Source organism: Bubalus kerabau, chromosome 6, assembly GCF_029407905.1.
Source record: "Bubalus kerabau isolate K-KA32 ecotype Philippines breed swamp buffalo chromosome 6, PCC_UOA_SB_1v2, whole genome shotgun sequence".
NCBI classification, from domain to species: Eukaryota; Metazoa; Chordata; class Mammalia; order Artiodactyla; family Bovidae; genus Bubalus; species Bubalus kerabau.
In genome coordinates this window covers 99,558,754-99,628,783 of record NC_073629.1, presented here as the reverse complement: position 1 = coordinate 99,628,783, position 70,030 = coordinate 99,558,754, and the positions used below count along the sequence as shown (strand labels likewise).

The window sequence follows — 70,030 nt, the reverse complement described above, 5'->3', positions numbered from 1 at the left end:
CTTTCATCAAGAGGCTTTTGAGTTCCTCTTCATTTTCTGCCATAAGGGTGGCGTCATCTGCATATCTGAGGTTATTGATATTTCTCCCAGCAATCTTGATTCCAGCTTGTGCTTCCTCCAGCCCAGCATTTCTCATGATGTACTCTGCATGTAAGTTAAATAAGCAGGGTGACAATATACAGCCTTGATGTACTCCTTTTCCTATTTGGAACCAGTCTGTTGTTCCATGTACAGTTCTAACTGTTGCTTCCTGACCTACATATAGGTTTCTCAAGAGGCAGGTCAGGTGGCCTGGTATTCCCATCTCTTTCAGAATTTTCCACAGTTTATTGTGATCCACAGGCTAGGCTTGTAGTACCTAGCCTTTGTCAGTTCCTAGAGTTAGCTTTAGGAATTGCATTCATGATACGTGTAGAGTTTGGGGGTGGGGGGAGTGGAGGACCTTCATTCTCATTACAGATCTTTACCCCTTGAGATTCTCCAAGGAAAATTGTGAAAAAAAGACACCCCTATGCCTTCCTACCATTCTCAGCTGGATCAAGGTAAAGACTCAAGCTGGTAAACAGGATGGAAGTGTACAATAGTGCTTGCTTGACAAAATTCACTCACTGTAGGCCCACAGCTCACTGGCACTGCATAAGTGCCACGTCCCTACCACATACCTGGCTTGTCTTCTTTTATGGCCAGGGAGTTCAGACGAGCCCTTAAAGAGATCAGTTAATTTCATGAAAGACAGCTCTGTTCCTTGGCAAGTGGGCATGTACTGATGCCAGCCATCTCCACCCCAGACAAGGCAACATTGGCAGCACCCAGGCACAATCTAAATTCCTGTTCTAAGTTCCTAATGTCCCTTTCCCATAGTAGCTGCTCAGTCATGTCCAAATCTTTGTGACCCCATGGACTGTAGCTCATCAGGCTCCTCAGTCCATGGAATTCTCCAGGCAAGAATACTGGAGTGGGTTACCATGCCCTTGTCCAGAGGATCTTCCTGACTCGGGATTGAACTTGGGTCTCCTGCATTGCAGGCATATTCTTTACCATCTGAGCCACCAGGAAAGCTCCAATATGGTATAAGAAAAACTTGCTTTACCAAATACAGTATAACCCACGGAGTACACCAGGTTTAATATTCTCATGCTCTTTACTGCAAATTCAAGGCTAGGGTGAATTGTCGTGGCAACAAAGAGCAGAATTGTGAATGTGAAACATTACATGTTCCATATTTTACTTATTAAAAACCTTCTTGTGTCTCTGTCAAAAAAAAAGAATTCTCATGCTCAACTGCACACATTTCTAAATGAATAATAGTAAAACTAGTGTTTCTTCTCCATAATTTGGAAAAATGTTCTAGTTCTATGGATCCTGCAGAATCAATTGTTGATACAATTCACTATCACTTAGTCTTGACACAAAGGAACTCTTTGGTCCCATTATATTTAAAACCTTTCCTGAATTCTATCACAAACTTGGTTTGGTTTAGAATATGGATTTTGTTTCCCTGGAAAAGGTGTCATATATAAAAAGATTGTCTCATGTTTCTAACAATATACAGATTTATCAGGTATTACTTTTCCTCCCTGGTGTCCCCAGGAACTGCATTAGGCAGCATTTTGCCATGGCTAAATGCAAAATGACCCTGGCCCTGACTCTCCTCCACTTCGAGCTGACTCCAGGCTGCTACAAGCCTCCCATACTCATGTGCCAAATTATCCTAAAATCTAAGGATGGAATCCATGTGTTCCTAAAGAAAGTTTGCTAATTTTAAGTCTCCTCATATAATGATTAACAAAGGAATTTTATTACCAGAGGAAGAATATGAAGATAAATATAATGCCAAAATATATCTATATGGTTTGGGGATAAATTATGTAATTTAGGATACTTCTGATTGGTTTTAACAACTATTAGAAATAATTCTGATATCCTCCTGGATCATATAGGTTTCCTTTTGGTGTAACCCACAAAAAAATACATCAAAAACTCAAACTGACTTCAAATGCAAAAAGAAATTATTGGCTCATGTAACTAATCGTAGTGTGGCTTTCAAGCACAGTTTGATCTAGGGTCCAATTCGACCTCTAGATTACTTTCATCTCTGCATATCTCTGCATGACAGCTTTGTCCTCAGCTATCTTCCCTTATGATTAACAGAAAGTAACTGCATCATCTTATAGTCTCTTTTTACACTGTCTAGGGAATGGGTAAATTGATAAGGGTATAGAAAAACCTTAGATATTTACAGGGAATTCTGAATATAGATAACCCTGTATCTGAGTTTCCATTTGGAATATTATAGGCTACCATACCCTGTAGAACTCTTGCTTAACATGGAGTGAGGCAGTTATTGGATATTTAGGCAGAGATAGGGTCTACAGAGAACAACCTAGTCCGATGCCTGAGGGTGCCGTCGCAGATACGGAAATTCCAGCATATCTTCAGTGGGATACATACAATTTTTAAGACAGCCAGTGTACAGGAAAAGGAATTGTAAATATAGACACAAATTCTGGTGATGGATGCTCATGATGTGATGGTTGGATAAAATGTAGCCCAGGCAGTCCTCAGGAAATAAATGGTAGCCATACTTAAGGCAGGACAGGACGAGTTCTAGAATCCCAAGCACTTGACTTCCAACCAGTGATCTCTGCATTTGGGCCACCCCCACATCTCTCAGGGATCCTATCAGTGGTCACTAGGCTCGGATCCTTGGCCTGGGCAGATTCCCCTCTACACACAGGAAAAGGGGTTGCTGGTGGCATTAAGCATCCCAAGGATTGTGTGTGAGTGCTGCCATTTGGTGGCTTTTCAAGATATTGCCAGCAATAAGGAGAAAGGATAAAGGACAGAACAGACATTTGGCAAAAAGAAAGTATTATACTTTGTGAACAATTTTTAAGTGTTTGGCACCAAGGCAAACTGGAATCTTCCCCCACCCAGGCTGCTTACAGTGAACTGATTAAGTATAAATGGCTTCAACTGGTTAAAGAAATCACTGGTGAGCATGTACTATACAAGAGCCTCAAAAATGCTTGTATTCTTTCATGGAGTCATCCCATCCTGGGAGTTTGTCCTAAGGAAGGACCATTGTTTTCAGGGTTTTTATGGGAGAGGCACAATGACTAAGGTCATCCAAACAGAGGCAGTGTCCCACCCCAGCCAGAGCTGGGACATCAGGAACCAGAGTGAAGAAGACAAAGCCCAGGAGGGCCTCATTCAGGAGGACAGTGGGGCTTTCAGGGACAGGGAGGCTGAACCCGTGCTTTCCAGGCAAATGGGAGCCCACTGGACTCAGCTGAACCATCAACTAAGCCTCAGCCCACCCAGCCCAGCCAGCTTGCAGACTAACTCCAGACCATACTTGATAAAAAAAAAGGACCTTTGGGAAGAGTTACTGGGATAGGGGACAGGATTAAGCACAAGTGGGTAATAGCTGGTGGGCAATAACAATGCTCCATGGTTGGCAGGCAGGTGTCTGGGCAAGGTGGCCCTGGGTCTACACCATGTCAGATCTTACTAAGGCTTTGCACTGGGCTGTCTCCACATGCATGTTGTTGAGCCTCTTTGATGTCCATTTAAGAAAAAAAAAAAAAAAAAACTTGAGAGGTAAATTGATTTGCCCAAGATCATACAAATTATTTAAGTGGCTGAGCTGGGACTGGCTGACACGTATTCATTCATCTGACAAACAGCTCTTCTTCTATGCAGGGACTCTGCCCAGGGACCTGGAGATGTCATGCCCTCCAGGAGCTCGCAGACAGAAAACATAATCCACTTGGTGAGTTTGGAGTGGGAAAGATGTATCAGAAAGCGTTCCTGAAGTTGGTGAGGCTGGCAGAAGAGAAAACATAAGCCCAGAACATAAACAAATAGGCACTGAGATGTGAAGCACTGTGGTAGGGAAGGAAGGAAAGCTTGAGCAGTTAAGTAGCAGAGTGCCTGCAGTGTGCCATCTCGTGGCTAATTAAGACATTGCAGGCAAAAGAGGAAAAGAAAGATGTCTGTTGCTAACACTCACTAAGTATTTATTTACTCTACGCTTCCTGTACGTATATTAACACATTTACTCTTCACTGCAACCCAATAAGATGGGCATCATTTTACCCTTAATTTTCATATTCAGAGGCTGACGCACCTATGTTACTAACTTGCCCAACATCATGCTAATATAAAATTGGCAGGGCAGGATTTGCCCAGGGAAGTCTGGCTTCAAGTCCAGGCCCCCTCCTGGAGGATGGAGGCTCACCTCACAGGTGTGAAGGGCTGGGTCCCACTTGACTCTGTGTTTGGGAAAGGTCTCTCGAGTGACCATGTGTGGAGGATAGTTTGAGCATGAAGCAAGAATGAGAATAAGGAGGACAGAGGGTTGCTGCAAACATCCATGCAAGCTGCAGACCTGAAGCAGGGGAGGTAGGGTGGGGTGAGGGAGGGGGATTTGGGGTGCATCCCGCCTCTGGCCTGGGTGGATGACTGGTGGTGCCCCTAGCAGCATAGGGGGCTCAGATGAGTCAGAGATCCAGAATTCCATCTTGGTCTGAGGTTCCTGTAGAGTTGTGCAGTGGGTAACTGGGTCCTAGAGGGGATGGAGCTGAAGATGCTGATTCAGAAGCTGATACTTAATGGGAAGGAATGTAAATAAATGGAGGGGATAAGGTCCTTATGACATTCATTCAACCACCATTGACCGGGGACCTCCCATTATTCCGGACCTATGCTGGACACTCGGACATCATGACAAACAAGGCAGCTGTGGTCTCTGCCTCACAGAGATCAGCTTTCTTGTTCAGAGAGCACCACCATGACCAACGTGAGGCTGTGAGTCCATGGGCCTGTGTGAGCCTGGGGCGCTGAGGGTTCACCAGGGTGGTCAGAAAGAACTCCCCAGAGAAAATGGCCATCATCCTATTGTGCTGAGAGCAGAAGCATCAGACAGGCCACTGTATCTTGCAACAAGAAGACAGGATTCTGGAGCTCCTAGTGAGAGCAGATTCGGCAGAGTACTGGAGGTGGAAGATGTGGAGGTGTGAGCAGGCAGGGTGGAGGCAGAAGTAGCCACTACCGAGCATCCGCTTAGTTACTAAGGGGACCGCTCTCCAGTTCCCAGATGCCTCTTTCCAAAGGACTGCGAGTGCTACAGTGACAAACACTTTATTTTCCTCTTCATCTTCCCATCTCTCTCTCTCTCTCTCTCTCTCTCTCTCTCACACACACACACACATACAAGCACACATGGAACTCTATATTGAGGTAGAATTAACAATAGATTTAAAGTCAAAAGAGCAGGGTCCAGTTCCACTTCCAGACTGTGTGACCTTAAGCAATTTACCTCCCTTTCTGAGTCTGCATTTTTTCCTCAAGAAAATAGGATCAGAATAAATCTCCAATCAGAAAGCATCCTGCACACCACAATGTAGCTGTTAGCTTCGGCGTACGAACCATCACCACCACCACCACCATCACTGCCTTTGGGTTGGAGGGAAGGCCCTTCCCAGTCTCTTGTTGCAACTTGTTAGCTCTTGGCACCTGGAAGATTCTTCCATCAGCTTCTTCCCATCCCTCTCTCTCCTTTTCCTCCCTGCTCACTGGAGCTCACTCTCCTCCTCCACCCCTCCTCCACTTCACCAGCACCCATCCTCATCACCACCCCCATCCCACACCCCAAGCTCACAGCCTGAACTGGTCAGGAGCCCAGTTACTCATTTGCAAAGTCCACGTACAGAACAGTACCAGCCTCAGCAATGCAGAACAAACCAGCCCCATTATGCTGGCTCCTCCAGAGGTCCAGGGGAACAGCTGGGCCCAGCACATTCTGTTCCAACCAGCCATGCAGAGCCTCTAGCTTGCCTCTCAACCTGACTTGTCACATGACACTGGGCAGGGGCCATCCCTTCCTTGGGCTTCAGATTCCACCGTGCAATATTATTAATACTAAACTGGGCTAAATGACTTGAAGGACTTTGCTAGCTCTGACACAGAGTGGTCCTGCATCCAACCAAGTTCATCCTGTAATAATAATAATAATAATAAGACAAAAGCTAACATTTGTTGTGTGCACTAATTGTACACTTGACACTATTCTGTGTATTATGTACACTGCTTTTTTGAGTCTTCACAACACCTCTTATTAAATGGACACCACGTACTCCCCCCAGTTTACAGATGAGTAACCTGGAGCTTTGTTGACTGATTTGTCCAACATGGTATTAGTGTCATATCGGTGTTGTGTCCAGGCTGCCTGGCCCAGACCTGTCCTCTTAACCTCCCAGTGGGCATCCAACTGGAAAGCAAAATCTCTGGTTGAACTAGAAATTGCTCAACTGCACTTCAGACCTGCCCTATGTACCCAAATGCACCCTAGTCCTCTCCCTGTAGACATCCCACCAGCTCCCAACCACTTGTCCAAATGCATCCTCACCCCACACACTCCTGCTTGTCCCCTGGCACCTGTCACTCTCAGGGCCACCCACTACCCGGTGGCTTCATGAGAAGCAGGAAAAGGCGCCCAGGTTGCAGGTAGAGGCGCTAGTTCACACAACCCCATCAGAGTTCCCCAAGAGGTTCCACCATCTTCCAGCCTGCTCAGGACGATACTGAGACTCGTCCCTGAACTTTCTCTCTCTCTCTCTCTCATCAAGCTCTCTATTCTTCTTCCCCAGGGGGCCAGGGTCTCTAGGGAGCAGGGCACCACCAACATTATCATTCCTTAGTCTCTGGAATAATGACTCAAGACAGGGGCCATGGGGCTCTCGGACCATTTCTGAGAGAAAGGGAGGTGTGTCATGAGGACTGGATGCTAAGTCCCCCAGAGCCTGGCCCCACCAGTAGTACTCAGAACCTGAAGTTTTCACTGAGCTGGCCTCTAGGGACACAAAGAGGGGGCGCTGGAGGCCTGGCTGCCCTGGAAACCTGCAGTGCAAGGTGCTGCACAATCTATGAGGTCCCCCGGGCCTGGCCTTAGGAAGGTCTTTGGTCCCAGTGCTTAAGGAGGAAGAGCCCCCTGAAGGTCCAGTTCAAAGGCTCTACTGAATCCACCCTTCTCATTGAGTGTGCAGCCACCAGGGGGCAGCTGAGGCTGCAGGCAGACGTGGGCGGGGAGGGGGAGAACAACCCCTCCCCACCAACTGAAGACCAGATGGAGCATCAGTGATCACTGACCCCAGGACCTTCAGCCAGAGAGAGCTTGAGAGAGGGTGTGCAGGTCCTGTGTGTGTCTGTACCTATGTGGGGTGGACGGGTATGGACTAGGATTTAGCCTCTCCCTCTGGGTCTTTTCACCACCCCTGGGGCTTCCCTTTCCTGGGCCCAACCGTGGGTGCTGGTGACTCAGAGAGGAAAGTCACCCCCTGCCTGCCCTTGAAGAGCTCCCAGACCTGACGCTGGAGCTGCACACAGACCAGGGAACAGGCAACACAGGGCAGTGAGTGCAGAGATGCTGGTGTGGCCCAGAGGAAGCCCTTAGCCCAGGGGTCAGGACGAGCTTCCCAGAAGTGACTGCTAAGCCGAGCTTAGGGGGTCTTCTGGCGAGTCTCAGGTACAATGATAACACATACATTATCTCTGCTTCCTCCCAGTAACCCCGCAGGGAAGTCATGACAGAAGCAGTTTTACTGGCAAGTGAAAAGAACATTCAGAAGCCCAGGTGGTCCCACAAGCAGTGAGGAGAAGAGCTGGACTTTCAACTAGAGTCTGCATGGTTCTTAAGCCCCAGCTCTCGGCCACTGTGTGGACTGCTGGGGTCTGAAAACTGAGAGGAGAGCCAAGCTGGGGGCTCCAGGCCCGCGGACCAGATCTGAAGGGGAGCCAAATGCCTCCCATCTTCATCCCAGAGCAAGTTCCACCGGTTCCAGGCACCTGACTCACCTGGGAGCTTGGCCTAAGGAGATAGGGTAGGATAAGGAGAAAGACAGCCCATCACAGACACTGGACACCTCCCATCTCCCCCGCTCCTCTACCCTGGGCTGGGGGAGGAGACTCTGCTTGGCAGGCGTTCCCCTGTAATATTAGGCTCCCTGAAATACAATAAGAGTGCAGTGTTTCTGCTCATGTCACTCTGAGCATGAGGGAAGTCATCTGGAAAAGTATTCCAAGCCCCTGCCACTCTATCTTAATAACACTCAAGGTAGGACTCTGAACCCTTTTTTCAAAACCAACTCCAGGCTGGAAGTTCTTCTTCAAGTCTAACTGAAGTAAACTGTGCTGCAACCTACTTTCAACTCTGCAGTTGCTGGGTGGGGCTTTTAGCGTAATTCGGGTGTAGCCTACAATGTAACCCTGTGAAATCCACACGTTTTAGGTAGAGGAAGAACAGGAAAAGTGCCAGCCGTGTTCCAGAAAGCTGGAGGAGCAAGAATGTCTTCTGGGAGTAATAGAACCTCTGGGTCCTGGAGCCAGGGCCTGGGCAGCCTTCGCCTTCTGCCCAGAGAGCAGGCGGAGAGATCCGCAGGAGGTCAAGTAGCACAAAAAGTGAGACTTGGGTGAGGGCACCGGACTTCGCCCTGCCTCGAGGGGCATCAGGGCAGCGCAGGCACGTGGGGAGAGCTGGAGAGAAGGCAGGGGGAGAGCCAGCTGGTGAAAGAGGGCGGATGAGAGGTGAGAGAGAAGGCGTGAACAGTGAGTTCAGGTGGAGGAAGGAGAAGGAAGACACGCGACCGATACAAGAAGATGGAAGTAAAAACTGCACTCCGAAAGAGACTAGCGCCACACACGGAGATGAGTAAAGGCTGGGAGAACCAAAGAGAAAACGGGCTTGGGACGGGCAGGTCTGGCCTGGGGAGAAGCCGGTGGGGAGGGAGCAGAAAGGCGTTGAATGAGCATCCTCCCCCTTGTCTGTCAATCAAGGCAGAATCCCCTTCCCGCAGGGCGGGAGGGGCGGAGAGCTTCCCGCACGTCCCCTGACGCCCTGCCCCAGCCCGGAGGCTCCCCCTCCCAGGCCCCCCGAGCGATGCCCCCTCGGGACTAGCTGTGCAGCCCCGATAGATGGTGGGGGGCCCAGCTGGTGCGTTATCAGCCTCCTCCAGGAGCCAGCCTGAGCCACTCAGCGGCTGCCAGGCTGCGATTAGGCCCCCGGAGGGTCATTAAGCACCGCCCTGGCCCGGACCCAGCCTCCTTTCCCTCCTTCCTCTGGCCAGACTGGCAGGTGGGAACTAGCGATAAGGACTGGGGGCTCCGGCAGTTCTGGGGCCGGCATCTCCATGCCCCCTGCCCCCTGTCAGGACAGGAACATGGGGTTGGGGGGAAGATCAACGCCAGCTCAGCCCCACAAGGACCCCGGGATGGCGTTCCCACCATCCTGGCCCGGCTGGTGGGGAGGGAGCTAAGGAGGCTCCTGGAAAGCCCCGGGGGTGTGGGGGTTGGGGGGGAATCTGACCCCTCTACTCACCCACCGGGCCACCCCAGCCCAGCCCACCACGCCACCCACCTTCAGCACCAGGACAGGACAGTAGCCGCCACAGCCCCTGCTGGTAAACTGAGGGGCTGGAGGGGAAACAGGGGGATGGCATCTCTGCTTTCAGACCTGGCAGGCCAGTGAGGAGTCAGACTGGGAACTGCCTCCCCCCAACCCCCGACACCCCGAGACAACATGGGCCTGAGGTGAGACAACAGGGGGCTGAGGTGGGAGGGACGTAGCTTCATACAAGGAGGATCAGACGCAAGCAGCCAAAGGCTGGGCTAGCTAGTCACTTGACTCTGTCCTCTGGTCTAATCAAGGAAGACTTCCTGGAGGAAGAGGTACCTAGGCAGGGTCAAGGAGAAGGAATGTGCAGAGTTTACACAGGCAGAGTGGGGTGAAAAGGCATCCTCCCATGTGTGCAAAAACCAAGAGTGGGAATCACGGCGCTCCAGCCACAAGTCACTGAGCTGAAGCCCAGAGAGGGGAGGCGAGTCACACAACAGGGCAGAGACCCAGCCAGCCCTCAGCTGGGGGATCTTCCCTCTGCTGCATGCTGCAGACTAGCCCCCAGTGAGATGCGAGGGATGGTCTGGATTTGGGGTGGAACTCCCCAGGGGTATTTGGGTGAAGCCCTGGAGCAGCACAGGAACAGCTGTAATGGAGGAACGAGAGGCCGTGACAGGTGAGACAGGTGGCAGAAGAAGATCTTAGGGACAAGGTGGGCTGCTTCCTGCCCTCCAGCCTCTCTCCACTGGATCTTGGAGTGCTCCTGGGAGAGCCCGCCTCCAGTTGCCACCCCAGACAGAGACAGAGGCTGTTCTTATGAGAATGACAGTCCTAGAGGTGAGGGGTCTCCATGGTCAGCCAGCCCGGTAGGGTCGTATCCCCTCCCTCCTGCTTCATTCTCCCGGGGGACCCAGTTCCTTCGCCCTACCCCCACCTGGGACTGGGAGTCAGTGGCTTAGGAAGGATAATTCCCACTCAAGCTTTGTGGTTAGCCTGGCTAAATCCTCCACAGAGGGTCAACAGAGCTCAGAGAGGACACTGACTCTCCAAAGTCACATGGCAAGTCAGGAGGGGACTTGCTCAGACTCCAATCTGAGCTTCCTGAGTCCTAGCCCAGGACTTTCCCTAGTGCTTCCAATGCCCCAAGCCCAGCCCAGAGGGGCCATGGGGATGAGGACAGAGCTGGATGAATGAGCAATGAGTGAACCCGCTGCAATGTCTGGCAACATGGAGGCAGGGTCGGGTGGTCAGGGTTGGTGCTACATGAAGAGCCCAGAATCACCCAGATTTGCAGCTGTGAAGGGCAGGTCAAGAGAGGAAGACTTGGGATTTCCTTGGTGGTGCAATGGTTAAGAATTCTCCTTGCAGTGCAGGGGACCCAGGTTCAATCCCTGGTCAGGGAACTAAGATCCCACACACTGCAGAGCAACTAAGCCAGTGCACCACAACTAGAGAGCCTGTGCACCGCAAGGAAAGATCCTGTTTGATGCAACAAAGATCCAGCGTGCTGCAACTCAATGCAGTCAAATAAATACCTGTTTCCTTTCAAAAGGGGTGGGGTGGGGTATGCTTTTTAAGAGGGTCTCTGCCTGGTGTAAGAAGTGTGCTCCCTGGCCCTGGGGGTTCTCCCAGAGAGGCCTTCCTGGAATTTCTCCAGAATCACCATGACAGTGGCTTTGGAAGATGATTTGGAAAGCAAGATTGGGCCTCTCTGGAAGCCTGAGGAGCTATTTCTGAGCTATTTAGAGCCTCAGACCCAGAAGTACAAAATGTCTTTATTTCACAGAAATAAGGGCTGTTCCCACAGTCTGGGGAGGGAGATGTGAGGCAGGATGGGAGGTGCTGAGCTGATTGTCCTTTTCAGAAGAGTCTTCTGAAATGAATTGGGCAGGAGACCCCCTAGAACCTCAAGGCCACAGCTGAGCCCCAACCTGGACACAGTCTGAGCATGGACCTTGGCAGGAGGGTGGGGCAGACGTGGAGGTTGGAGAAGGCAGGCCCCTTCCTGCCGATCCCTGTACAGAGAGGGAGGGGGTTGGGCATGGACACAGGCAAGCAGGGGTCACATTGGGGTGCTGCAGACCTTGCCCTCCTCCTCTGGGATGTTCTCATAGGCATTCTCGTGCTCACTGGACCTGAAAGAGGATGATAGGGGTCATTGCTCCTTCTATCCCATCCCCTTCTCCCTGCCCGATCCTGCACTTGTGAGGGCTGTGTCTTCCAGAATAAATGTTTGAGTCCCAGAGGGGGTTCCCTTGACCATATCTGGTCTTCTGCACCTGAGTCCAGAGGCCTCTCACCACCACCACCTGAATCCCATCTCTCTCTGCCATCTAGCCTCTCCCCTGGGAGCCCCATTAAGAAACCCCCATTGAGCCCACTTCCTCACTGAGCTTCCTCCCCTACAGATTCTCCTCCCCACAGAGTCCTTCTACTCATCCCTTCAGAGTCCCTTTCTTCCACTGAGCCTCTTTTCCTCACTCCATCCCTCCCTATGAATCCAATCTACCCCCTGAACCCCTCCCCGCACCGAGTCCCCATCCCCTTACTGAGCCCTCTCTGCAAACTGAGGCTGCATGGAGCCTTGCAGTCCTCCCAAAGGCCTCTTCACTCACCATCCTCCCACACTGAACCCCTTCTCTTCACTGAGCCCTTCCCCACATGAGCCACCATCCTCTCCACCCTCTCCTCATCAAAATCTCCTGGTCCTGAGGTCCCCGGGAGCCCCTGGAGCACAGGGCACTCTGCCCTCTACCAGTGCCTCACCTGAAGCTTGCTGCCATTGAGGAGTACTTGCCATCTGTTCCCACCAGGATCCCGTCTGCTTTGTTTCCAATGGTCATGACCATGTTTATAGGTGCCCTAGGGACAGAGTTCATCAATAGGGCTCTCTGGGTCCCCTCTCCCTCTGTTATCCCTCCTCCCTCTAGTCCAGTCAGACCCTGTTCTATAGGCTCTAAGGGAAGCCCCTCTCTCCAGCAGGGCCCAGCAGCCTGGTTCTGGCCACACTCTAAGGGGTCTCACACCCTTCTCCCTGATCCACAGTGGGACCCTCAGGTTCCAGCCTGAGGTCTACTAAAGACGTACCCCAGACCTTGTACCAGCCACCTCCCAGTCTCCCTCTGCTGTTTTCCTCTGGCCTCAGCTCAGTTCCAGAGCAGACTCGGCAGCACTCAGTGTCTGCCCCAGATTCCCCACAAGATTTTCCTAGAAATAGGAATGGCCACTGAAGGCAAAGCTGGGGCCAATGGAGAAAAGAATCATTTCCAACAACAATCTCCTTGCCTCTTACTCAAGGGTGGCCTTTGCCCCAACATCCCTGGACATCACTGTCATGAGGGTCACCATGACCCTAAGCACTGCTCATCTTTCCTTGGACATCCTACGGGCACTGCAGACATAATATATCCAAGTTGCCCCAGACCTGCCTCTTCTCTCTTGGTCTATGTCTCGGTAGGCGGTCCCATCAGAAGCCTGGATGTTTTCTCTGTCCTTCCTCCCTCCTGTCTCTGTGTCCCCCTCCCTTCCTTTCTCGACAGCTCTTAGACCTGTCCCCTCTCTCCATCTCCTCTGCCGCCTCCACAGTCCAAACTGTCTCCGGACCTCATCCTCATCCCTTTTTCTCATCTGCAGACATCTCATCCCGAGACTGGCTTACACACTTGCCCTGGATCCCTACTACACTAAGGACAAAGCCTGAAGTCGGGGGCCTTAGTACACAAGCATCTGCCTGGCCTGGGCTCTGCTGACCTCACCAGCCTATCTCAGGCCTCTCCATCCCTCTCTCCATCTGGGAGCTGCTCATGTTCATTCAGTGTGTCCTGCAGGGCTGCTGCTGGCACCTAGGACGGGGCCACTGGTATGAGAACTGGGGGCAGACGCAGACTTGCTCCAGAGTTGACAGGTGCAGAAAGAACTAGATTTCAGCCCAGTCCCCTCTACCTTTGTGCTCTGCCCTGAACTTAGGACCCTTCAACTGCAGTGCTCTCTCACCCTGCACTGTGCTGGGACTGGCTCCTGCCTGGGCTTCAGGATAAACATACAGTAGGAAACCTTCTCTGATCACCCTCCTTTCCCCCCCAGGTCAGGCCCACACGGCACTCTGCAGGCCCCTTTAGCATCAGCCTCAAGCTGCGATGGCTCCCACCATGTTTGCCTTCCCTTCCCATCTGGGAGTCTGTGAGCACAAGAGCAGTGTCTGTCCCATTGCCCCTCTGTACCTCCCGAATGTGACATGCCAGCAGACGCTGGAGAAGGGCAGAACATTCCTGTCCAAGGGTTTTCACAGCCCCCATCACAGATGGGCCGCTGTCCCAACTATACAGATAGAAACACTGAGAATCCAAGAAGAGACGACTGCTCCTACTGAGTGCACTCAGCTCTAGGTGCCAGCAAACCTCAGCTCTGCTCCCTGAGACCTCAGGCCTCCATGTCCCTTCCACACAGTGAGAGGATTTCATCAACCCTTCTCCCTGCTATGAGAGCAGTGGCCGGGGTCCTGGTCCCATCCTGCCTGCACCGGCCCAGACCCCAAGGCCACCCAGGTAGCACTCACGGCTTTTCCTGGCACCAGAAGTGGTTGACAGCAAAGGCGATTGCGACAAGGACCAGGAACACAGCCACGGCAATAAGGCCTTGCATCCAGGGCTGCAGGTTCCCCCGGCCTGGAAAGGGAGGAGTGTGCTGTGTTTTGGTGGGGGGCGGGGGGCTGGGGGGTGTCCTGCAGCAAGCTGGGCGCAGTGGGGCTGCCCGTGCAGGGGGCCCTCCTGCCTCTGGGCAGGAGCCTGTGCTGGAGGCTCCCAGCCTGCTGCCTGGACCAGAGGAAACCGTCTGGGGAACGAGGACCCCGTCCGACCACTGGGCTTATAAAGGGGATGGTGGTTCAGAGGAAGACAGGATTTGGAAGAAAGAAAGGAGCCAAGGAGGGAGGAAGCCTCAGAGAGCAGCGTCTGAGGTCCAGGCAGCCCAGAACGTCCCCTCCCCCAGCCCTCTCCCGCTGCAGTGGGTAACAAGTAGGGGCCCCCAGGGAGAGCCTCGGCCCAGGGATCAAAGGGCAGCCCCCTGAATAGCCAGCTTGGCCCTGCCAGGGAGGGTGGCTCCCCTCCTCCCCTGCTCCCAGGCTGGGGAGGCCCAGAGCTAATAGGACTGGGCTGGCATCTGGAAGATCCTGTTTTGTAGCAGATGGGGTTGGGTAGGCGTGGGAGCAAGGACAGGCAGGGCCATGCAGCTGGGGGTGCCAGGGGTGCCCAGAGGAAGGCTGGGACAGAACACCTTTGGAAAGGCAGGACAGAGGGCGAGCTCTCTCTGGGTCTTGGCAGGAGGGGAGCTTCCAACCTGATCCCCTTTCGGCTCCTCTGGCTGGGTGCCCAAGGGACTGAGGCCCCATCCAAGCACCTTCTCTGCTTTTTGACCCTTGACCCTTGACACCACCTCTAACCCTCAAGATTTCCCAGAAGTCTCTGCCCTCAGCCACTGGCAGCCCCAAAGGGCTCTCCTCTCCCTGGACATCACTGTGCTCTGTAAGCCCGAGAGAGCCTGGCCACACTGAGGACAGACACATAGTAGCAGTTAGATGTCTCAGGAAGGGACAGAGGCCAACAGGAGACTTGTGAAAGGTCCTGCTTCCAGGCCAGAATACCTGCACCCCTAGTGCCATCCTGTACTTAAAGGGTCCAGGCTGAGCATCAGAAACTTCATTCTGCCTCATTCCTTCTCAAAGGTCCTTCCTTGAGTCTACCCGAAAGCTCTCCTGCTGCCCAAAGGCACTGCCTCCTCTCTGAGCAGTCCCTGATCCTGGCAGGTGTTGGGAAGGAGGGAGGGCCCTGGGAACTCTGTCCTGTGGTCAGACCTTGCTCATCTCCTTGGGTGACGGGAGATACACAGTGTGGTTACTGTATGTTCCATACTTGCCAAAACACTGTGTTTTGGACTCATTGCTTCCCCAAAAAACAATGGTTCAGGCCCTTTGTTTGCTCAGGTCAGTGGCTACTCAAGGATTGGGAGTGGGGGCTCAGGCCCTGGGAGGCCTGTCTCTGCAGCCAGTTCCCTCCAGACACACCAGGGACACTGCTCCTCCTTCCAGGTGGCTCTGGGGTGGACATACAGCACAAGGGGCAGGGCCTGGGGCAGGAGAGAGGAGATCTAGCCCTGTCCCTTCTTGCTCTGCTGTGTGACCTACACAAGTTACTCAGCCTCTCTGATCTTCAGTTCCCAAAGAGGGCTTCCAAGACCTGAGAGACAGAGTTGAAGCAGACATGCCTGAGAGCTCAGGGCAGCTGCAAAGGAGGGATGCTCTGGACGTCAACCCCCTCTGGGCCCAAATCCCACCTGCAGAGTCCCCAGACTCTGGCTGCGAACACAGCCTCACAGCACAGGGCAGACACCAGTTGCTGGGTGTGGAGCTTTACCCATACAAAGCCCTACCCCACCCCTGCAGGGTAGGTGCCCTGGGAGGTGGGTGGGCAGGTTTATCGTCTTCATTTTATGGATGAGAAAACTGAGTCTCAGAGAAGGGCAGTGATTTGCTCATCTCCTTGGGTGACGGAAGATACACAGCAACACAGAGTGAAGCTGGACAGAGAGCCCAGGAATGTGGCGGGAACCACACTGGGACTTTGGGGAGGAAACAAAGAGGGTTTAGGCCAAAATCATGACAGCACCGCCCCAGAAACAAGCCTGCCATTGAGGGGTGGCTCAGCCCCTACTCCCACCCTCCTGGAAGCCCCCAACTCTCAGAACCCAGCCATCTCTAGGGCAATTCCTGCTCCTGGAGCGTGGGTCTCAACTCCCCTCCTCAACCCTAGATCCAGCGTTTCCCTACTGCCCTCATTTCTCACTTGGGGGAAACATGTCCCAGCCAGAAGTCTGTGTCTGCCTTTGGAGGTTCCTCTGGCTAGCCCAGTGCCTCTTCCCCCTCCAACCTGCAGGTGCCAAGGGTGATGAGAAGGACAGAAGACCACCCCTTCCACCCCTGGGCTCCCAGCACCCAGCCCAACCCTCTCCTCCCTGCAGCCCCGGGGCTGGTCCAGGCCCGTGCTACCTTGTTGACAGCTGGCAGGTGGCACTGCCGTGAGCAGGCTCAGGACGACCAGGCTGAGCGCTGACATGGCTGCAGGCACCTGCTCGGGCGGCTGGAACCTGGGCCCCTGGAGCTGCTGTGGGTCCTGTGGGCGTCCGCTGAGATCAGCTCAGCCTGGTTTGACCCTGGAGGAGAGAAGCTAGTGAGGAAGGAGGCAAGGGAGGAAGGAGGAGGGGAGGGAGAGGGAACCTGCCCTCCCTCGCACGGTAATGAGCTGCCAGGCCTGGCCTTCCCTGGCCAGAGCCCAGCCCACTCCGGCTGGCATTTGAGGTCATCTTCCAGAGACCGCGGGGCTGAGCCCTGGGAGGTGAAGGGAGTCAGGCCTCACCTCCAAGCCCCAGGCCTCTGGAATCTTGTGCCAGCTCCCCCTTCCTGGCAGTGGGGTTGAGTTCTGGGGAAAGGTGTGACACATTCTTGCTCTTGCCAGGGGGTGGGGCCTCTGGGCAGGGCGACAATGGGATTAAGAAATTTGCTGGTTGGTTCCGGACAAGGGGAAAACCCCAGAGGCTAGGAAAGGTCAAAGCTGCCCTCTCCCTGAGAGCCTGGCCTATTTCCTGTTCTTCTCACCTGTTCCCACTCAGCCAAGCCAGACCCCAGGGCCCCAGTCCTGCGCACAGCCCTGGCTTCTGTCCCTGCACTCCCTGCCCAGTTCACTAGCTCTCTAAATCCGCCCTTTTCCATGGGGATCACGACAGAGAGCCTGAGGTCCTAGTTCCCAGCTGTCCCCACCCAGCCAAGCTGACCTGACTCAGTTCAGCTCCACCTCTTTGCCCCAGAGTTGGTCCCTGGAAGCTGGGACAGGATCTGAGCTTGGTCAGAGGCCTCTGCACACACCTTCTGATCCCTCTCCACCCATCCCAATGAGAGAAGTAGGTGTCCTGCTCTGGAGGACAAATGAAGGACATTCCCAGGTTGGAAGGTCCAGTCTGGGGCCCTGAACCCCTGGGTCCTCAAATCTCAAGATCCCATGGAGGTCATCAGGCCCTCCAGCTCAGGATCTGAGAACGACCTGTTGAGGCCTGGGGGCCAAGGATCTTACTGGGTCTCCTTCCTCCATGCACCCCTACATTCCTCCAGGAGTGCAGGAAGCCACAGATGCTGGAGTCTGGCTCCACAGAGGCCAAGAAAGAAGGAACCAGTAGACTGGGGCAAAGTCTCAGAGATGGAGGGTCCCCAGAAGCTAGGGTGTGAATTGGAAGCCCTTGCACAGCCCCCCTGCCTAGATACCACCAGACTGGTGCTCATAGGACCCCCTGGTCAGCCCTTGCTATCGCCAGTGGCACACCCAGACATCTCGCCTCATCCCTGCTTCCTGTGTGTGTGTGGGTGTGTGTGCCCACTGCCATGGGAGATACACGCATTCATGCAAACATGGGGTCTCAAGGTTGTCTCGGGGAACTTGGCTTGGAGGTGAGTGATGCCGTCTGTGTGTGCCTGTCCTACCCCAGCTCGGTGTCTTCAGTGTGTTCTGGCACCATGTGTGACTAGAGTAGGCACCGGTGTGTTAATGAACAGCCAGGGCATCACTGATTAGAATGCAAGGAACGGAGTTGAATTTAACAAACAAACACTGATAACCTTCTTCTAAGCAGGGGAGTTACAGGATCAGATTTGCATTCGAGAAAATACCTCTGGACACAGAGTGGAGAATGAATGGGCACCCACAGACCGGAGAAAGGAAAGCCATGGGGAAACTTACAGTAGCCACGCAGGGGCTGCAGGGTGAGGCAGAGGGAATGGGATTGAACCCTATTTAGGAGGGCTGAATGGACAGGACACGGCACGAGAACACCGACTAGCTGGGAGTGGGGAGCGAGGGGCAGCGAGGAGCTGAGGCTCACTTTCGTTTGTGGCTTGGTGGCCCCTCACAAGGGGCCAGGGCAAGTTTCAGGAGGTGGGGAGGGGTGATGAGCTACAGGTTTAGATGTATTGCACTTGTGGATGCTCCATAGGGAAACATCCAGAAAGCAGGGGGATCCCCAGGTCTAGGGTTGCTGCTAAGTCGCTTCAGTTGTGTCCGACTCTGTGTGACCCCATAGACGGCAGCCCACCAGGCTCCTGTCCCTGGGATTCTCCAGGAAAGAACACTGGAGTGGGTTGCCATTTCCTTCTCCAATGCATGAAAGTGAAAAGTGAAAGTGAAGTCGCTCAGTCGTGTCCGACTCAAAGCAACCCCATGGACTGCAGCCTACCAGGCTCCTCCATCCATGGGATTTTCCAGGCAAGAGTACTGGAGTGGGGTGCCATTGCCTTCTCCGAGACCAGGACACAGCCAAACACAAAGGGTCTTTCAAAGGAAGAGGAGCCAGGGTGGAGAAAGAGGAGAAACTCCAGGAGAATGGGGTGTCCCAGAAACGGAGGAAGGCAAGATCCAAGAAGAGATAGGGAAGTCACTGCTGGGACCCCCTCTCCAGCCAGTGCGCCCCAGGGGCAGCTCAGCCTCTGCCATCATCCCCAAGTCTCAGGTCCCACCTCTCACATCCAAGCATCCCCCCTTCCCTACAGAGTCCCGGGAAAGACAAGGACTCCCTGGCCCAGGCTTTGGGGGCCGTGGGGGAGGGGGGCGAGCAGGAAGGACAGCAGGTAACCACCAGGAGGAAAACACACCTCCCAGGTCAAAGTCCCAAGCTTTAGAGCAAAACAAGTTGTTCCGGAAAAGGGGGGGGGCAGGGTGTGGGTGGACACTTGGCTTTGAGGCTGCTCACTGCGCTGTAGGTGTCCTCATCCAACTGAGGGGGGTCATCTCTCCAGCTGTCTGGACACAGCCCTGGGTCCCCACGGTAACAAGTTGGATCCCCTGCTGGTCTGGCTTGGGTCCAAGATCTGGACTCAGGCCTCAGCAGCCCCACAGGGCTGGGCCCTGTATCCTCATCTCTGAGCGACTATTCCATCAACACTCAGCTCCTCCCTCCTGTTCCCAGCAGAGCTCTGTCGCTCTGTGTCATCAGGCCCCCTTAGGTCCTCCACCCAGTTAGATCTTTTGCAATTACCCTTCAGAAAAGCCAAACTGGTTCTTGTTGCTTCTCGTTGTTATTCAGTCACCACTTCGTGTCTAACTCTCTGCGACCCCATGGACTGCAGCCTGCCAGGCTTCCCTGTCCTTCACTATCTCTTGGAGTTTGCTCAGATTCATGTCTATTGCGGAGAAGGCGATGGCACCCCACTCCAGTACTCTTGCCTGGAAAATCCCATGGATGGAGGAGCCTGGTGGGCTGCAGTCCATGGGGTCGCTAAGAGTTGGACACGACTGAGCGAATTCACTTTCACTTTTCACTTTCATGCATTGGAGAAGGAAATGGCAACCCACTCCAGTGATCTTGCCTGGAGAATCCCAGGGACGGGAGCCTGGTGGGCTGCCGTCTATGGGGTCACACAGAGTTGGACACGACTGAAGCAACTTAGCAGCAGCAGCAGCAGCATGTCTATTGAGTCAGTGATGCCATCCAACCATCTCGTCGTCTGTCGCCCTCTTCTCCTGCCCTCAATATTTTCTAGCATCAGGGTCTTTTCTAATGAGGCAGCGCTTTGCACCAGGTGGTCAAATTATTGGAGCTTCAACTTCAGCATCAGTCTTTCCAATAATGAATATTCAGGGTTGATTTCCTTTAGGATTGACTGGTTTGATCTCCTTGCTGTCCGTGGGACTCTCAAGAATCTTTTCCAGCACCACAGTTCAAAAGCACCAATCCTTTTGTGCTCAGCATATCTCTCACATGTTCTCACATCTGTACATGACTACTGGAAAAACCACAGCTTTGACTATACCGATCTTTGTCAGCAAAGTAATGTCTCTGCTATGTAATACGCTGTTTAGGTTTGTCATAGCTTTTCTTCCAAGGAGCAAGCATCTGTTAATTTCAAGGCTGCAGTCACTGTCCACAATCTTTGGGGCCCAAGAAAATAAAATCTGCCACTGTTTCTACTCTTTCCCCATCTATTTGCCATGAAGTGATCAGACTGGATACCATGATCCTAGTTTTTTGAATGTTGAGTCTTAAGCCAGCTTTTTCACTCTCCTCTTTCACCTTCATCAAGAGGCTATTTAGTTCCTCTTCACTTTCTGCCATTAAAGTGGTATCACCTGCATATCTGAGGTTATTGATATTTCTCCTGGCAAACTTGATTTCAGCTTTTGATTCAACCAGCCCAGCGTTTCACATGATGTACTCTCAGTTCATTTCAGTTCAGTTCAGTCACTCAGTCGTGTCCAACTCTTTGCGACACCATGGACTGCAGCATGTCAGGCCTCCTTGTCCATCACCAACTCCTGGAGTTCACTCAGACTCATGTCCACTGAGTCGATGATGCCATCCAACCATCTCATCCTCTGTCGTCCCCTTCTCCTCCCGCCTTCAATCTTTCCCAGCATCAGGGTCTTTTCAAATGAGTCAGCTCTTCGCATCAGGTGTCCAAAGTATGGGAGTTTCAGCTTCAACATCAGTCCTTCCAATGAATACTCAGGACTGATCTCCTTTAGGATGGACTGGTTGGACCTCCTTGCAGTCCAAGGGACTCTCAAGAGTCCTCTCCAACACCACAGTTCAAAAGCATTAATTCTTTGGTGCTCTGCTTTCTTTGTAGTCCAACTCTCACATCCATACATGACCACTGGAAAAACCATAGCTTTGACTAGATGGACCTTTGTTGGCAAAGTAATGTCTCTGCTTTTTAATATGCTGTCTAGGTTGGTCATAACTTTCCTTCCAAGGAGTAAGCATCTTTTAATTTCATGGCTGCAGGTACCATCTGCAGTGATTTTGGAGCCCCCCAAAATAAAGTCAGCCACTGTTTTCACTGTTTCCCCATCTATTTCCCATGAAGTGATGGGACCGGATACCATGATCTTCGTTTTCTGAATGCTGAGCTTTAAGCCAACTTTTTCACTCTCCTCTTTCAATTTCATCATGAGGCTCTTCAGCTCTTCTTCACTTTTTGCCATAAGGGTGGTGTCATCTACATATCTGAGGTTACTGATATTTCTCCCGGCAATCTTGATTCCAGCTTGTGCTTCATCCAGCCCAGCATTTCTCATGATCTACTCTGAATATAAGTTAAATAAGCAGGGTGACAATATACAGCCTTGACATACTCCTTTCCCAATTTGGAATCAGACCATTGTTTCATGTCCAGTTCTAACTGTCGCTTACAGATTTCTCAGGAGGCAGGTAAGGCGGTCTGGTATTCCCATCTCTTTAAGAACTTTCCACACAGTGATGGACAAGAATTTTCCACACTGTGATCCACATAGTCAAAGGCTTTAGCATAGTCAGTGAAGCAGAAGTAGATTTTTTTTGGAACTCTCTCGCTTTTTTGATGATCCAACAGATGTTGGCAATTTGATCTCTGGTTCCTCTTCCTCTTCTAAATCCAGCTTGTACATCTGGAAGTTCTCAGTTCATGTACTATTGAAGCCCAACTTGAAGGATTTTAAGCATTACCTGGCTAGCATTATCTTGTACAATTATATGGTAGTTTGAACATTCTCTGGCATTGCCTTTCTTTTGGGATTGGAATGAAAACTAACCTTTTCCAGTCCCGTGGCCACTGCTGAGTTTTCTAGATTTGCTGGCACTTAAACAGCATCATGTTTTAGGATTTTAAATAACTCAGCTGGAATTCTATCACCTCCACTAGCTTTGTTTGTAGTAATGCTTCCTAAGGCCCACTTGACTTCACACTCCAGGATGTCTGGTTCTAGGTGAGTGACCACACCATCGTGGTTATCTGGGTCATTATGACCTTTTTTGTATAATTCCCCTGTGTATTCTTGCCACCTCTTCTTAATCTCTTCTGCTTCTGTTAGGTCCTTGCCATTTCTGTCCTTTATTGCGCCCATCTTTGCATGAAATGTTCCCTTGTATCTCCAATTTTCTTGAAGAGATCTCTCCCATTCTATTGTTTTCCTCTATTTCTTTGTATTGTTCATTCAAGAAGGCTTTCATATGTCTTCTTGCTATTCTCTGGAACTCTGCATTTAGTTGGGTATATCTCTCCCTTTCTCCTTTGCTTTTCACTTCTCTTCTTTTTGTAAGGCCTCCTCAGGCAACCATTTTGTCTTCTTGCATTTCTTTTTCTTTGGGATGGTTTTGGTCACCGCCTCCCATACAATGCTGTGAGTCTCCATCCATAGTTCTTCAGGTGCTCGTCTATCGGATCTAATCCCTCGAAGCTTCTAGTAATAGTGTAGTGTTAGTTGCTCAGTCACATTCCACTCTTTGCGAACCCGTGAACTAGGGCACGCCAGGCCCTCCTGTTCAAGGGATTCTCCAGGCAAGAACACTCCAGGCAAGAACCCTCTTTAGCCTGCCATTCCCCTTGATGCCAGCAGGTGGCAGAGTCTAGCTCTGATCCCAGACTAGCTGGGGAGGGCAGAGAGGGGCCTGTTTGCAGCTGAAGGTTCTGCAATTTCCTCTCTCCAGCCCCCTACTTCCGACCACTTCCAGGGGTAGTTTGGAAGAAGGGAGGGTGGACGCTGACAAGTAAACAGTCAGTGATGCTGTGAACAGCACACATGGCATGCTCAAGGCTGTGCCCCAGGGAAGCACCGACAGCTACCTCATTAAAGATGGTATCCTGGAGGAGGGGCATGCTGGAAAGCTAGCTGACTTGTTGGACCTAGCAGAGTGACAGCTTGGGGAAAGCTTCCAGGCAGAGGGAGCTCAGCCTGAGGAAAAGCAAGGAGACACATTCAAGTAGGGTGCTTTAGAGCAAAAAAGTAAAAGGCTTTTTAACCCATTCTTATATTTCATGTTGCTAAAGTCTTTGCTGCAAACCTGAGAGCTCCTGGGGACCTTATTTTATTCATTCAAACAGATTCTGCTTAACCCCCTTTAGGGCTTTCAGTGACTCCTCAGATAATACCCAAACTTCTTAGCTGGGCTTGAAGACCCCACCACGGCCCTTATCCTTCTCTCCAGCTTCATCTGGCCCCAGGGCCTTTGTCTCTTCCACATCAGGGCCTCCTCCACACTCGCTCTTCACTCTGTTGGCCGGGCAGACTCTAACCAATCCTCCAAGTCTTGCTTCAGGTATCACTTTCTCCAAAGGGCTTTCTTTGATCTCCCTTCTCCCCTATCTAAGCCAGTCCTTCTGTGAATCCCCTACTTGTCTCTTCACAGCCAGTATCACAGGTTGCAATGACATGTTGATATGTGTGTTTACTCACTTAATGTCTGTCTCCCTGGAGAGAAGGCACCCCAGCACGCTATTACTGAGCACACACCCAACAAACGTTGAGTCTCAGCAAATCCAGTGCCTCCCTCTGGCCTGGCAGAGAGCAGCTCAGAGAATGATTGTTGAATGAATAAGGTATTTTAGCTCTCAGTTCAGTTCAGTCGCTCAGTCGTGTCCAACTCTCTGAGACCCCATGGACTGCAGCACACCAGGCCTCCCTGTCCGTCACCAACTCCCAGAGCTTACTCAGACTCATGTCCATTGAGTCGGTGGTGCCATCCAATCATCTCATCCTCTGTCATCCTTTTCTCCTCCTGCCTTCTGTCCTCCCCAGCATCAGGGGCTTTTTTAATGAGTCAGTTATTTGCATCAGGTGGCCAAAGTATTAGAGCTTCAGCTTCAGCTCTAGTTGGGACCTAATGTTCCTCTGTCTGTTAGCTGCGGCCACAGAGCATGGATCTTCTTCATCTCTGGGTGAGATGAGACAGGGTTCTGGCTGTTTGGAGAAGCTGGAGCTGGCTATCCTGGGATGAGCATGAGTTCCCATCCTTAGAGGTGCACAAGGCAAGGCCAGGAACCAGGTCACCCAGTAGGGGCAGTTGTAGAAGGGGTTCTGACCCTGCCCACTCGGGAAACCTGTGATTCTGTGATTCTGTTAACAGATAATGATAGATTTTTGTATTTTAATCAGGTTCTGAGGAAGTGGGCTGGTTAGGACTGTGGTGAGTCTCTCTCCTCTCACACTCAGCATCTGGTTCACTGGGCTCCCTTCACTAAGCACTCCCTCAACAGGGTTCGTGGGGAAAGCATTGTATCCGTATTTTCACAAACCTCTAACTGAAATTCACCATTTTCTTCCATCAGGAATGAAGGCATCAAACCACAGTCCCTCTGTGATGTTTTCATGTTACCACATCTGGATGTATTGTTTCTGCTCATCACTATGGAAATACACAGTAGTTATTGGAACTAGACTTCCACTAGATCTTGTCATAAAATACACATAATAGCTGTTGCTGTGCAATCACTAAGTCATGTCCAACTCTTTGCGACCCCATGAACTGCAGCACGCCAGGCTTCCCTGTCCTTCACTATGTCCATGAGTTTACTCAAACTCTCGTCCATTGAGTCGGTGATGCCGTCCAACCATCTCACCCTCTGTTGCCCCTTCTCCTCCTGCCTTCAATCTTTCCCAGCATCAGGGTCTTTTCCAATGAGCCAGCTCTTCGCATCAGGTAGCCAAAGTATTAGAGCTTCAGCTTCAGCATCAGTCTTTCCAAGGAATATTCAGGATTGATTACCTTTATTTTTAATATCTTAATAACTGCATTTCAATGTAATAGGTTTCCTTTGCAATGCCCCACTTTTTATTCTATGCATTTAAAAACATTATTCTGAGAAGGGGTCCATAGACTGCCCGAGGTGTCCACAGTGCAAAGAGTTAAGAAGTCCTAACCTACAGGGAGCCTAGGGCAGGTCTGCTCAAAGCAAAGCCACATGATCTCAAGGTCAGACCTGGAGAAAGATCAGCACTGTCTGGACAGAAGCTTTCTGAGGCTCAAAGCTGGGGGCTGTGTTCAGATTGCCCATAGAGGGCCCAGTGCCCGGGAGCTGGAAAGAGCAGAAGGCACCCCTGGAAGCCAGCCAAGCCAAGGAATGTACTGGCTGTGATTTCTGGGTCCTAGGCGACCCCACGGGGCTGGTGAGATTTATGGCCAGGACCCCCCAGTGGGGGGAGATCAATCACCTTCTGCTGCCCACTCACTCTGCCAAGAAACTAAAGGGCTGGCCCTGTGACAAGAGTCCATCTTGCCAGCACAGTCCCAAGGCCCAATCTTTGCCCAGTGGTTCCCACATAGCCCTGCTCCCCTGCCCTGGTCGGCAGTGGAATCACAGGGTCAGGGCTGGCTTTTGGAATCACAGTCTCTCCTGGCCTAAAGGCTCATTCTGAGTAGTGTGATCTTGCTTCTCATTTTTCAGCGGGGAAACTGTGACCCAGAAAGAGACAGTCACTAACAGGAGGTCACACTGTAAGTTAGTAGGTGAGATGGGACCCCAGGCATGCCTGTGTCTAGCCCAGAGCTCAGTCCTTCTGTGAAGCACCTGCTTGTTGATCAGTTTGCCAAAGAGCAGTCTGATTTGCTTTCATTCATTCACTCAGCACTCACTTTAGTGTCTCCCATGGGACTGGAGACACAGTAGTGAACAAGACAGAGCTTACATTATACCTAATTACCTAATATCACCTAATTACCGTCGCACCAGATGTTTTAAAGGAGGTGGAAGAGTATATAAGTGGGGAAGCCCTCTAGATTACGAAATCAAGAAAAGGTACAATAGCATTAAGTCTAAAATTCATGTCTTCACTCATTCTACAGATGTTTACTGAAAGCTTCCTGTAGCCCAGGCACTCTTACAGATGCCCAGGATACAGCAGGGAACAAAACAAAGTCTCTGCCCTCACAGAGCTTATATCTTAGAGGGGTTAGCCAGGAAGCAAACAAATAAACAGATAAAATAGGTCACATGGCTGTAGGGGAAAGTCAAGACAGGATCAGGAGGATGGAGTCCTGGCAGGGAGGGATGTGCTGTTCTATATAAACTCATCAAGGAAGGCTCCTCTAAGAGGTGACGGTTGAGGAAAGCTGAAAGTGAGGAAATAAGGTGCTCAGCTTTCAGAGGAGCGGGGATTGCAGACAAGGAGAGGGAAGAGCACTTGCAAAGGCCCTGGGAAAGGAACACGGAGGGAGGTGCCATGTGGCCAAGGGACGCGAGTGCTGGGAGAGGGCATGAGAGGAGGTTGAAGAGCTACCTAAGGCCACTCTTCTGGGGCTTGTGAGCCACATAAGGACTTGGGCTTTTAGTCAGATTGAGCCAAGAAGCTCTTCGAGAACTCTGAGCACAGGAGATGTGGTCTGTTGAGAAGAGACCACCGGGAGCAAGAGGAACAGGAGCAGGGGGCCCTGATGGCTTGGGTCAAAGTAGCAGCCGTGGAACTAGGAGTACATGATCTAAATCTAGTTGTCTTTCAGGGGTAAAGTGACATGACTTGAAATGCAAGGGAAAGAGAAGTGGAAATGGCATCAGGATTTTGAGTCAGTGCGCACGGGGCTGAAATGGGGAAGGTTCAGGAGTGCTATGCTATCCTTGCTCAGAAGGGGCAGGTTTTACAAGTTTGGTTTGGAGCTGGGTATGTGAGTCTGGGGGCTTCCCCAGTGGCTCAGTGGTAAAGAATCCACCTGCAATGCAGGAGATGCAGGAGACGCAGGTTCGATCCTTGGGTTGTGAAGATGCCCTGGAGGAGGGCATGGCAACCCACTCCAGAATCCCATGGACAGAGGAGCCTGGTGGGCTACAGTCCATAGGGTCGCACATAGATGGAAACAACTCAAGTGACTTAGCACATGCACATGTGTGCATGCACGTGAGTCTGGAATTAAGAGGTGAGGTCCAGCTGGAGAAGTACATTTGGGAGATGTGGGCAGCAATGCAGGGCTCCTTTGTGCCTTCAGAAGATCTGAAGTCCTGGGCTTGGGCAGTGGTAGGAAGGAGCTGGTTCAGGCTGGGCAAGAGCTGATGGGAAGGAGCCCAGGCAGGAGGAGCTGATGGGAGATGGGCCTGGCCAGAGAGCGGAGGGTGGTTGGGAAAGGGGTCTTAGGTCCTTGCAGGACCTGTTAGGAGGTTTGATCTTTGCCTTACAGAGAATACTGAGCCATTACGGGGTTTTAGGCAAGGAAGTGACATAGGCAGTCTTTGCATTTTAGCAAGATCTCTCCAACCACAGCTTGAAGAATGAGTTAGATAAGGCAGGAAGCTGTGAGTAGGCTGGGTGTGGGGTTGGTGGTGATGGTGGTTGGAGTGGGGGGAATCCAAGAGAGAGACAGTGTGGCAAAACAGCACATGGAGAGAAGTGGGAGGACCAAAGAGCAATTTAAGGAGCACAAGTGGCAGGCTGCAGTGACCGCATGCGTACAGGGCGGAAGGGCCTCAGAAGAGAAGCAGCAAGGTGGCGCCCGGTTCCCCATTTTGGACAATGCTTGGATGTTGGTGCTGTTTTTTTTAAAACCAGAGAATACTAGAAGAGCAGAAGGTTAGGAGAGAGCATGTATTCATTCATTTAACAGAACTTTCAAAGGGTCGGTTCTATGCGAAGCACTGTTCTAGACACTATAGCTACACAGCTCTGCCCTGGGAGAACTCACATGTTAGGGATGAGACAAGCAGTGAGCAATGAAACATATCCTGGCTTCTAGTGCAGACAGGCTGCATTCACAGGGCTTGGGGGACATCTCAGGGTGCAGCTAGGGGTGTTGATCTGGCATTCCTGAGAGAGTTCTGAGCTGGAAATAGAGGCTTAGAATTTAGCACTCATGGATGGTGACTGAGACTTTAGGCAGGGTCAACATGGCCAAGACGGGGAAAGATGAGAGGTCAGACTGGGACCCATCCCTAAGAAATGCCCTAGTTGAATGGATGGGGAGTGTATCCATCCCCACTGGAACTGAAGGGAAGATAAAGAAGCAGCACATATAGCCTTTATACCCTTATGATCAAACTACAAGCAGCAGGCAGGCTCACATTTGAGGGCTTTTGAAGTCATGTTGCTGATTTTATTTCATCCTAACTAAAACTCTTTTCTTCCCTTGTTACAAGTTTTGCCATTAGTCTATTAAATATTTGCAAAAGCTGAGCGTTTAGCCTGAAAAGGAGCAGCCTGGGAGGCTCTGTCTCCAGATCAGAGAGAGAAATTGTGCTGTGTGCCCTCTGCCTGCAGAGCCGGGCCTGATGAGGAGTCACCCAGAAGCTGGATGTGGCTGAGAGAGAGGCTCATCTCAAAGTGAGATGCAGTCTAGTGAGAGCAGAGATGACTCTGAAAGGTGGTGAGCTCCACACCACTAGAGGTGAACAAGCAGCAGCTGTGAGCTTGCAGAGCGGGGAGGCAGAGCACAGCAAGGGGCAGGGGAGGGATGATTAGCCTCAATGCTGGTCCCTGAGGACCAGGAAGTGTTAACTGACAGTCAAGATTATCACCCACTAGTAGCTTTGTGATATGAGCAAGTCTCTTCATTTCTCTGAGCCTCTATGTCCCAGTAATGCTGCACTGGGTTGTTTGGCGGATAATGCATTTGAAAGCTATCTAGCTTTACATACTTGATAAATGTTAGGAGCAAGTACCCAGATCCAAACAGGGTGTCAAGTGTTTGTGCTGTCCTGTCCTGTCCCAAACCAGTTCTTTTTTAGAACAGAAGCTCCAGCAGGGTGGAGAGGGGTACTGTTCTGCTGGCCACATGTTCACGACTTCTAACTCGGACTAGAAGTAGCCACACCCAAACCACTGGGCCTTTTCACACTTGAAACTTCTATCTGAAAGGTCAGACTTTGACCTTCAAAATGAAAAAGACTTCCAAAGGCAGGAGCTGCATGCAAAAGTTAAACAAAATGCAATTGCAATTTCACGGTTGAGGAAGGAAAAACATGGATATTTTTTTTTTTTTTTTTGGAGGTGGGGGTTGTTTTGTTTTTTTAAGGGAGGAAATACATCAAAACCTTCATTGGTGACCTGGGCTGTAATTTTTTTTCTTCTTCTTCTCTTTCTGTTCTTTCCAGATTTTCTATAACAAAGAATGTTTGTTTATTTGAGGACTGGGGGGTGGGGGAGCGAGCAGTGGGGAGAAACCTTGCAGTTTAAAAATAAATTTGCACGAAAAAGGCAAAATCAAATTACTTTTTCAAATTTTTACTGATGCCTTTAGATAGCCCAAAAGTTAACCCAGCGTCTCTCTTTGCCAAAGAATCCATCCCTGGCCAGGCAGGGCCACTGGGGCTCTAGGGGAGAGCCCAGTCTGTCTATTTTCTGGCAAATTGGAGGCTTTTCCCCACCATACTCTTCTAGAGAGGACTCCCAGTTGCCAGGACACACACAGGAAGCACCTGGTCCTGCCCTCCAGCTCAGTCCCGGTGACAGTGAGGCTCATCACTTCAGTGATGCTGCCACTTCTGGGAGGAATGCTTACCGTGGGCCAGGCACGGCACCAGGAGCCTCAGAGCCATTGCTCTTCTAAGCCTCACAACAAATGAGGTAAGTGCTATATCCCCATTGTACTAACAAGAACACTGAGGTTCAGAGCAGTTAAACTCAGAAAGTAAGTGGATCCACATCTCTGATCTTAAAGCTCTTAAGTATACAATTCCTCCTCACGTGAACAAAACAAAGTGAAACAGAACAATATTAAAAAGCAATGACTTCTGTGAGGGAGGTATACAATTAGAACCCCAAAGAAGGAACCATTAAACTCCCCTGGAGAAAGGAAAGATCAGGGAAGACTTCCAAGAAGAGGTGACATTTAGGTTGGGCTTTGAAAGATGAATAGGAATTTACCAGAATGTTGCATATGACCAGATACAGAGTGAATGTTTGGTAGATATTTTAATCAACTAATAAAGATTTTAACTGAATTTACAGATGAAATAACATGATGTTTGGGATTTGCTTTGTAGTAATCCATTTCAAGGACAAGGAGTGTGGGGAAGGATGAAGGTATAAATAAGACAAGATCAACTGTGTGGACCATTGTTGAAGTTGGTGCCGTTTATTATATGATCCTCTCTATATTCATGTATATTTGAAAAGGCCCATAATAAAATGACAGTAATGATGCATGTGTTCTCTGATGGATCTGATGAAGTAACTCAGTAAATATTTACTGAGCACCTGTGTACCTTCCACACTGGGCCTGACAGAGGCACCAGGGACACACTATCCCAGCAACCATCGGCTCACAGATAGGGAGGTGAGGCCAGGACTCAAACACGGGCAGACAGCAGATACAGGCACACCTAGGAGCACCCTGATATGGTTCAAGGGGCCGTGTGAGTTCAGAAGCAGGAGAGACCCCGGTCCAGGGTGGGGTGAGCGGTGGACCAGCAGGTGCAGCCGCAGATAAAGCTTAACCCAGAGAACTGTTAGCGGTAGCGGGAGTCTACAGGGCGGGCATCTCAGGGTTTCTACAAAGGCTTAGAGGAGGGAAGGTAAGGGTGGATGTGGAAGACTCTGGGCACTCAACAGGCTCTTAAGAGAGGATGGAGGACAGAGAATGAGGCCGCATTTTTCACTCGGATCAGAAACTAGCCGACTTTTTAGGACACTCCCTGGAAAACACTGGGATGGGCACAGGACCATGTTTCCTCCCCTTTCCCTCCCAGGAAACTGTCCACACCCCCAGAGCACGGGGAGCCATCGAAGTGAGTGACAGCAGGCTAATCACAGCCACTTGGGTCTGAGGAGGGCCCCTTGTCTCTCTCTGAGGACCCTTCAGCTAGGACAAGCGCAAGACAAAAGCAGCGCCTCCCCCTCCGCGCCTGCCACTGCCTTCATTAGCATCATACAGAAAGCCTGCCAGCCAGGCTCCCCTCAGCCGCAGCCGGGCAACTGGACCAGCAGCCCAGCTTTGGCTGAGCCCCAACCGAGCAGATGCGAACCCTGAAGGGGGCTGTGGCCAACCCTGGCCCCGCTCCTCAAAAAATAACTAAGCCAGGCAGCCACCACCCAGTTCCACCCACCCCATAAGCCTCTCCCTGCCTCTTGGAATCTGCTGTAGCTGCCAAAAAAAAAAAAAAAAAAGAGTGTCCAAGAAGCATGTGATCTCTGAATGACGATTGATTCTTAGGGTGATAGAATCTGACGATTGTAGAGACATCAACTACTACCTGTCATTAGACTCACAGACTCAGGTCTTAGCTCAGTCCAGGGCATCACAGAGTGTCACACCATGTTTGGACCGCTGCTCTAGAATCGCTCAACAAGGGAATTGTAGCCTCAGGACCTAAGAGTCTTGAGCCTGTGAAGGCAGGTAGCAGGCATCAGAGCTGAGTTCCCAGGAGATCCTGAGAGAGATTGCCTGGGGGCTTGGGGCTGGGAGTGCCTGTGTCTGTCTGGATCCCACCTATTCAGGGGTAGTGGGGAGGGGGCGTGAGAGTGATGAGAAAGCCTGATTGCCCATTGAAGGCGGAAGCTCCCAGGGGGAGCTGCTGGAGAGGGGGAGGAATGGCGGAGAGAGGGAAAGGGGACTCCAGTGTGGGAACAGCCAGAGGGCAGAAGGCCCAGCCCCCTGAGATCCCACAGAGCCTGGGACCCAGGAGCACCACAGGTCCCAGGCTGCTGGGGGTGGGCTGGGGAGGGCTGAGGACCCTGGGCTCCTGGGTCTCAGCTGGCTGAGCTGTCACTGGGCATGGAGTGGGAAAGGGTTTTCTACCCTGGTCCCGTAGCTCCACTGGGTCTCAGAAATGCAGGGTCTTGTTGGGAGCAGGTGGGGGGCAGTTATAGGATAAGGGAAGGGATGTTATCTTCAGATCACCATCTGCAGAACTGAGACTGAGTCAGGAGAGATTGTGTCTCCCCCATCACAGGGGCTCACAAAATAACATATAACCAAACCTTCCTCCCATAATGTATGCAGGGCAGGGGCGCCGGGGACTCTCTCCGGGGCGCCGCTCAGTGATCCCTGCAGTATTCGGAGTCTCACCTGCACTAAGGTGAGGGAACTGGCTCCCCAAACAACCCAGGTCAGAATCCAAGCTGGGCTTATCTCTCAGCCACTTGACCTTGGCCAAATTGCTTAACCTCTCTGACCTCAGAGTTTCCTCATCTGGGAAACGGGAATGCCTGTCCCCTCACACTGGGTTCTTGCAAGGAGTCAATGAGACAGCAGAACTGAAAGCACAGCCCTTCAGTATAAACTGCAGACACTGTGCCCAGGTGAGGCGAACCTTAGTGACCAACATCTTCTTCCCAAACTTCCCAAGTCTGAGACTGGGGCACCCTTGGCCCCGCTCTACCAAAACCAGCTCTTGTCTGCTGCTGCTGCTAAGTCGCTTCAGTCGTGTCCGACTCTGTGCGACCCCATAGACAGCAGCCCACCAGGCTCCCCCGTCCCTGGGATTCTCCAGGCAAGAACACTGGAGTGGGTTGCCATTTCCTTCTCCAATGCATGAAAGTGAAAAGTGAAAGTGAAGTCGCTGAGTCTTGTCCGACACTTAGCGACCCCATGGACTACAGCCCACCAGGCTCCTCTGTCCATGGGATTTTCCAGGCAAGAGTGCTGGAGTGGGGTACCATTGCCTTCTCTGAGCTCTTCTCTGAGGTGATGGCATTTTAATAGGTCTACTTAAAGTTCATTCAAATTAAACAAAACTAAAAACTCAGTTACGCAGTTGCAGGAGCCACAGTTCAAGTGCTCCATAGCTGATCGAGCAGCTTCCATACTGGACAGGGCAGATTGAACATGCCTATCACACGGATTCTGTTGGACAGCCCTGGTCTGAAAGGGTGAGAGAGCTCCAGGATGGGGGTCAGGACAGCTGGGTTCTAGTCCAGCTTAGCTCCTAGGTCATGCTGAGCTTAGACAACCCCTTTGCCTCTCGAAGCCTCAGTTTCCCTGTTTGGCAACCTATCTCACCCTCTATGCAAGGCAGAGCACAGTCAGTGCTTGACGAGGACCTCTTGGTTGACTCTATTGCCCCACTGCCTTGGCTTAGGACCATGTGGATACAGGCCGTGGGTAGAGCCCTGCCCACGTGGAGGCGGAGGGACCCACTTGCCCTTCCCATGCTCTGGCAGAAAACACCCTAGAGCCGCAAGCTGGTAGGGCCAGCCTCTCCAAGTCTCAGGGTCTCAGATGGTTGTCTCCAGACCAGCAAAGCTAGAGCCAGGAGGCAGGCCATGCAGAGGGCCAGGGTTTCTCTCTCCATAGGCTTCCACAGGCCTGAAGGCCCCCAGAACTCATCCCTCCCAAACTCAGAGAGAGGCCCAGGCAGCCAGGGCCCTGGCCAGGAGGCAGCCGCAGTGGCTGGTCCAAAGGAGAGGGGAGGGGAGGCGGAGAGTGGAGAGTCAGAGCCCCGCTATCAGCACTGCCCGTCCTCCCCACTTCCTCTCTTCGAACGGATCACATCCTGTTATTGTGTGGACAGCGAAGGCCAGGAGCTGGGGAGGGAGGCAGGGCTTGGACCAACCAGTGGGGAGAGAAAGGAGGAGCCAGAGGAAATGTCCTGGTGGCCATGGGTAGCTCAGCTGCCCAGCCCTGCCCCAGGTGGCCTGGACAGGGAGTAGGCCCTCCCTCCTCCCCCGGCCTGGATGAAGGAGCAGCTTGCATCTGCCACTGAGAGAAGATGCTGGGGTTCAGGACAGGCTGTGCCGACCTGCAAAGGTACCTAGAAGAATAGAAATGACACCTCCTCCAGGAAGCCTTCCCCAGCCTCCTCCTCCGGCTCCTTCAATTCAGTAGACATTTACTCTGGGCCTCCTCTGCCAAAGCCACGTCTCCCACACCTACTGGGCCTCTCTCACACAGCACTTGTCTCCAGGGTTATCATATTCTGGATCTATTCCCCTCCATCCCACTTCCACCCAGCCGAAGATCCCTGGCCAGCTCCCCAGCATTGCCCAGCATGGAGTAGGTCCAGAAGAATTCCTGCTACTGTGGATGATGAAGGTCACCACTTCCCCTCTGCCTTCTTCCCCTGACCTGTCATTCCAAATACAGCCCTGTCCCAACCCCATTTTCAGCAATAGTAATGGTTCTTTCTACAAAGCATAAGCACTTTACATATATTGCTTTGAAATCCCATGATTGCCCTGTAAGATAGGTGTGAATATCTTCATTGAACAGATGAGTAAACTGAGACTCAGAGAGGTTAAGTGATTTACCCAAAGTCACACAGCAGGTGCAAATAGTGGCAGTCCTGGAACTTAACCCAGATAAGTCTGACCCCAAAGGCAAGGTTCTGTCTGTGGCCCAGCTGCCTTTCCTGCTCAACCTCACCCATGTCCTGGCCTCTCCCTCCCTGAGCTGCTATCACATCAACTGTCCTCATTGCCCACGAGCCTGTCCTCGAGCCAAGCCCGTTGCTATGGGCAAGCTCTCCAGCGCCGGCATGATTGCTCACGGTCCTGGGTAGATTACTGGACAAGCCAAGCTGCTAACTGCTCGCAGCATAGCGCAAGCCCATCTGCTCTAAGAGTACCAACTACCTCGTGGCTATTTTGTCTTCCTCTCCTGAGGGGCCATGAGCACTGGATCCAGATCAGACTTGAATTCAAATCCCGTGTGACCTTGGTGAAGTCCGTGTCCTCTCTAGGCCTCATTCACTCCTCTGGATGACAGAGAGGGTGCCTGGTGATCTTGACTGACTCCTCTCCTTACTCGGAGTCATGACAGCTGAGCCTCTACCGCTGGACACTGTACCCAGCACCACTGCCTGTCCCCAGCGGACTGGTCACATGGGCCATAAAGCCAGAGGTGGAGAGCTGGCTTCTGGGGAGCAATCAGTTGTTTTGCAAGCTTGGAAGAGGGGAATGGGCAGCAAGATGGAGGGTGGGTAAGGCTGCTCTGAGTGAACCAGATTATCAGCTTCCTCATCTTCATTACCCCAACCATACTCCAACACAGGTCCAGCCATGGGGACCCAGCCTGAGAAATCTCATACCCCACCTCGCTATTTACCAACCAAAGCAGCCCAAGGCCCTCTGCCAGCCCAAGGGGCAAAGTCATCTGTCTACCTCTGACCAGCCCAGGACTGTGGTTTTAGGTGGAGGGCATTTTTTTTTTTTTTTTCTTGCAGGAATGACCCAGCCTCCCACTCATCCACCCCTCTACCCTTTTATTCCACACTGGCCTCAACACCGAGCCGGGAGATTCCATACAGGAGAACTTCTTCATTCAATAAATATTGAAAGGGCCCCATGCCAGGTCTGACGCAGGGCACTGGAGGTGAACAGACAAATCAGACATGACCTCAACCTCAAGGAGCTCGTGCTTTAGTGGGAAAGCGAACAGCAGAGTGGAGGAAGGCCTGTGGGATCACAAAGCGGGCAGCTGACCCCAGAGAGTCGGGACCATCTCCTGATGCTGAGGACAAATTAACCGGATGAAAGGAGGGTGGGAACCGAGGACGGATAGAAACCCAAAGTGCAGAAACTGGGCTTTTTTTTTTTTTTTAATTGCAGCCAGAACAGAAAGGCTAGTGCAATAAGGGCAGAGAGAACGAAGGGTGGGGTGGTGAGAAACAAGCCTGGAGAGACCATTCAGGCGAGCTTCCGCGACCGTCCTTCCCCTTCACGGGCTCAGCCCTGTCCTGCCTGCCAGTGTTCAGTGAGACACGTGGCCCTGGGAAGATTCGTCTCTGGCCTCAGTCTCCCCATCTGGAGATGGGGCACCAGGCTAGCTGATCCCCAAGGGCCTGGCCAGCCTGGGCAGTCGCTAGCCTCATCATCTCTGCCTGGTGGCCGCAGAGCTGATGGGCTCTTCCTGAGCTCTCTGGATGTGGACTGCCTTGCCCTGTCCTGGGAAAGGTCTGTCCGGAAGTGGGTGCTCCTCCCTTCCGCTTCTGTATCCATGACAGTCACACTGTGGCCTCCTCCCCTCCCCTGCGGCTATTCTCACCAAGTCCACTTGCCAAATCCAGTCAACACTCTCAGACCTTTTCTTGCTTGCCCTCTCGTTTGCCTTGGGCTTGGCTAACCACTTCCTCTACCCCCCACCCCAACACCCTTTGGCCTCAGCCTCTTGAAACACCGTACTCACCCTCTCCTGGTGGTTCTCCTCCTACTCTGAGCACCCTGCCCTGTCTGTCTGCCTCTCATGTCCCCTTCACTGTGCTGTTCCTCAGGTGGTGAATGGCCGCACCCACCCTCACCAGTCACCCCATCCCATGACAGAGTCTCACCGTATCTCTGCCCAGAGACCTCCTTGCTCTGGGCCGAAAAGAGGCGCACTTGGCGTCTTTCAAAAGCCAAGGAGCTTCCCTGCAGACTAGAGCAGTATCCCCAAACCCTGCATGCCTTTGCCCTCCTAGCAACAGTTGGAAGCACCCCAAGACAGGGGACGCCAAGATCAGAGCCTGGCAGGATGAGCAACGCTCACCTCCAAAGGGCCAAACTGTGGGTCCTTTGAGTTCCCCTCTTGGCATATCTTTTTCCCTTAATACTAACCACCTTCTAACTTTCTATACAATTCACATAGTTGTTAGGGTAAACATTGAAACCATCCACCCTGGTGGAGCACCATTGTAACCATTCTTGTGAGTTTTATGACAGGAGGTCCTGGTAAGGACAGGGACCTAACAAGACACCACCAACCAGAATTCGGTAGAGGTTAAAAGGAGATGCCACGGGTCCTACCACATCCCAGAATCCTTCTTGCTGGCACCCATCTTGGCCGAACAATGTGTGTGCTACCAGGAAGGGCCCTGAGTCAGACTGATTGGCCAGAGACAACCTGGGAATCAATCCCATCACCATAAAAGCCAAGCCATGTGGCAGAGCAGTCCTTCTGGGTCCCCTGATCCTCCTGCTCTCTGCCTGGGCACCCCACCACAATAACGCCTCTTGCTTTGTCAGCACACGTGTCTCCTCCAATGATCCATTTCCAAGTGTTAGACAAATGCCCCCTTTCCTGCCCTGGAAGGGGTACCCCTTCCTGGAACATATTCATTATGGTTGTGTATGTCTGTGGGGTTACCACTGGAATTTAAGCAACAGGGATCTCCGTTTTCTTCACTGCTAGCTCTCCAACACCTAGAACAATACCTGGCCTATGATAGGGTCTCAATAAATATTTGTTAAATGAACAAAGGAAAAAAGGGTAAGTACTTTGTTGGAAATACCTACCAGACTGCTGAGGTTCCTGAAGATCCAGCAGTCTACATGCAGAGGCCTCCCCAGAACCCAGAGTCCCTGCCTCTGTATGGCAGTCTTATCCTGAGCCTTCACTCACTGCTCCCTCAGCCTCAACCTCTGTCCCTGAGCCCCCCATAAGACTTGCACCCCCAATCAATCTTGAGGGCAATCAAGAGCAAGTATACAAGCAGCTGCCTCCTTTGAGTCACTGGGGAACCTGGGACCCTTCTCTGGTGGGACCTTAATCTGTCCTGAACCTATGATAAAACCATTGCCCCAGCCATGGAGCTGAACCCAACACACCAAGGGAGCTCTCCACCCCAAGGCCTGGTGCCCAAAGCATAGGCACACAGTGCTGAGAAGAGCCCCCCACCTCCGTGGGGCCTGACAGAGGGAAAAGATCAGAAACCCTATGTGGGGAGCCCCGGGATAGAAGGTGGGATCGCACCCTGGGAGGACAGCTGAGTCCTGGAACCTTTATTTCAAGGGAGACAGGTTCATGCCATGGCTTTACTTTAACATCCCAACTCTCATCCTGGGGATGCAACACGCAAGCATGGAGTCCAGGGCCCTCTGTAAAACTTTTATTTAGAAATCTTCCCAATATATCCTTATATATATACACACATCATCACCACATGGGTTTTGTCGCTAAGAGTCACACGCCCACAGTGTTGGCCTCTGGGCTGTACAAAGGTCAAGGTACCTGGAGCGGTTACTCCTCTTCTGCAGAAAAATGCAGAGACCAACGCAACGCATCACGTACAGTACAACATTGACGGAAAGTGCTGGGCCCGCCCACGGGAATGATGCGCTATGTACATGGGCCGGGGGCAAGCCTTCGGCGGGGGCCACGTACCATTGAAATCACAAGTACGACGAGACCACCCCCCAAGGCCGAGAGTCGTGGGCTGACTACAGATGCTGTGCCCTTTGTTTTGCTTTCAGAAAAGGATAAAGGTTGTACCATCTTGTCGTTTGCCACTACAAATAAAATATGAATGTTTCTTAAAAGACATGATTCCCTCCAGTCATTTAAAATCATCTTTATCCTCCTCGTGTTTTTTACCATTTTTCCCTCTTTGACAAATATTATTCTTGGATGGGGAATATTCATGGGTGAAAAGGAGGCAGAGGAAGAAGAGCATGGTGGGGAGAGATGCTGGAAATGGAAGGTGAAAATGATGGATCTTCTCTGGTTCTTAACAAAGTCACAAAGCTTTGCCTATCCCTCCCTAGGCCTGTCTTGTACTACATTTTACACATTCTGCCCACAATCCCGTATTTCTCTTCTAGACTCCCTTCTATGCCTTGCTTTGGGATGAGGCTGAAATGAGGTCAATCTGGAAAGATGAGGATAATCTAGAAAATCCTGAAGTGGGATAAAGTGGTTTAGAAGCTAAATTATCCAAATACTGCACAGAGAGGCAGTCTGGCCCACTGTCTAGGTCCTGGACTCTGGGTGAGAAATCTCACTGCAGGAATTATGCTGAGAGCAACAGAGTTCCTTATGGTCTCAAAATGCTTCTACTTCCATGGTTCCATTCAGTCCATACCACAGCAATAGCAGACAGGCCAAGCCAGGGTATTTATGAGAAAGACATCCAGAGAGAGAACTTTACCAGGTCACACTGCAAGTCTGAGAGAAGAGGGAACCAGAAGCTCAAGCTCCTGTTAGAATGTATAATCCATCTCCTAAAACCCATCCACCACACTCACTGTGGCCACTTTTCACTCCCAGGTCAAATTAATCCACTGGAAGCAGACACAGCCTTAAGACCTAGAAGAGGTGTTCCATCTTTGGACAGATGGGATTCCTACAGGAGCTTCCAAGTATTGGAAAAGAACCCATCCAAATGTTTGTCAAAATATAATGGGGGTTGGTGCTGAAATGGGGGAGAGAGAGTGCTACAAGGGTTAACCATGCGGCTTCCATTCCCACGAATTGGACCTCACAACTTAAAAGGAAGAGGGGGAGTGCAGGGATCATCTCTGTGTGCACGTGGCTGTCCCCGAGGCCCTGCCACAGTAAGGGCAAACCGCCAAGCTGGAGCCCACAAGGCGCGAGGACCTTTCCCGACAGCTGCAGCGATGGTTCTTCCGCGTCGCTATGGACAGGGCAAAGCCGGAGCATCAGAGCCGGCCGGGTGACTTGAGGACACAGTGACAGGTATACAGGACTCGTGTGCAGCTTGCTCCATGGGCCTGGGATATGGGTCACAGGCAGGCCTCACCTGAAGAAAATCACATCCCACCATCTGGATTGACACAGGAGATCAATGAGGGGGCAGAGGTCCACTCTACAAAAGGATTCTCCACATTACCAAGGGACTTGCAGTAGAATTTCTTTAAAAGATGAAGGATAAGGATTTGATTTACAAAAACGTCATGTACAACTTTTGGCGGGGAGCACTCCTCATGTGTTAGGCCAGCCTCCCATACACACTCGTGATGCCTGAAATTTGCAGACTCAGGGATGTTGAAGGTTCTGCTAAGTGAAAGTGAATGTGCGTGGGTCTCAACTGGTCTCTCACTGGGCTCCCCAGGGCATAGAGGTGGGGCTGGATCCTGGCTCATATCAAGACCCTGAGGTCCCAAAGTAACTGAAGTCAAGCAAAATCCCAAATACCAGGAATTCATAGGACAGAATTTGTCATCGATTCAGTTTCAGAACACAGCCCAGACCATCAGACAACAGACATCCTGCAACAGGGAGGCCCCTCTGCATAGCCAGAACACCAGACAGGGCTGCACATCTCCTCTCAAGACCAGCACACAGCCCATCAGCACACTGACATCCATGCCCCCCACAAACAGCAACGTGTCACTGGGAATACAGGAATGTAGCTCTGAGACACCGCCACAATTTGAAGCCCATGTGCCCCAAACAGCTTTTGCTCAATTTCACTATCATTTCTCCTTTGTCTGCCTTGAAACGAAACCTACGGGGCACTCTCACAGCTTCAGCCTTGGTCCCCACAGCCACAAGCATGAGGAAGGCAAATCTCAGTGGGAAGAAAGCAGAGCTTAGATCCCCAGGGCAAGAAGTAAGGGCTACTGGGTTTTCTGATCGTCTGGCCCAGCTAGGTGAGAGCAGGCTGTCCACTGGCCATCTTCTTCAGCCAGGCCCTGAAGAAGGCATCTCAGGGCTTGTGACTCTCTGCAGCAGCTGGCAAGCTGGATGGACCAACGTGGGCCTGGGTGAAGATGAGGCTCAAGAAATGGGGAGCTATTGGGTACCTATATATTCGGACAGTGTGGCCACAAAAGCCACCCCAGCCAGCTTGGGAAGGGCTAAAGGCAAGGCAGAGGCTGCCAGACGCCTTGGAGAGAGCTGACAAGCCCAGGTCTCAGCGAAGACAGGGCTCCTGTGCTCCAGGCCAAAAGCAATGCCCCTTGAGCCTCTTACTTGAAAAGTCTTAGGGATTTGGAAAAAGGGGAAGACTGTGCCGTCTTCATAAAAAGTACCTACCACTTTGCTCCATTTTACTGGTCTCCTACTGAGGCAGGAAACAGGAAAACCAGCCCCAGAGGCAGCTGGGACTCCCCAGAGTTCAGACATCAGGGAAAGCTCATCAAGTCCATGGCTTACTTCAGAGCTGCCCAACACTCACCCCACCTGCCCTAAAGCCCATGGTCCCAGCAGCCTGAGGGCACCCACCCGGCTGGTCCCGCGTGGCCCCAGACCCATCACCGAGGGCCGGCTCCATCCGTGGCAGGCAGCATGGCAGGATGGAGGCTGCGGGCTGTGTGCTTGGGCGCTGGCTCTTCTGTGTAGCTGTCCGGGCTGGCTGCCCCATCCAGGGAGCTGCCACAGCTGGAGTTCGGGGAGAGCACGTCCTGCAGGAGATCCTCAGGAGGAGCGCTGCCCGCTCCTCCCCCACCCCCTCCGCCAGCCCCCACTACAGGGTCCTTGCCAGGCTTGGCCCGCTGGGTGCCTTCCTCCTCCTGGTCATTGAGCAGCTTGGCCAGGAAGTTGATGTACTTCATGGCCAGGCGGAGGATCTCATTCTTGCTGAGCTTCTTGTCTGGGGGATGTGTGGGGATCAGCTTGCGGAGCTCAGCGAAGGCCCCGTTCACATTCTGCTGCCGCCATCGCTCCCGGCTGTTGGTGAAGATGCGCCGCACAACTTTGGTGTGGGGACCTGGGGGCAGGAGGACAGGTTAGGAGAGTGGGTTGGAGATCCCCCAGGGCATATTCTTCTGTGGGGAAGAAGAGAAACCATCCATTGGAAAGCTTGGTAAACCCAGAATGCCTTCTATCCTTTTGCTCAGAAAACTCTTACTCATCCTTCAAAGCCCTCAGCTGTCTTCTCCCTCTCTGGGAATTTTCCCTAACCCCTCAGACAAGTCCAACCAACCACCATGGCCCTATAATCCCGAATCTCCATCACCCTTGATCATGACTGTATGTTTCCAAGCTTGACTTCCCTGGTGGCTCAGATGGTAAAGCATCTGCCTATAATGCAGGAGACCCAGGTTCAATCCCTAGGTTGGGAAGATCTCCTGGAGAAGGAAATGGCAACCCACTCCAGTATTCTTGCCTGGAAAATCCCATGGACGGAGAAGCCTGTAGGCTACGGTCCATGGGGTTGCAAAGAGCTGGATACAACTCAGTGACTTCACTTCTTTCCTCTGTGAGCTCTGAGACATTTTAGGACAGGAACCTTTTATCACTAATTCATTCATTCATTCATTCATTTGTGCCAAAAGGCCATATTGCACTAGTCAGATAAACTCTGGAGACAGACTTTCTAGGTTCAATTTCTAACTATTACTCCCTAGACCGTAACTCTGGGCAAATTACCTAAACTCTCTGTGCTTTGACTTCATCACCTGCAAAATGGAGAGAGTACCAGAGAACCAAGTTATAAGATTGTCATGTGTATCTAACAACTAACACAGGCAAACTACTTAAGACGATACTTGCCTCCAGTTAAACCTTCACTAAATGTTAGTTTTATCCATTCGTCAGTTATTTACTGACAACCAGGTACGGTGCATCAAAACTCAACATTCAGAAAACTAAGACTATGGCACCTGGTCCCATAACTTCATGGCAAATACATGGGAAAACAATGGAAACAGTGACAGACTTTATTTTGGGGGGCTCTAAAATCACTGCAGATGGTGATTGCAGCCATGAAATTAAAAGACACTTGCTCCTTGGAAGAAAAGCTATGATCAACCTAGACAACCAATTAAAAAGCAGAGACATTACTTTGCCAACAAAGGTCCATAGAGTCAAAGCTATGGTTTTTCCAGTAGTCAGGTATGGATATGAGAGTTGGACCATAAAGAAAGCTGAGTGCCAAAGAATTGATGATTTTGAACTGTGGTGTTGTTGAAGACTCTTGAGAGTCCCTTGGACAGCAAGGAGATCAAACCAGTCAGTCCTAAAGGAAATCAGTCCTGAATATTTTGGAAGGGCTGGGGCTGATGCTGACGCTGAAACTCCAATACTTTGGCCACCTGATGTGAAGAACTGACTCACTGGAAAAGACCCTGATGCTGGGAAAGATTGAGGGCAGGAGGAGATGGGGACGACAGAGGATGAGATGGCTGGATGGCATCACCGGCTCAATGGATGTGAGTTTGGGTAAACTCTGGGAGTTGGTGATGGACAGGGAGGCCTGGCGTGCTGCAGTCCAGGGGGTTGCAAAGTCGGACATGACTGAGCCACTGAACTGAGAGGCACTGTGCTAGGCATTAAGAAATAAAGGGGAAGAGGAGAGAGTCCCTCCCCTCATGGAGCTCACACGTTAATGAGGATGACAGATAATAAACAAGCAGCAAACAAATAACAGACAGGAAGCTGAATGTAAATGAAAAGATGGAAAGCAGCTGTATGTTTTAGCTCAGGTGGCTGGGGACAGCCTTTTGGAAGAGGTGATGTCTGTAAGTGAAGTGAAAGTTGTTCAGTCGTGTCTGACTCTTGGTGGTCTCATGGACTGTAGCCCACCAGGCTCCTCTGTCCATGGAGGAGGAATTCTCCAGGCAAGAATTCTGGAGTGGGTTGTCATTTCCTTCTCCAAGGGATCTTCCCGACCCAGGGAGGGAACCCAGGTCTTCTGCATTGCAGGCAGATTCTTTAGCGTCTGAGCCACCCTATAACGGAAGAACTTAAAGTCAAAGAAGAGCCAGCCAGACATAGGAAGGGAAGCTGGAAGTGCAAAGGCCCTGAGTTGAAAAACAGTGAAAGCTAGCCTGGCTAGATTAGTGTGGGTGAGATCAGAGTAGTCTAGGTCCAGATTCCACAGCGCCCTGCAGTAAGATGCAGGGATTTTCTTCTAAGGGTGCAGAAAAGCACAGAATAAGAGCTTACTAAATATGAGCTGACTAACTGATCATGCTGACAGGTGGGGAATGGAGGAGAGAGCAGTGGGAAAATGACTTCACTGGGGGCTCTCTCCCGCCCAGGACAGGAGTGGAGAGACAGCCATGCCCAGGCTTGGCCTGAGGCTCTGGGCAGGTGTCTGAGGGCTGCCTCCGTCTCCCATGTCTAGAGTGCACTGAATACACACTGGACCAGTATTCACTAGCGCTCGTGTACTAAGACTTGCAGAGCAGGTGCAGACACGAGCGTGCATGTATCAAGCACCTATGGTATACAAAGTACTGCACTAAATGTCCCAGCCTGGCCAGGGTGGACATTCAGGGATCCCCAAATCTAAGAATGGCAGAGGATGGCCCCACTAGCTCCCAGGTCCCGGGGCTGAGGCAGCAACTGCCCTCCCAAACACTGAGGCACAGAGCTAGCTCCTGGCAGTCCTCAGGATGCTCTGTGCCCTGAAGGAACTGCCAGTCCTGGGATAGTTGTTTGCCTTCCTCTGATGACCCTGGAACCAGACCTCAGAACATGGAAAGTTAGGTAGAGAGAATGGGTCACCTAAGACCCATTACTCATTTCACAGCTAGGGAAACTGCAGCCAGAACAGAGGCAGACCTTGCCCATGCAAACGAACTTATCAGTGCCAACACTTCCTGCTTGATCATCTCTCTCCTACAATCACACACACACACACACACACACACACGCGCGCGCGCGCACACACACCATGTGCCCAATCATTCATCTCTGCCTGCAGTGTCTTAGAAGCTGTCTTTCCAAACCCCAGCAGGCGCCCACCCAGCTGAAAGTGTTGGGCACTCTTTTGTGACCCCGTGGACTATAGCCTGCCAGGCTCCTCTCTCCATGGGATTCACCAGGCAAGAACACGGGAGTGCGTTACCATTTCCTTTTCCAGGGGAACTTCCTGACCCAGGGATCGAATGCACATCTCTTATGTCTCCTGCAATGGCAGGCGGGTTCTTTACCAAAAGCACCACCTGGGAAGCTGATTCTTCACCAAAGGTCAGACCCAGGCTGGGAAAAACACAACACTCCTGCTGGGCAATCCTACCCTGGCCTCCAAGCCAGACAGAGGGGAGTCCCTCAGCTGCACCAGAAAGATTGGTCCCTGCCCCGTGGCTGACGACGAGGCGGGGAGAGGAGCGTTATGGCTGCCGTCACAGCTAGAGCTACACAGACTCCAGAGGCAGCACCCTTCCCAAGCCAGGTCCTAAAAGCACTTTACCCCACTGGCTCAACAACCTGTGAGGAAGCTCTTATTCTCCCTAGTTTGCAAATAAGAAAACCAAGGCCCAGAAAATTTCAGCGACAGGAATCCACATCAAGTCCTGACTTTAGACCTTATGTTATTAACAGCTCCACTTTTATGGACTCCTTTTGGTTAAGTCTCTGATTTCAAAATCCTGCGGACATATCTTACACCCTCATCCTTCCCTTCACCTCCATCTCTGTCTATTCCTCTCAGGTCTTTCTCAGAGAACTACCAACCTCTCCACAGCTTCCTCTTGCCTGAGTCTATCCCTTGCTCCATGTCTTCTGTCTCATCCTCTCTGGGCACAGAGTAGGTGCTTGGTAAACCCTGGGCATCCAGAGTGCACTGGGAACTCCAGAAAATCCTTGGGCTTTGAAGAGCCTGCTCTCCTGCCTCCTGGTGCTGGGGCCCCTCTACTACATCTGGTCAACCCTGGGAAAAGGGAGGGGGGGTCCTTCAAATGTCCCCCTCCTCCAGCTGCTTCCTGCAAGTTTGGGGCCAAAGACTACTCAGGTAGTTCACATTAAAAGTACTGAAGACCCTGGGATGGGGGAAAGGAGGGAGTAGGGTAGAATCTACGGTGTCAGGAAGGGAACAGGGACAAGAGGGCCCCACTTTGCATGGACCTGGGACAAGACCTTTAAAGGTACAATTCCAAACAAGGAGGAGACTCCAGACTCCAGACTCTTCTCCCAAGAGGACTTTGGAGAAGGTGCAGATAACCCCCGGAGGTCAGTGCTTAGAGTCAGGAGCACCGTGTGTTTCTGCCCTCCCCAGGGATCCTTGGTGTTGGAGAAAACTCTTGAGAGTCCCTTGGACTGCAAGGAGATCCAACCAATCCATTCTAAAGGAGATCAGCTCTGGGTGTTCTTTGGAAGGAATGATGCTAAAGCTGAAACTCCAGTACTTTGGCCACCTTGTGTGACTCATTGGAAAAAACTCTGATGGTGGGAGGGATTGGAGGCAGGAGGAGAAGGGGATGACAGAGGATGAGCTGGCTGGATGGCATCACCGACTCGATGGATGTGAGTCTGAGTGAACTCCGGGAGCTGGTGATGGACAGGGAAGCCTGGCATGCTGCGATTCATGGGGTTGCAAAGAGTCGGACACGAGCGACTGAACTGAACTGAACTGAGGGATCCTTGCCGAGTGGAGGATTGGAGCTAGAATGGAGACAACAACTAACAGTGGAGGTTTGAGCTAAGCACCACAGTGCGTCCCTCACTCCCATGGCCTCTCTTCCCAGGACTGTGTGGCAACCCCCAGCTCCACCCGTGACCTCCCCTAGTCCCAGGCCAACAGGGCAAGGACTTTGACAGTTAGGGGCTCCAAGACAGCTCGCCCATCCCTGTGAGACACCTAGGAGTTGTCCCTGATGGTCCCGCCTTCAGGGGCTCTAGCAGCTTGAGGGACTGAGTGCACAAGTTGGGGGTGGGAGTAAACTCACCATCAGTAATCTCCATCTCATAAGGGGAGGGCCTCCTCTTCACTCGGTTGTTGGTGGCGAACATAGGGAAGGCATCTGGCTCCCCAAAGAAGCCACTGTAAGAGGGAGCAGGCAGACCACCAGATCACAGACCCTCCCCACCTGTTCTTGAGCCCCCCAACCCCCGGAAAAACAAGGGCACCCCTGATCCCTTCGCACCAGAATTGGGGCTACAAGAAACATAAAACACACACACACACACACACACACACCCCTCACCCAGCCTTTCTCTATGGTCAGACAAGCAAGGGGAGGGGGGCCACATACCTGCACACCCTAAACACACACACACACACCCAATGGCGAACACAAGGAGCAAACATGAAAATGAACACACATCCTGCACAGACATACTCCCCTCCCCCATACAAGTGCACAATCCATAGACACCTCTGCTCCCAAACAGGTGCTCACACAGACAGCCTTCACAGCTGGGAGTGTGCAATTCCTGCGTCTCATAACAGCACCCTGTTCCCTACCCTCAGCCTCCCCTCACGTTCACCCCAGCCCCATGAGGCACATGGACAGACAACAGACAGGAAACCCTGAGCAGTCCTGCTGACATGCTCCCCCATCACCCCCTCTACTGGACTCTCCCTAGCTTCTTTCTCTGGCATCCGGCAGACTCCCCACTGCCCTGCATTGTCTCTCCCCTCATCTTCCCGTCTCCAGCCCAACCCTGCCTCCTGCTCTCCACCACCTCGGTGGTCCCACCAGGGAAATGAACACCTTCACACCAAAGGAAGCACAGGTCCAGGCCAGAGATGGCAGCTGGGAGAGGAGGGGCTCAGGAGAGGAGGGAGGGATCCATTCCCCAGGTGGAGGGGAGATTAGCTGGAGGGATCCTTCTCCAATCACTATCAGATGCTCGTCTCTCACCTGTCCACTGAGGGCTGCAGAATCCAGAAGAAATTCACACCGGAGCGCACGGAGACACACTCCTGCCTGGTACTCACACTCACAAGACTCCTCTAGTCCACCCCGCCACCACCACCACTACCACCACGCAGAACCCCGCACTTCTGCTCACACCCAGCCGCATGCCTGCACTCCCCCTCCTCAGCTTCTGCGCTCCCTGCATGCCGCAGACACAAGCCATCCGCACACTGCCCCCTGCGTGCACACCCACGCACACACATACACAAACACATTTGCAGAGGGCTCCCTCCTCACTTGCACGGGGTCTCCAACCTAGGCTTTTCCGTCTCCGGGTGTAAACCCCCTCTCCCCCTCTCTCCGCGAGCTCAGCCACTCGGCCTGGCCGGGAGGGGATGGCTGCCTCCCCACGTGCGGAAGGGGAGTCCCAGGGCCCGCGCCGCCTGTCCACCCGCCCTTCCCCCCGGCCCTGACCTGCCGAGCGAGGCCAACGGCTGGCTGAGGCTGTAGAGCAGCGCGCGGCCGGGGGCGGCGGGGGCCGCCAGCGCGGGCGGGCTCAGCTGCACCATGCGGCCGTCGCCCGGCAGTTCCGCGGGGGCCGAGGCGGGCGCGGGCCCGGGTGGTCTGCACAGCTCTGTGGTGGGCACCCGATGGCGCGCTTCGGCCGCCGCAGCCTCGCGGCCCTTTAAGTCCCGCGCGGCGCCGCCCCCACCGGCGGGGCCGCCCCCCGGGCCGCGCGTGCCCAGCTCGATGACCGGGGGCTCCGCCGGGGCCGCGCGGCTCGTCTCCTTGGCGACGCCGTTCAGCAGGACCAGGTGCGGGGGGGCCATGCGGGCCTCGGCCGCGTCCCGTCCCTCTAGCGGGGGGTCACTGTGTGCCGCCTCGCTCGGCGGCTGCTCCGTCATCCTGCGGGTAGACAGACAGACAGACAAGCGGACGCCCGCTCAGACCACGGCCCCCGGCCCACCCAAGCTGGGGGGCGGGATGGGGCGGGGGTGGGGAGCTGAGGGGGTGGGGAGCTGAGGGAGCAGGTGAAGAGCGGAGGGAAACTCACGCACGGAGACGTGAGAAAACGCGGACCAACTTAACGCCACGTGGACACACACGAGCCCGGAGTGCTGGGGCCGAAGTGAAAGGGGGGTCTCCGGTTTGGGAGAAGAGAGGAGGATACCTGGGAGACAGAGACTGAGGGCCGAAGGGACAGAGGTGGGTAAGAACCACAGAGACATTGGAAGAGAAGGAATACAAATACAGCCAGCGCAAGAAAAACAGAGTTGGGGGGCGGGGGGAGGAGGAAGGAAATGCAGAAAGAGGCGAGAAAGAAATATCACCCGTGCCCCTTCTCGGGCCGTACGGGAAGAGGAGGGAACAAATCCCCGACCACTGTGCTCTTCCCGCCCCTCTTTTGGTTTTGGCGGGGAACCTGTCGCGCGGAGGTGGGGTGCTTTTTGCAATCCCTCTCTTCTTTCAACAATACGTGCCCCCAGCCGACCGCCACATACGTACACCTGGAAATCTGGTGGGGGTGGTGGTGCGGGAGTGATCAGAGCAGACAGAGAATTATCCAAAGGAACTCAGCTCTCCCTTTCAACACACATTCACCCCCCGGAGGGGGTATCCGTCTACACCCAGCAAATCCACCTGTGTTCTGTGGAGCCGCTGGAATACCCAGTGACCCTTTACACCCACCAGGACTGGAGAAGGGTCATCAGGGAGGGAAGATGATGATCCAGGCCCTACCTCCCTGCAACTGTGTTCTTCCTTTTGCTCAGATGGACTCAGAAGTGAGGTGGGGTCTAGAAGGGAGGCCTGGCTGAGGCGGTGTGGAGCCCGAACATTCGAAGAGTAGTGTTCTTAAGGCCACTGGGCTCTGGGCTCCCATCCACGAATGTGAGGAAGGGGTGTAATGATGGCTGGGGAACTCCTCCAGCACTCACCCATCTCCCTTTCACACTTCGGTGTTGTCTTCTGGGGAACAAGAGGAATACCTCATATATGCATTTAAAAGCCCTGTGCAAATGCTCAAGTAAACATTATTATAGACAGAGACTGGGCCAGAAAGAGGACTGCCTTGCCCAAGGTCACAAAGAGTGGGACTAGAACTCCAGTCTCTTTGCAATCCTCCCGTGCATGCATGCATGCTAAGTCGCTTATCCTCGAATACACATATATCCATATATCCCGTAATCCCCCATATATATCCCTCCCATATATCCCCCCATCTCCAACCAAGGACATTGCTCTCCTCCTCAACCATACTCCAGGGTGATTGCAGGCAGGGTGACTCCCCACTTCCATTCTCTCCCAGTTCTTCCATAACATGTGACAAACACACCCCCCCACACACACAAACCGAAAACAGAAAAACTATGAGACTCTGGGTCCAGAGTGTGAAAATACTTGTCACTTTTAATAAAACAACAAAAACATAATCAACTCGGCAGGCTTTGTAAGATGTTCAAAATAAAGTTTCTGCTACCTGAATTATATAAGTAGGGTATTTTATAACATAAAACAAATACACAAAAGTCCAACTCAGCCTCAAGCAGAGAATTCATTCCTGGCAGCCATTCTGCCCCTGCACCGCTCTGGACTAGTTGGCCTGGGAGCCATCCTCCCACCCCAGAAGAAAGACGGGAACTTCTGAAACCTCCAGAGCTCACTCAGCTTAGTTGCCACCAGACACAGCTGACGAAGAATCACCATTCCGATTATGCTCCTGCCCTAAGTCTGCCAGCCCCATGGGCAGGACCCCGAAAGGACAAAATTCCCCTAGACTTGGTATACGCTGGCTGCAAAGAGAGTAGGTCCGCAACACTTCATTGGAAGCGAGTTTATGATTATGGTGGAAACAATAGGTCTATATCCACAGAATGGGACTGCCAAGACATTTCAGTCACTAGAAATGCACCAGAGGTATACCACTAGAGACTTCCTGGCTCCCCTCAACAGTGAAATGCATTGGAAATATACAGTCCTCTGGCAAAACATACAAGCCCCAAGAGGCTGGCTCCCTACCTTACTATCCCCAGGCAGTGCACCCAGTGACACGTGCTTCAGTCTCAGCTTCTAAATGAGTGACGAACAATTCACTCTGCAATCGCCAAAATGAGCCCAAGCTCTCCTATTTATACCTTCTGATTAATTCTGAGGCTCTGAGTAGGATCAGATCTCAGGGGGAGGGGGTGGTGGGAGTAAGTATTTCAGATGAGTTGACTCCGGCCCCAAATGCTCTCTCCAGATGCCTATAAATATCTGTATCTCTCAGACTCCCCCTGAGAAACCTATAATTGGTCCCCTGGGCTTTGTGGCCAACCTCTCCCCGGCCCTCCTGGGACCTCAGGAAAACCCTGCTTGCTCTCTGCAACCAGGATCACCCAAGGCCAGGGATCCCGACTCTTTTGAGGAAGCCACCGGAGAATTCACTTTATTTTTAGTGATCGGTGACTAAACCCGATCACTTGGCTTCAGTTAAGATTATCAAAACGAAAGCCTGGTGATTTTTACTTGTTTTTATTAGGGAAAATGAAGAAGAGGAGTGCGAAGATTGCAGATTTTGAACTGAACAGCACTGGACTATTCGACCATTACAACTCCTCTTTGTGCGACCAAATCCCAGCTCCAAGTCCCCTACCTCGGCTCATCTCCTGTTGCCAGGCTGGCAGCCGGATCATTTCCATATGTCTGAACAAGACCGGGGAACCTGAGAGCTCTAGGGGCAGACACCTGGTCTCTGGCAGTTCCCCATCCCCAGCAGGGAAAATTTTTTGTGTAAAAGCAGACTCCACCATGCCCTGGGCTAGAGCCACTGCCTTAGACTCGGTTCGGCCTCCAGTCCCTCATACTGCATCCACACACACCCCACCCCAGCATGACCCCCTGGGGGAGCCCCAAGCATGCACACAAACCACAATCACCCCAGAACAGAACCACTTTCCCACTGCTACTGGTATGGAGGGGTGTTCAAGTGCAGCCCCACCCTAGGCCTGAGGCCCCTGCCTGGGCCCACCCAAGTTAGGACTGCATTAGCCAGGATGGCTGCGGCCTTCTTCCTGCCGGAGCCCCCCCACTCCCCACTGCACACAACCTGACCTATCCGAATACAGCCGTCCCAAAGTTATGAGCCTTGTGAAACATCTATGGAACCATGGAACATTAGGGGGACTACAGTCCAACTAACTGTTCTTACGGGAAAGGGCCCTGCTGGAAGCCACAGTAGCAGAGGCCGCAGTCAGTGGCAGAGTCAGATCTCAGGACTCCCAGCTCTGGGTTCGTCCTCCTCCCCCTCTCCCCAATCTGAAACTGGACTGTCCTCTGTCCCCAGCTTTCCCCACCTCAGGCCAGATCCCAAGGCCTTCCTGGTGACTGTTTCCATCAGCCCTGTCATCCCCCCAAAAAACTCACCTGGGGCATATTTAGAGAGACGGGCCCCTCTGAATAGGATCTCCACTCCTCCGGCCACAGAGAGGTGGGAGTCGAGGTCCAGGTTGTGGAAGGGAGTCTTTGCTCTCCCCCTCTCTCACCGAGAGCCCGGCAGTTAGGCCGCGGTGTGGTCCTGGGCGGTCTGCCGCGCCCAAAGCGAGTTTCCAGGAAAGATGGGGGTGGAGAGAAAGGGAGGGCAAGAGGGAGGGAGAGAGAGAAATGGGGGTCAATGGCTGGGAATTACCTCATGTCCTCCTCAACCAACCCTGGGGGTCGCCAGCAGCTTTCCACCCCCGACCTGCAGGTGTTTGAAGCCTCCCCCGCACCCCCAGAAAAAAGAACCCTACACCTGACCAATCAGGAATAACTACATAGTCCAACAACAACAGCTCGCCGCAGACTGCCCTGAACATTATCGGACCCTCCAACCGGGAGGGTTCAGTGTGGCCCGTTTGTTTTCTAAGCACTGACTGGTCTACAGCGGTTGGCTCTGGAACCGAAGTCAGGCGGATCAGAGCTTCGGCCACAGCATCGGAGTCGTCCGCAGCCTGGCTTGGATGGGTAGGGGGATGTGTGTACTAAAAGGGGGATCCAGTCTTTAGACCGTGGAAGGTGGGACAGAACCTCTGAGAAGCCCCATTCTCTCTCTGACTCTCACCGCCCCACCTCCAAGCTAAACCGAAACCAGAACCCAGTTCCAAAGACTACTTTCCCGAAGGGATACAACAGTCTGAACCGCAGAAATCCGAGAGAATAGGGGGAAGGGGACAGAGAATCTGATGTATCCAGGTCCCTTTTTTTTTTCTTCCTACCGATTAAGGGAAACAAAAAGACAAACAAACAAAAAAGGCTGAGGAAGGGGAAAATAAGGAAAGCAATAAAAAAAAAAAAAAGAGAGAGAGAGAAGGAAGGTCCTTGCCTCTCCCTCCAACCATCCCTACACAAGATTTTCGATTCTTCCGTATTCAGGTCGGCAGAGTACAAGAGAATTCTAGTAATTCTTTGCAGCAATAAACAAGGAAAGGAGGGAGGGTAAAAATAAATCAAATATTGCTTCCCAGGGTGTAGTGGCAGGGAAATTTAGTTCGCCTTTTCTTTTCTTTTTTTTCCCCTCCCTCTGGAAGGTTTTGTTTAATTTGTTTTGCTGAAATCGTTCAGTTTATGGCCACACATCGAAGTCTTGGATTAATAGCTAAGGCCACCGCTTTTTTTGCCCTGGCTTTAGTGGAAATACAGTAATAATTGTTCCCTGCAGTTTCAATCCGATGCAGGAGATTTTCTTTCTCCTCTTCTAATTCAAAAGGGGGGAGGGGTGAGAACAAGGGGAAATCCAGTTGTGCCCGGTGTCTTAGGTCGGGGTTAATTTTTGCTTTAGGATGGAGTCTCTGTGCTCCTCCCTCTCTCCATTTCTCTCCTAGTCACAAACCCAGCAACTTAAAAAACAGAGCGCTGGTGGGAGGAAACCCCCGCTGCTTTGTTAGCGCCCCAAAGAAGCTAAAAGGGACTAGTCGCTCCTACATGATTATTTTAATTAAAATATGATGGTGATGACGATGACTGTGATGGTGATGATGACATTAGCAACCACAAGCACTGGCAAAACAAAATCCTTTCTTTCGGAGCTAGGGCAGCACTGACCCCGTCCCTCCATGAAGCCCGGCCCTGGTCATCGATGTGACGGGGTACCTGACCCACGCGGGAATGTCGCTCACCCGGGGAAGGGGTGGGAAAATGTTCCTTGGAGATGATCCCGAAGTCCCCACCCGAGGCGCGAGGCCTGGAGAATGCGCCCATTGTCTTTTCCGGGCCTCTCCCGCAGACCCCGGCGGCCGTACCCGTGAAACTGACCAGAAATGGACGAAGCCTGAGTGCCGCGGGAACCGAAGCTGGCGGCTACCGGCTTGCAGGCGCGGGCCTCCGCGAACGCTGCTCAGCTTCCAGCCTGGAAGAGGCTCCCACTCACTAACAAACCCCTCCAACATTGAGGCACAGACTGGCCTCCGGACAGAGCAGCCGCTGATCCAGCTGCTCATCCAAGCCAACACTGGCTTCCGAATACATCATAAATTGGAATAAAATGTGAAATCCCTCACCCCGCCCCCATGCCGCCTCCTCAACTTGCGCATCCATCCCTCGCTCGTTCGCCCTCCCCTCCACCCCCCAGCGATTTACAAATGCACTTCCAAAGGACGCTAGCACACAGCCACACAACCCGGGGTGGACAAGGCCACTCGCGGACCAGCCGCATAGAAGGGAAGCAAAGTAAGCACAGCCCAACACTGCCCCACAAGCCGACTCGGTCAGGCCCAAACATTGTCCAGCAGGACACAACGAAACCGATCAAATGCAATCGCTCCTAGGCGCACGACCCAAGGTAGTCAGGATCACGCACGACCGACACAACAACGAGACCATCCAAACACAATCGAGAAGATCAAACAACCCAACATACATGTCGAGAAGGCAAACGAGCATAATTGTATATACAACGATGAAAACGTAGAAGGGCCTCGGAGAATCCAAATCTATACACCGAACAGCACAAGCACCATCACACACAACCTGTCGCCTAGAAGACCACACTCAGAAGAAGTCAACACCGTCCATAGCTCACACACGCACTCTCAACAATTCCACTGCATGCCCACAACCACCAAGAAGAAACGAAAACCAACCACCGCCTCGCGCATTTCTGTATATTGCGTAAGAAAAAAGGGAAGGAAGGAAGAGAGTCTCCGAGACGGGAGGGGCGGCGACGGCGGCGGCGAGCGCAAGGGCGTCCCTGGAAAATGCCCCCCCATCGAAAGAAACCGAAGGAAAAGGAGCGAAACCTTGTTTTTTCGAGCGGGCAAAAAGAGGGAAGAAATTGACGGGGAATTCCGTGAGAGGCTGCAGGTTGCCTTCCCCTAGAAAAAGGCCAGAATGCTCACGTTTTGCCGCTACTGGGGGACGCGTGTGGCCATTTTGAGGCCTGGTCCTTAGTGCCGAGCCCTCCCCTCCCCCCGGCCCCGTCCCCGTCCCCGTTCCCCCGCCCGCCCGCGCCGCGCCGCGCCGCGCCCGGCTCCTCCACAGCCGCGCTCTAATCCCGCTCACGTTCTAGGCCTCGTTAGCATGGGCCGAGGCGCGCGGGGGCCGTGTGCGCCGCGGAGATAAGGCACTGCCGCGGGTCCGCTCGCCCCCGATAAGCGCCTCGGCCATTATGGGCCAAATGATTCATTTTAATTTGGCAATTTCACCGGAGGGGAGTGGGGACTGGTTGCACGGCTTTGGGACCGACCCCCGGAATGCGCCACAGAGAGAGCTGAGCGCTCTGTGTAGGACCCGGCTGGTGCAGCCTCATTACAGATCCCGAGGCCTCCCGGGATCCTCCGGCTCCCCACAACCTCAGTCCCTCCTCCTTCCAGACACATTTCTTCAACGACTCGCATCCCAGCCAGACCACAGCACCCAAACGGTCACATCTAACCCTTCCTTCCCTGACATTCATTCATTCTAGTGTCCTAGATACCCGAATTTCAAGGGACAGTTCCTCTTAGCCCAGAAAGCTCCCCAGCTCCCACCCCTCCCACTCCCATCCCCCCTCAACCTTGTCTCTTTTCTGCTCTAAAATGGAGCCTGCTTGCCTGAATGTCTGGACTGAGGTCTCCAACGGGCTCTAGGGAGGAGGAACTGGTGTCAACGAAGAGTTTAAAATATCCATTCTACTGAGTTTCAGGCTGAGCCCAGAGCTCGGGAACATTTAACATTTTAATCTCACTACTGAAGCACTGTGGGCTTCCCTGGTAGTTCAGTTGGTAAAGAATCTGACTGCAATGCAGGAGACCCAGGTTCAATCCCTGGGTCCGGAGGATCCCCTGGAGCACTAAATGGCAACCCACTCCGGTATTCTTGCCTGGAGAATTCCTGGAGAATTCCTTGGACAGAGGAGCCTAGCGGACTGCAGTCCGTGGGGTGGCAAAGAGTCAGACAGGACTGAGCGACTAACGAACACGGAAGCACTGCACAAATACTAACTTATTTAGTTCTCACAAACAATTCTAAGAGGTTGATGCGATGATCACCTAACAGATAGGGAAACTGAAGCACAGAGAGTAAAAGTAATTTCCCCAGTGTTACAGATTTATTGAGTGGTGAAACCTGAGTTTGAAGCAAATTTGGCATCGGAGTCCTCCAGAGCCCATCCAGAGCCTAGGCTTGGAGGACGGATCTGGGCTCAACTCATTGCAGGAACCCAAATCCGTACTGTGGCCTAGAAATCTGGGTTCTGTGAGAGGGTAGGCAGTGAAAAATCTGGCTTAAAACTCAACATTCAAAGAAACGAAGATGATGGCATCTAGTCCGATCACTTCATGGCAAATGGGGAAAGAATGGAAACAGTGACATGTTTTATTTTCTTGGGCTCCAAAATCACTGTGGATGGTGGCTGTAGCCATGAAATTAAACGACCCTTGCTCCTTGGAAGAAAAGCTGTGACAAACCTAGACAGCATGTTAAAAAGCAGAGACATTACTTTGCTGACAAAGGTCCGTATAGTCAAAGCTATGATTTTTCGGTAGTCATGTACGGATGAGAGTTGGACCATAAAGAAAGCTGAGTGCCGAAGAATTGATGCTTTTGAACTGTGGTGTTGGAGAAGACTCTTGAGAGTCCCTTGGACTGCAAGATCAAACCAGTCAATCTTAAAGGAAATCAACCTTGAAAATTCATTGGAAGGACTGAGGCTAAAGCTGAACCGCCTATCCTTTGGCCACCTGATGGGAAGAACTGACTCATTAGAAAATACCCTGATTCTGGGAAAGATTGAAAGCAAGAGGAGACAGGGACAACAAAGGATGAGATGGTTGGATGGCATCACTGACATCCAGCTTGCTCAAGCTCTGTGAGATGGTGAAGAACAGGAAAGCCTGGCATGCTGCAGTCCATGGATTCGCAAAGAGTCAGACATAACTGAGTGACTGAACAACCACAAGGCAGTGGGCTCAGCCTATGGAAGGTATATGGATTCATTGTTTTACTGTGGAAGCTCAAATACTACAACTCATGTAGATCTGAACCTCAGCTTTCTTGTCTGTAAAATGGGAGGATAACAACCCCAGAGAACCGTTATGAGGATTACATAAGATGATCTTTAAAAGGTGGTGAGGGCAATAATTTATGGAACCTTGCCCAGGCTGACATCCTACGCACTTGCACATAGGAGTTCTGGTTATCATTATAGAGAAGGAAATTAGGTCATGAGGAGATACGACTTTATCAAAGCTTTCAGTGACCTAGAGGAAAAGCCAAGACCCAAACTCAGTTATCCAGTTCCCAGTCCTCAACTCTACCCACCAGGCCAGGCTTCTTTGTCCTTCTAGCATCTTGGTTTTGAGCTCCTTTTGGAACCTGAGAATTCACAGAACAAGTCCCATTCAAAGACTGAGTCCAGAGTGTGTCCAAAGCTTGAGTCCAGCTCCTCCTTGGCTATCAGGTAACTCTCTGTGAAGATACAGTTAATTCAGTGCAGCCTGTTCCCTCTGTTCCTCTTGTGCTCTCTGGTGGAAGTCAGGATACCATGTGGACATGGGTAACTTTACAGAATCCTATGGAAGAGAGGCTACCCATGTCCTGGGGAAAACTCTAATTCCTGGACTTGCCACAAGGCCTCTTCTGGCCCAGCCACACCAACTGCTGGGCAAGGGACTCAGGGGAGAGGTCTCTGTGGTTCACTCAGCCCCATCTCCCCAGGGCTCTACCCCCGCTTCACCCATTGTTAGTTACCAAATTCTACCCCCTTTATTCTTCTTCTCCTTCTTTTAAATATTTATTTACTTGACTATACTAGGTATTAGTTGTGGCATTGCAAGATCTAGTTCCCTGACCAGGGACTGAACCCGGGGCTCCCTGCTTTGGGAGCAAGGAGTCTTAGCCACTGGACCACCAGGGAAGTCCCTGCCCTTTTCTTCTTGAAGCCTCTCTGCAATGGGGGTGGGCTATCATCTCTCCCTTCTCTGGTTCCTGTTGCCTTTGCTTGGCTGCATCACTAAATAGAAAGGGTGGGATTCAAGTAATTCTGAATTTAAAGCCCAGCGCTACCACCCATGGGCTGTGGCACCATTGGGCAAATCATTTCACATCTCTGAGCAACTGCAAAAAGGGAGAGCCCAGCCAGGGAATGCTTTCTGAGAATTGATGCCTGGACTGAGATGGGAGAGTGGGCTGAGGGGTAGCTTAGAGGACTGAGCATTGAGAGCCTTCCAGGTAAACCAAGGGCTGGAGGAGAAGAACTTGAGGTTCATAAAAGGAACAGAAAACAGTCCAGTAATGGCTGGAGCAAGGCTGTGGACAATTCAAATAATTGAGGAGGGGACCATTTTGTTTATTTGGTTGGGTGTGGGATCGTAATGTCCTATACAGGATCAGATTTGCATTTCTAGAAAGCTGTTTGGCTGCAAGGTGGAGAAAGGGTGTGCAGGGGTGGGAAGGATGTGGGGAGGTCAGTTCTGAAAACAATGCAGTGATCAAAGGAAGGGGGATTGGAGAGGGGACTAGGGTGTTGCCAGGAAAATGGCAAGAGGCAGATGTAGATGACATGTATTTAGAACACAAATCAGGTCTGTAAGAATTGGGTTGGCAGGGTGAGGAGCAAGGAGAGATCCAGGAGCTCTCTGAGTTTCTGGCTGTATTTGCCTCGATGGGTGTGTTATTCCTGGTGATGGAGGTTTGGAAGCCAAAGGGAACGGGAAGGGATTCTGCATTTGGTTTTAAATGTTTCCAGTTTAGGTGTCTTGGAGGAACCGCCAGGCTGTTGGATTATTTTACAGGGCATTATATGACCCCGTCTGGCACCCCAAGGGCTGTGAGCAAGGAACAGGAACAGGTACGGCTTTTGTCAGCTCTGCTGCGCGGAGAGAGAGACGCGTGGTGAGGTGACGTTTCCCCATCCCCCTCTATTCGCGAAGCTCCAGATTCTGACCGTCTGGCAGCCATCGCGACCCGGCCCCCAGCCCCTCGCCTGGGGCTGGGGGCTCGTGACGTCTACACTCTCCCCCTTTCCCGGTTTCCGACGGTCGATGGAAAAGCGGAAACGGCGCGCTGAACGGAGCGCCGCCCGAAATAGCATCTGGTGCCTGTCGGTCAGCGCACTGTCCGAGTGTCCGGGAGCGAGTGACGCGGCCCCGCCAGGAAATGCCACCCCTCCTCCGCCCGCCCCAAGCAGGGGCCTCGCGCGGGCGGGCAGGAAACCCGGAGCTCCTGGGCAGGGGATGTCGAGGTGGAGGGGACGTAAGGACCCAGACTTGTGCGTCTGGAGTCTGGTCCTGAGAAAAGGAGTGAACAGCGAGCCCGGCCTTTGGGCCTCAGGGCCTCGTCGTCGCCACTCACTGACCTGTCCCCCACCCCCACCAAAGGCCGGGTTCTCCAAACTTGAGGCTTTAAATTTGTTGGAAGTGTTTTTGCCTATCCCTGTCTCTGGGTACAAGAGGCAGTCTCTGAGCTTTCTCCCCAGAGCTCGTTCCTTGGAGGGATGTGGTGTGTGTGTGTGTGCGCGCACTGTGGTAAGCAGCCAGTTTATTTTCAATAATGTACATGGTGGTACTATGTGTCAGGTGCTGGCCTTAGCACTTCAGAACTATTAATTCAGTTGATCCTTAAAACAGCCCAGTGAGGTAGGGCCTACCAGGACCTCCATTATTGTAGGTAGCCAACTGAGGCCCAGAGAGGTTTGAGCAACTTGCAGAAAACACCCATCTGCCAAGTGGTGGAGCCAGATTTCACACTTAGGACCATCTGCCTTCAGGCTCTGCTGCTTCCAAGGGCAGCAGAGCAAGTTCAAGAGGAAGGCAGTCTTGAGTTCCTGCCCTGCTCCCTCACTGGTCAGCTGTATGTTTCTAGGTAAATTACCTACTCTCTGAGTTTCACTTTTTCACTTCTTATGTGGAATGGAGATGATAATTGTCTATACATCATCATACTGTTCTTCAGTTCAGTTCAATTCAGTTGGTCAGTCGTGTCTAACTCTTTGCCTCCCCATGGACTGCAGCACGCCAGGCCTCCCTGTCCATCACCAACTCCCGGAGTTTACCCAAACTCATGTCCATTGAGTCGGTGATGACATCCAACCATCTCATCCCCTGTTGTCCCCTTCTCCTCCTGCCTTCAATCTTTCCCAGCATCAGGGTCTTTTCCAATGAGTCAGTTCTTCACACTGTTCTTAGGGTTTTACTTTTAACAGTGAAAAATCCAATTTGAGATGTCATTGCTTTCCTCTTTCACTTCCATATGACTATTGTCTCTATTTTGGTCCCCATTCCTTGCCTTGGATGAACCCTGGCCTCTGCCCCCCAGTAAGCACATCTGAGCCCAGAATTCCAAGCTTGAGATGTGGGGAGAGTCATCTCTGTGCTTCCAAACCCAGTGCTGCCATAGAATACAAATGGAAAAGACCTCATTCATTCAGTAGTTCTCAAAGTGGACCATCACCACAACCTGGGAACTTGTTAGAAGAGCAAATTCTCAGGCCTACCCTCATGCCTACTAAAGCAGAAACTCTGAGAGTGAGGCCCAGAAATCCGTGTTCTAACAGAATGTCCAGGTGATTTCTGATGAGCACCAAAATATGAGGACCCTTGCTCTGGTTTATAAGCTTCGTCTATCTCAAAGGCCGATGTGAAAGAACTGAATGTATTAAGAGAGCGCTGTGTTTCCTGATGTTTTGAAGCCATTTCCCTTTCCCTGAACCCATGCTTCTTATGGGAGCAACCAGAAGACCAGAAGTGCTCCTCAGAATTATAGAGCTGATAGTGCCTGAATGGTTTCTGTCCTCACGAGGAGAGAATCCCACAGAGCTCTGTGCAGTGATTTTGCTCCCAGAACTGTCAGAAAAGGACAGAACAAGTGTGCGGCCACCAGCTCTCTGACCAGCAAACAGTTGTTGTTGGTCACCCAGACAGGGCCCCGGCCTTCGTCTAACATAAATACTTATGGGTGGGACCCTTGGACAGATGAGAAGGACTTTAAGTGTTGAGCACCTGCTGTGTGTGCCTGTACAGTTCCTTGCTTCTGCTTCCCTTCTACTACTTAATCCTCCACAATAACCCTGGTGGGCTGCTAGTGTGACCCCAACTTTAGAGATGGGAAAAACAGGCTCATCTTATCCAAGGTGATTCAGCTAGTCATTTCAGCTTGGGTCCCATGTCAGCTTGGACCCAACATCCTTTCCATTCCTGCTGACTATAAGGAAATATTTGCTACATTGGGAGAACTACTTCAAAATCTTGTGATATGTCCTAGTTTAAATCCTTTGTGACACTAAAGAAGATAAACAAATAGCCAAAAATGTCATGGAAAGACGCTCAGGGCCAGCATATGAGGCACTGGTACCTATCCGGGGACACAAGAGAAACTAAATTGATGGTGTTTAGGAAGTGGCAGACACATCTGTCAGGAAGTAGGGTCATTTCCTCTGACCCTCAGTTTCTCCATCTGTAATGGGAATGTAATGGGGTGAGGAAACCACAGAATTCCTCTCTCCATTTATCTCATCATTTCTCTCACTCTGCCTCTCATCCCTGCCACCTCTGTCTCAAGCTTGTTCTCTCTCTGTCCCTGTCTCTGTCCCTGGGGCTGCTCTTTTTTTTTTCTGCCCCTGATCCTTACTCCCCTATCACTTCATGGCAAACAGACGGGGAAACAGTGGAAACGGTGGCTGACTATTTTTCTGGGCTCCAAAATCACTGCAGATGGTGACTGCAGCCGTGAAATTAAAAGATGCTTACTTGTTGGAAGGAAAGTTATGACCAACCTAGACAGCATATTAAAAAGCAGAGACATTACTTTGTCAATAAAGGTCCATCTAGTCAAGACTATGGTTTTTCCAGTGGTCATGTATGGATGTGAGAGTTGGACTGTAAAGAAAGCTGAGCACCAAAGAATTGATGCTTTTGAACTGTGGTGTTGGAGAAGACTCTTGAGAGTCCCTTGGACTGCAAGGAGATCCAACCAGTCCATCCTAAAGGAGATCGGTCCTGGGTGTTCATTGGAAGGACTGATGTTGAAGCTGAAACTCCCATATTTTGGCCACCTGATGCGAAGAGCTGACTCCTTTGAAAAGACCCTGATGCTGGGAAAGATTGAGGGCAGGAGGAGAAGGGGATGACAGAGGATGAGATGGTTGGATGGCATCACTGACACAATGGACATGGGTTTGGGTGGACTCCGGGAGTTGGTGATGGACAGGGAGGCCTGGCGTGCTGTGGTTCGTGCGGTCGCAAAGAGTAGGACACAACTGAGTGGCTGAGCTGAACTGATCCTTACTCTCTGTCTCTGTGCTTCTCATCTTTGCCTCCTTCCTCTTTTTCAGTCTGTGCTCCAGCTCCCGATGAGAACTCCAGTTTCCCACAGGTACCTATACCAGCAGAGCATCCTGGGTCCCTTGTCATGTTTCTAACAAGTCAGCCCTGACAGTTATAAGCAGGTCTGTGAGCTCTCCAGGGCCAGGGTGATGGGGTGATGGGAAGGAGGATAGAAAGTGAAACGGAAAGTTTGAAAAGCCACCATTTAAAGACACACATGGTCCTACTAGACTCTGTCACCAGCTCGTGAGTCACCAGGAAACACCATGGCAGGAGCCCTCTGTCCACATGGCCTGGGTCCTGTATGTCAGCTCAGAATGCCTCCCACACAAGGACAGAGCCTGATGGTGTGGTTAATTATGTGACTGATTGTTAGACCACCCTAAGCTAGACTTACTCCTCTGCTCCTCAGTAGGTGTTACTACGAAAGTTACATTACTTTTCTGTAACTCAGTTTCCTCATCTCTAAAGTGGAGGCAAAAATAACACATGATTCACAGGATTGTTGGAAAGATTATGAGATGTATATAAAAAGCTTTGCAAAGAGCTTACCACCATTTAATAAATAGAAGCTATTATTTTTTATGAGGAGTCTCTAGTCCACATCAGCCCTGTATTCATGCCTAGAGATCTTAAGATAGAGGCAAAGAATTACAGTGCAATTTAATTGGTGCACTGCTAGGGTGGGGTGTGCAAAGTGTGCTGGGAACAGACTGTGTGTGTGTGTGTTTATTCAGCCTGGAAGGATCAAACTAGACCTCAGAGAACTGGTGTCTCCGAGGAACTGGACAGGTGACAGGGAAGAGAAACATCAAGTACAAAGGCCCGGTGTTGGGAAGTGAACGGCACAGATGGGGACATCAAGCCTCTCGGTGTGACTGTGGCTCCATGGTAGATGTGGCAAGAATGGAGGGCTCTATCACATGCCATTCAGCTCCATTAATTCATTTTATTCCGCATTTGCTGCACATCTAGTTTGTGCCAAGCAATGTCTTAGGTATACTAATACTTTGACCACCTGTTGTAAAGAACTGACTCATTGGAAAAGACCCTGATGCTGGGAAAGATTGAAGGCAGGAGGAGAAGGGGACGACAGACGATGAGATAGTTGGATGGCATCATCAATTAGATGGACAGGAGTTTGAGCAAGCTCCGGGAGTTGGTGATGGACAGGGAAGCCTGGTGTGCTACAGTCCATGGGGTCGCAAAGAGTCAGACACGACTGAGCAACTAAACTGAATGTCTTCGGTGTCTGGGTGACAAAAAGACATGCTCCCCTTTCTTGGACAGCAAGTCCCTGTACTAGGTTAAGAAACCTGGGTTCTTTCTCATTCTGTTATTAAAAGCTATGGTGGTAGAGCAAGTACCTTCCTCGTCTGGAACTCAGTTTTCTCATCTGCACAGTGGGCATAGCCTCTGCTCGTTTGTCCATCTTAAGTAAACACTTGTGGAGCAGTAGTCCTAGGCCCTGTGCTGGCTGCCGGGGATGGGAGAGGAGGCATACCCCACTTGGGCTACCCTCAAGGAGCCAAGGCTCACTCTTCAGAGAACAGAGAGGCGTTGAATGAAATCACACCCATGATCGAGGGCCTTTGGCGGCATACAGCTGGGTGCTTTGCTTCTCCTGGGTTTGTCCCTCCGCTGTCTTTTTTCCCAGGACTGTGCCCTGGGGCCCTGCTGCACGGAGTGGCAGGGGGAGAGGAGACGTGGGTAAATTTACTTGGTGGGTAAAAACACCAAGTAAATTTCCCCGAGGGAGACAGGGAGAGCCAGGGACCCTGGTTGGCCTGGGATTTCCAGCAGAGCAGGGGTTCCTGCCTCAGCTCTTTCTCCTATGGTCCTTAAACATCCCTTCATTGTGGTTCCGACCACACATGTCTGCGTTTCTGTGTTCCCTACTGAGGCCCCCAAAGACAGGGACCTTGTCTGGCTTGTCCATGTCCCAGCTTATCATGGAGACAGAGCAGGAGGCACACAAATGTATGCTGAAGAAACAAGAGCAACAGAGATGGAGCTGGAGAAAGAAATTGAAGGAGGGGGCAATGAGCTTAGAGCAAGGAGAACTGACCAGCCCTCCTGGTTCTAGAAACCAGCGCCAGAAAACGTGCAAGTGAGTCCTATACGGCCCTTGTAGGAGAGAGAAATTGTTCCGTGATCACACAAGCTGTGGCTCGCAGCCCCTTTCCTGGGTGGCCCAGGGAATGCTGGCCTTGCTGAGGGTGGGCTGCTGGACTCGCCCTGGCTTCAAGGTACTGTCCATGCTGGGGAAGGGGAGGGGAGGGGAGAGTCACAGCACACCCAACCCCTGGGCTGATTCTGGGGGTTTGGAGCAAGCCACTTATCGGGAGTGACTCAGCTGTGGTCCATGTACCTGATCCCCTCCCAGCCAGCATCCATCAGCTAGTATCACCATATCAAGGTAGGAACTAGAGCTTTAGGGAAAGGAAACACAGGCTTCCTGCAATCAACCCTCTGCTCTTAGGGAGAAGGAGGAGAAAAAGGAGAGAAGGCAACATGTGCTCTGAAGCCAGACAGGCCCGAGTTTAAACCCTGGCTTCACCTGTGTGCCCTCAGCCACAGCACTTTAGCACCAAGTCTAGTCCCACATAATGCTTGGGTGAAGAGCGATTGTCAGGGTTCGAATCCTGGTTCTTCACATTGGCCGTGTGACCTTGGGGGAAATTACTTAACCTCCCTGTTCTCATTTCCCACTCCCTAAAACGGGGGATACTAGGAGTATCTACCTCACACTGTTGTTGTTGTTGTGAGGAAGAAGTAAGCTAACAATGTGAAAGGGCTTAGAACATAGCAGATGTAGTCAGTAAATGTTAACTATTGTTCTTCAGTCTCTGAGTCATTATGGTGATTAGATGAGAAAACAAATATAATTGTGCTTTCGTCTGTGACCTGAAGGATCGCGGCCAGGCAGCAGGCGAACTGTACTGACTCTGCAACAGGCAGTTTCTGATTTTCAGAAAGATCTCTAAGGATAATCCTGTCATCCTTTCCCCCTTCCCACAGCCCTGAATCAGGATCTTGTCACTCGTGGCAGTCTTTTCCTCTGCTTTGGTCCCAGTTTTCTGTGATCCCAAGTACCTCTGTGAGTGTTTGCGTGTGAAGCTGCAGCCTTGGCCGCTGTTACCTTGCAGGGCTGGGTGAGGCCTGACAAGACTCTGAGTAGGACGAAGATAAATGTTTGATGAGTGTGATGCGGCACGCACAGAGGCATGTTTACCATGGTGGGGTCTGCCAGAACTTTCTCTTTTTTTCCTTTTGTTTCCAGTAGTCCAGCACAAGGCCCCAGACAGAGCGGGGATATTCAGCAGACCTTCTGGATAAGGCTAGCATACATGGTCCTGGCCCTTAAGAACCTCCCAGCCCTGGGTACTCACAACCAGCGTTCAAGCTGGCTGTCATCATTTGCAAGAGGACAAAAGGAAGACTAGAGAAAGGGGAATGGGAAGTCAAAAGGGGGAAAACACTCACTTTCCTGCAGGGTGGGGAGGAGTTGTGGGGCAGGGGTGCCTCTAAGCTGCGTTTTGAGTTCATAGGGCTTTAAGCTCCTGGAGGGTGTAGCGGCAAAGGGAGCAGTTGGAGTGTGTGTGTTTGTGCACGTGCCCATGCGCACACAGAGCCTTTTCCTTCCTTTATGGTATAAAGGGTAATGGGGCGGGGGAGGGGAGGCTAGGTTTGATTGTCTGGCACCTGATTTACTGACTCAACTACCATGGCATATGATGTGAACTCAGGCCGGAGTCCCGTGTTCCAGCCCAAGCGCTGTGCTTCCTAAGCTGTGTGAACTCGAGCGAGTCCCTTTTCTTGGAGTCCCTGTGTCCTCATTTGTACAGTGAGGACCAAGTGATTTCTGAGGGCCCCAGCAGCTCTGAAAACCTGACATTGCCATTTCCATTGTGTTTTTAATTAGTTCCTCCTGTCCTCCTGGTCCCAGACCTCCCGTGAAGAGGCAGGACACAGGGCTCTTCCCCAAATCCATCCTTTTCCTGGAGCTCAGCCTCTTACCAGGAGGTGGGAAAGCAGGATTTCCTGTGAGGATGTTTTTTGTGATCCAAACAGTTCCGGTTTGGGGAGCAGAGAGGAGACAGGGAACATCTCCCAGGCTTCCAAACCCTTAAACCCCTTTCCCTGGGTTTGATGTTTTCACACTGGAATTTGAGCTCCTTAAAGGCAAGGAATGTGTTAATTCAGAACTGGAGGAAGACACATTAGTACCTCTTCAAACAGATATTATTACTCGACATTTTGTTGGTGAAAACAGAATTCTTTTTCTTTTTAAATTGTTAAATAGTAGGTATTATTAATAGTAAGGAAATCTCTTCCTCATCGACGATTGTAGAAACCCTTTGAAATACTTCAAGGCCTGGTTCTAACACTCTGTCTTTCCCTCCTTTCCCTCCTCTGGACTTCTATTTCTTTTTCTGCATCAACGCTTATAATCACAGCATGTTAGAGATACACAGCTAACCCCTTCACCTCAATAATTCTCGGAAACTAAAGCCTAGTGATGTGAGGTGACTTGCCCATGTCATGGAATTTGGAGCAGAGGGACAAGAGGAACCCAATTGTTGCTGACTTCTAACTCAGTGTTCTTTTTACACGTATATTTTTTTCCTTTCCTATCTTGGGTTTCCTGCCTCAGCCCCCTCTTCCAATGCCATACCTATTCAGATCTCCATGCTTTCCAACAAGCTGTTCCCTCTTTCAAAAACAGCACATCTTCCCCTTCTCTTCCATACTGCTCCTGCAAGATTCTGGAAAAACCTGGAGCATTCTCAAGATAACCATCCCCCCAGCTTCTCTTAATATATCCTCACACATCATATAGTTTTATTATAAACTCTACGTCTCTGTATGGCTAATGGTTGCATGTGTCTCCCCATTAGATCAAGATCTTACAGGACAAGCTGTCTTGTTCATCACATTAGACTTGGCATCCAGCTCAGAGCCCAGCAGAATCAACATTAAACACCTGCTGAATGATGAGGGGTAAAAGAAGTGCAGGTGGGGAGAGGAAGAACAGACGGAAAGGCTGATGCTGGACTGGATGCTATGGAAGGACCAGGTTAACTCTCAAGGTGTGATCTTGGCCCAGTTATACCTCATTTGTGTTTTGTCTCATCATGTGTACAAAGAGGTAAATGATGTCTGCCACACATACTCCCGTTGGGTTTTGGTTGTGAAGATTATATGAGGAAATGTGTGGGAAAGCACTTTGAAGAGTGTGAAGCAGTCTGCAAACCTAAGACATTACCATTAAATTTATTTTGCAAGCATAAAGGTCTCTCAGTTAAACTAGGTTCTGCTCACAAGAGTAACGTCTAGAAAACAAGGGCACAGAAAAGTCTTGCTCCTCTAACTTCCTGGGGCCCTGATAGTAGTACCATGATGTAAAATCATCGAACTCCTTATAACATTAACAGTGCTGGGGTTGCCTACTTCAGGACTTTGTCTATAAAAGCAGTGGTTTCTGGTCTTGGCTAAAGGGCAGGGGGACTTGTGGGGGTGGGGGGTGGGAAAATAAGGCCAGTAGCTTGGAGGTCAGCACATATCTGAAATAGCACTGGCTGTAGTATTCAAAAGCATTCATTCAGTTCAAGATCTGGGTCTTGTAGGAAGCTCTTCCTGAAGTCCTCAGGCCTCAGATAAGTTGCATTTCTCAGTGGCTTAGTAGGAGTTTGAGCTTGAATCTGATTACAGTTTACTTGTGTAATTTACTTCCCTAAGGTCAGTCCCTCAACTATTGAGGGTTACCAGCTGGGGTCAGCCAGAAGGCTTAAATGCACTAAGGTGTGAAGTGCTCTGCACAGTGCCCTGTGAGCACATGGTTAAGTCTTAAAAGATGGAAGCTATCGCGATCGCTCCGCTGTGTCTCCTCACCATCTGGGTCACTGGTTATGGCATTTCATCATACGCTATCTCATACTGTTGTGCCACTGTTTCCAGTGTGTATCTGTTTTCTTTGAAGCCTTTACAGCTGACAAAGGCAAGGCTTATGTCTCATATGTCTACATCCACTTCTGTGGAGCTTATTTAGCACGGGCAGGGCAGGTAGAGGACAAGAGAGCATAAAGCATAGAGGGGGCTCAGAGGTTGAGTGAAGGGACATTGGATGAAGGGGGTGGAGGTGCCAATCAGCTAGGACCTAGACTAATATGTTCCTTTCCCAGGTAATAGAAACTCCATTGTTGCCTTATTCCATTTGACGTAACACCCATATATCTATACACAGTGTTGTGTGGGACTGAATCAAAGAAATTCAGACAAATGTCACTTGAGAGGCAATCATCTCGTCCTTAATCCAATTTTTCCAGTACTGATACTTCTTCCAAAGATGCCAAAAAGCTATCATAGATACTAACTTGTCAAATAGCTTGCGAAGTGAAACAGCTTTGTAGAGAACTTCTAGAGAGGCTTCAGTAATGGTCCCTCTTCTCTAGATGTGTTTTTAGTTTTTATTGTTGTTTAGTCGCTAAGTCATGTCCAACTCTTTTTGCAACCCATGGACTGTAACCCACCAGACTCCTCTATCCATGGGATTTCCCAGTCAAGAATACTGGAGTGGGTTGCCATTTCCTTCTCCAGGGGATCTTCCCAACCCAGGGATAGAAGTCGCATCTCCTGCACTGGTAAGCAATTCTTTACCACTGAGCTACCTGGGAAGCCCATTTAGTTAGTATTTTGAATTAATCTTCAGTCTAAATTCAATCTCCAAAACTGCTAAAGTGTCTTATCAGAAATCTTAAATTAAATGTGGTAACAGAAGTGATGGAATTAGATTTTGCCTAAAAAGTCTCAGCTTCAGGACTTCCCTGCTGGTGCAATGGTTAGGAATCCACTTGCCAATGCAGGGACACAGATTTGATCCCTGGTCCAGAAAGATTCTACATGCCGTGGAGCAACTAAACCCACGTGCCACAACTACGGAGCCTGAGCTCTAGAGCCCGTGAGCTGCAACTACTGAAGCCGGCCTGGAAGCCAACAGCCTGTGCTGCAAAACAAGAGACACCACCTCAACAAGAAGCTCGAGCACCGCAATGAAGAGTAGACCCCGCTCACTGCGACTAGAGAAAGCCCACACAAATCAGTGAAACCTGGTTCCGCCAAAAATAAATTATTTTAAAAATAAAGTCTCAGCTTCAGTTTTCATTGTTCGGATAGTTTCTTGTTTCATGTGACAATTACAGGATTCCCAGTGATAATGGTAGAGTTAATGAGGCTGTCAGTGAATTAGCATTCTCTCAGATTTTAAAAAATAATACGCAATATAAATTGTACTTACACTCACTTCTTGGGTGAAACACTGATGGCTAAAATGAAACAGAATGCACTTGAAGTGGCGATCACAATTCCATTACTTAAAATTTTACTCTAGTGAAACCTATATATGAAAATATTTATTAAAATAACCGAAGTCCCAAATGATGACAAAACACTGAGAATCACGTGACATTTCTACATCTGAATTTTAACCTCAAAGAGCCATGCAACAGGAAAATGTGCTCTAACGGGTCCCTGGCTCCTGCTGAGAACAGCAGACAGCTGTCATGCTACCACACTTTTGCTGGCTAGCTAAACTGGTTCATCAGATTATCATCTCAGAGGGCCCAAGCTGGGTATTAGAGACCGAAAGTCCGTTTCTTTGCAGTTAACATCTCAAATTTTTATACAAGGCTATGATGTCTTAATTTAACTTTAGCAGAAGAATTTTCTCACTCAAGTGAATGAGGACATTTTTCATTTATATTCAGAAATAACAATTTAAAATTTATTTTGTAATTAGGTGGGGAAAGGAAGCAACTACTGATGTACTCAAAAAGTTGGATGGATCTCAAGGACATTATGCTAAATGAAAACCACCTTCAAGAAATGACATACTCTGATTCCATTTTTATTAGCATTCTCCAAATGACACAGCTCCAGTGATAGAGAACAGATCATTGGTTGTCAGGAGTCAGAGTTGGAGGCAGGCTGTATTT

General features: G+C 51.3%; 2 protein-coding genes and 1 non-coding gene across 4 annotated transcripts; 1 reads left to right on the top strand and 2 right to left on the bottom strand.

Annotated features, from left to right (window-relative positions):
- Positions 1-11,175: 11,175 nt before the first annotated feature.
- On the bottom strand, positions 11,176-16,958 carry PDZK1IP1 (PDZK1 interacting protein 1). Of its 2 annotated transcripts, XM_055586962.1 has the most exons (5): positions 16,801-16,958; positions 16,434-16,597; positions 13,950-14,058; positions 12,161-12,256; positions 11,176-11,529 (listed from the first exon to the last, which is right to left on the bottom strand). In XM_055586962.1, the coding sequence occupies exons 2-5, from the start codon at positions 16,498-16,500 to the stop codon at positions 11,457-11,459; spliced, it is 345 nt and encodes a 114-aa protein (XP_055442937.1). In that variant the 5' UTR covers positions 16,501-16,597; positions 16,801-16,958; the 3' UTR covers positions 11,176-11,456. The 2 variants fall into 2 exon arrangements, with proteins under 2 accessions (XP_055442937.1, XP_055442938.1); XM_055586963.1 differs by lacking the exon at positions 16,801-16,958 and having other exon boundaries at positions 16,434-16,600.
- Positions 16,959-37,886: 20,928 nt separating this feature from the next.
- Positions 37,887-53,753, bottom strand: TAL1 (TAL bHLH transcription factor 1, erythroid differentiation factor). Its single transcript, XM_055585972.1, has 5 exons — positions 53,554-53,753; positions 51,688-51,847; positions 47,758-48,189; positions 46,369-46,463; positions 37,887-41,462 (listed from the first exon to the last, which is right to left on the bottom strand). The coding sequence occupies exons 3-5, from the start codon at positions 48,186-48,188 to the stop codon at positions 41,008-41,010; spliced, it is 981 nt and encodes a 326-aa protein (XP_055441947.1). The 5' UTR covers position 48,189; positions 51,688-51,847; positions 53,554-53,753; the 3' UTR covers positions 37,887-41,007.
- TRNAY-AUA (transfer RNA tyrosine (anticodon AUA)) lies at positions 41,746-41,817 on the top strand. The gene has a single exon. It is a non-coding gene; the product is annotated as a tRNA-Tyr (tRNA).
- Positions 53,754-70,030: the final 16,277 nt, after the last annotated feature.

Bases quoted from the DNA above. Each gene is read 5' to 3' on its own strand.
- PDZK1IP1 (XM_055586962.1), bottom strand. From the start codon at position 16,500: ATGTCAGCGCTCAGCCTGGTCGTCCTGAGCCTGCTCACGGCAGTGCCA. The intron at 14,059-16,433 runs GTAGCACGGGCC...CTCCCTTTCCAG, and splicing joins ACCTGCCAGCTGTCAACAAG to GCCGGGGGAACCTGCAGCCC. The intron at 12,257-13,949 runs GTGAGTGCTACC...CTCTGTCCCTAG, and splicing joins TTCTGGTGCCAGGAAAAGCC to GGCACCTATAAACATGGTCA.
- TAL1 (XM_055585972.1), bottom strand. From the start codon at position 48,188: ATGACGGAGCAGCCGCCGAGCGAGGCGGCACACAGTGACCCCCCGCTA. The intron at 46,464-47,757 runs GTCAGGGCCGGG...TCCCTCTTACAG, and splicing joins CCGTTGGCCTCGCTCGGCAG to TGGCTTCTTTGGGGAGCCAG. The intron at 41,463-46,368 runs GTGAGTTTACTC...TCCTGCCCCCAG, and splicing joins TGAGATGGAGATTACTGATG to GTCCCCACACCAAAGTTGTG.